The sequence below is a fragment of the Nicotiana tomentosiformis genome, chromosome 8, assembly GCF_000390325.3.
Source record: "Nicotiana tomentosiformis chromosome 8, ASM39032v3, whole genome shotgun sequence".
NCBI classification, from domain to species: Eukaryota; Viridiplantae; Streptophyta; class Magnoliopsida; order Solanales; family Solanaceae; genus Nicotiana; species Nicotiana tomentosiformis.
In genome coordinates, this window is record NC_090819.1 from 104037781 (window position 1) to 104109869 (window position 72089).

At 37.6% G+C, this 72089-nt stretch overlaps 1 protein-coding gene, 1 long non-coding RNA gene, 4 other non-coding genes and 1 pseudogene across 6 annotated transcripts; 6 read left to right on the forward strand and 1 right to left on the reverse strand.

Annotated features, from left to right (window-relative positions):
• Window positions 1-24967: 24967 nt before the first annotated feature.
• On the reverse strand, window positions 24968-25828 carry LOC138897937 (uncharacterized). The gene has a single exon (XM_070183961.1). The coding sequence runs from the start codon at window positions 25826-25828 to the stop codon at window positions 24968-24970; it is 861 nt and encodes a 286-aa protein (XP_070040062.1).
• A 3360-nt stretch (window positions 25829-29188) lies between these two features.
• Window positions 29189-29304, forward strand: LOC117275803 (U5 spliceosomal RNA). Its single transcript, XR_004506010.1, has one exon. It is a non-coding gene; the product is annotated as a U5 spliceosomal RNA (small nuclear RNA).
• A 452-nt stretch (window positions 29305-29756) lies between these two features.
• Window positions 29757-29936, forward strand: LOC117275798 (U1 spliceosomal RNA; annotated as a pseudogene).
• A 441-nt stretch (window positions 29937-30377) lies between these two features.
• Window positions 30378-30536, forward strand: LOC117275801 (U1 spliceosomal RNA). The gene has a single exon (XR_004506008.1). It is a non-coding gene; the product is annotated as a U1 spliceosomal RNA (small nuclear RNA).
• A 16777-nt stretch (window positions 30537-47313) lies between these two features.
• On the forward strand, window positions 47314-50134 carry LOC138896928 (uncharacterized). The gene is made up of 2 exons (XR_011410539.1): window positions 47314-47858; window positions 48144-50134. It is a non-coding gene; the product is annotated as an uncharacterized lncRNA (long non-coding RNA).
• An 8361-nt stretch (window positions 50135-58495) lies between these two features.
• LOC138898310 (U1 spliceosomal RNA) lies at window positions 58496-58656 on the forward strand. Its single transcript, XR_011410778.1, has one exon. It is a non-coding gene; the product is annotated as a U1 spliceosomal RNA (small nuclear RNA).
• A 6541-nt stretch (window positions 58657-65197) lies between these two features.
• On the forward strand, window positions 65198-65353 carry LOC138898316 (U1 spliceosomal RNA). The gene has a single exon (XR_011410790.1). It is a non-coding gene; the product is annotated as a U1 spliceosomal RNA (small nuclear RNA).
• Window positions 65354-72089: the final 6736 nt, after the last annotated feature.

The following is a 72089-nucleotide window of genomic DNA, read 5'->3' on the forward strand; positions in this document are numbered from 1 at the left end:
TCAAGTCTGATTGACCTCAAATTTTGCACCCAAGTCATAAATGACATAACGAACCTATAAAAAATTTCAAAACTGGATTCCGACCCCGATATCAAAAAGTCAACTCCCCGGTCAAACTTCCAAACTTAAATTTCTATTTTAGCCATTTCAAGCCTAATTTAACTACGGACTTCCAAATAGTTTTCCGGACACGCTCCTACGTCCAAAATCACCATACAGAGCTATTGAAATCATCAAAACTCTTTTTCGGGGTCGTTTACACATAAGTCAACATCCGGTCAACTATTTCAACTTAAGCTTTAAACCTTGGAACTAAGTGTTTCGATTCATTCCAAAACCTCACCAGACCCAAACCAAATTACCCCGGCAAGTCACATAATAAATATAAAGCATAAATTTAGTAGTAAATGGGGGAATGGGGCTGTAATACTCAAAATGACCGGCCGAGGCATTATAATTTCTTCATGGAAGCCGACTTTGAGAGCGATTTTGGAGCACCATTCTCATCATCAACCATTAGGTAAGTGATTTCTTCACATTGTGAGTTAAATACTTGGATTATATACGTATTTTTAGATAGAAATTTATTAAAATTGTGGGATTTTAAGAAAAAAACCTAGAAATTGGTATTCTTGGATTGTTACCACGAAATTGGACATGAAATTTGGAATAAATCATATATTTGAGTTCATGATGCTATGGGTAAAGTTTATCTTCAAAATGTTTCCGAATCCAGGCACGTGGGCCCGAGGGTCAACTTTATTGACGTTTAGAGCGGAGTTAAGAATTGTTTTAAATTGATTAATTTTAAGCATTTGGAGTATATTTTGATTGAATTGCACATTGTTTGACTAGTTTCGGATCGTTTGGCTTTGAATTGAAGAGTTAAAGAGGCGTTGGAGCCAGTTATGGAACTTCAGAGCGAGGTAAGTCTCATGTCTAACTTTGTGTGGGGGAAATACCCCCTGGGTGATATAATTATTATGTGCTAATAGTTATGGGTGCTACGTACGAACGAGGTGACGAGAGTTCGTACGTAGCTAAAGCATGTTTATGTCTGGGTAGACTTAGGACTTTATCATGTAATACTTGAAATATCTGAATTCATTCTGTTGGCTTAATTAATTGAAAATATATTTGAATTTGATTTGTATATATATATATATATATATATATATATATATATATATATATATATATATGTGTGTGTGTGTGTATTAGGCCGAGCCTTATTGCCTTGAGTTGTTGGCAAGTTATTTGAGAAACGGTAAAGGTTATACTCACATTGTGTTCATATACTGTATAGTAAGCTCGTGTCTCATAATTCGATAATTCCTTTCCTTTCTTGTGGAGCGGGCCGAACGCCTCGGCAGGATTATGTACCACACTCTCATGGGAGCGGGCCGTTCACCTCGGCAGTAATAGATGCATCTATGGTTCATGTCGCTCGACCCTCGGCAGTGTACACGATATGATGGGATCAGGCCGATCGCCTCGGCAGTATCATACTCTTTCTAAGATATGGTCGTACTATATCGGCATAATCATGCGTTATATCGCTAGCAATCCGAATATTCACGAGATTTTTCTTCCACTGATGCCTTGTATTTTATATGGTGTTTCTTATCCGTTTGTTATTGACACTTGATATTTCTAAGCTGTTGAGATAGAATACGAGATTGAGGAATTGACATCGTTAGAAAGAAATTTTGGAAGATTGTGTTAATTACAGTTTCACCTCACTACTACTGTTGTGCTTCTTATCTGTTTAAGATTTACCATGTTGATTTATTAGACCACTAGTAAGTGTCGATATTGACCCCTCGTCACTACTTCTTCGGGGTTAGGCTAGATACTTACTTGGTACGCGTTGATTTACTTACTCATGCTGCACTTCTGCACTAAATGTGCAGGATCTGACAAGTTCATCTGGTGATCATCTTGGTGCGTAGGCGCATCTATTGAGGAGACTTTATGTGAGCTGCATTCCAGGCTACGCATCACAGTTCACAGAGTCTCCATTGTACTATTTATTTTATCCTGTCTCATTTATATTCTAGACATATGTTGTATTATTATTGTACTCCTTAGTAAATACTCATGCACTTGTGACATCGGGTTTTGGGATATACTAGTTGATGCTTATGGTTCTGTATATTTTCATAGCCCTTCATTTCTCTTATAAACTATAAATTTTGTACGTTCCCATGGATTTGAAAGTATAAATTCCTTCCTTATTAAAAATTCATGATTTCAAAAGTAATAAAATGAGTAATCAAATTGATCAATCACTGTTGGCTTGCCTGACGACGGCGTTAGGCGCCATCACAACCTATATTGGATTTTGGGTCATGACAATAATTGTTGCGGTCATTTTTCAAATAAATAATGTGGCCAATGTGATAAATTGGGTGATAGACTCTGGTGCTACTAGGTAAATTTATGCAGACAAATTACACCCAAGTTGAGGAAGGAGAAGAAACTATTTATCTTGATGACTCAAGAACAACTCGCGTTTTTGGGAAAGAAAAAATTCATCTCAAACTCACATCAGGTAAAACTTTAGCATTGAGTGATGTGTTGTGTACCTAATATCCAAACCAATTTGGTGTCTGTCGGATTATTAGGAAGGGTTGGAGTGAAGGTTTTCTTTGAAAATGATGAGGTCGCACTGACCAAAAATAATATTTTTGTGGGCAATAGATATTGTAATCATGGTTTATTTATGATACTAGCAATGAAAATGCATCTTCTTTTGCTTATATGGTTGAGTCTATTTCTTTATGGCATGCTAGACTAGGACATATTAATGTCACGTATATAATGAAAATGCAGTCACTAGGATTAATATCTGGTTTAGACTCAAATAATATTGACAAGTGTGAAATATGTGCTGAAGCTAAAAGTACTAGAAATACTTGCTTTTCTATAAATAGAGAAACTGAATTACTATCCTTGATTCATACTGATTTAGGCGATTTAAAGCACACTATGACTAGGGTGGTAAAAGATATTATGTGACTTTTATTAATGATTTTTCTAGATATACTAAGTTGTATTTGCTTAGAAATAAAGATGAGGCTTTTAATGCTTTGATTTCTTATAAAACTGAGGTTGAAAATCAACTTAGTAGAAAAATCAAGAGAATTAGATCTAATAGAAGTAGAGAATATTTATCTTTAAATGATTTTTGTGAAAAGAATGGAATAATTCATGAAGTAACTCTGCCTTATTCACCTGAGTGAAGTGGAGTAGCCGAAAGGCAAAATAGAACATTAAAAGAGATGATGAACTCCATGTTAGTTAGTTCTAATGCTCCTGATAATTTGTGGGGTGAAGCTATATTATCTGCTTGTCACTTATAAAATAGAATACTACATAGAAGAACTGAAAAAACTCCGTATGAATTGTGGAAAGATTATAAACCTAACTTGAAATACTTAAAAGTGTGGGGGTGCCTTGCTAAAGTTCTTTTGCCTGAACCTAAAAAGAGAAAAATAGGTTCTAAAATTGCAGATTGCATGCCTATTAGATATGGTGTACATAGTGTTGCATATAAATTTCTTGTTTTAAAATGTGGTGTGCTTGATTGCAATAATATAATTGAGATAAAGAATGCAGAGTTCTTTGAACATATTTTTCCACCGTCTGATAAAATTTCTCATACACATGTTGAAATAAATAATGAGATTACCTCTAATGAGGAACTGAGAAGGAGCAAAAGGACTAGGAAATAATATTTTTCTTATGGAAATAATTTTCAAACTTTTCTTGTCGATAATGAACCATCAAATTATTTGGAAGCTATATCTTCTTTAGAAGCTAATTATTGGAAAGAGGCAATAAAAGTTAAAATCGACTCTATTTTGAAAAATAAAACAAGGATTTTAACAGATTTACCTCCTGGTGCAAATCCTATTGGTTGTAAATAGATTTTCAAAAAGAAATGTAATCTTGATGGATCTTTAGATAAATATAAATCTCGGTTAGTAGCAAAAGGATTTTTTCAAAAACAAAATATAGATTATTTTGATACATTTGCACCAATGACTAGAATTTCTTCTATTAGAGTTTAAACTGTCTTATCTTCAATCCGTAAGCTTTTTATTCATCAAATGGATGTCAAAATAGCTTTTTAAAATGGTGATTTAGAAGAAAAAAATTATATGGTTCAACCTGAAGGTTGTGTCATTCATGGTCAAGAAATTAAAATTTGTAAATTAATTAATCTCTTTATGGCCTTAAACAAGCTCATAAGCAATGGTATGAGAAATTTGAACAAGTCGTACTGAGAGACAGTTTTTTTCAGTTGAGTTGGATAAATGTGTTTATACTAAAGTGGTAGACAATGATTATGTGATAATATGTCTACATGTTGATGACATGCTTATATTTGGTACAAGTTTAAATATTGTGGAAAGTACTAAATTATTTTTGTTTGTTAATTTTGACATAAAAGATGTGGGTAAAGTAAATATGATATTGGGAGTTAAAATTATAAGGAGTGAAGACGTCATAATATTTTCACAAGAACATTATGTTGAGAGACTTCTTAAGAAATTTGAATATTTTAATGCCACAACAGTGAGCACTCCTTTTGATGCTAACTCTCAGTTGAAACAGAATAATGGTGACCTAGTTGCTCAGTCTAAATATGCTTAGATTATTGGGAGTCCGATGTATTTAATAAATTTTACAAGGCCTGATATAGCCTAGGCTGGGTAGATATACTCATAATCCCAACAACGAGCATTGGTCTGCATTAGCTAGATTAATGAAATATTTGAGAGGAACCATAAATTATGGTATCCTATATAGTGGATTTTCTTCTATTTTAGAAGGGTACAGTGATGCAAACTGAATCTCTGATTTAGATGAGACAAAATCCACTAGTGGTTATGTATTTACCCTTGGAGGTGGTGCAATATCATAAAAATCAGCTAAACAGACGATCATTGTTAGATCGACTATGGAATCAGAGTTTGTAGCTTTGGAGTTAGCTGGTTCTGAGGCTGAGTGGCTAAGAAACTTCTTAGCTAATATCCCTTTAATAAAGGACGTAATGCCTCTTGTGTCTAACATTGTGATTGTCAAGCGGCAATAACTATTGCAAAGAATAAATCTTTTAATTGTAAAAGTAGACCTTTGAAATTAATACATGATGTCATAAAGCAATGGTTGAGAGATGAAATAATTTTTATTGATTATGTGAAGTCAAAGGTTAATTTGGCTGATCCTCTGACTAAACTTGTAGGAAGAAAATTAATTCTTCAAACCTTAAAAGAGATGGGGTTAAGGGCGGCATGTTGTCAATAGAGGTGGTAACCCAACCTATGTGATTGGAGATCCCATAAAGTAATTTTATATGGGTAATAACAAGTTGATATTAGTACTGAAGTACTAAAAGAGAGTGCTTGACTGCTACTAATTGAGAGGTTGAGTTATATAACTCTTAATGAATTCATATTCCTTATGGATGGTGTATTTAAAAGCAGTAAACACTTGATGAATTCACCTATATGAGAGTGGAGTGTGGCTGCTCTTGGGTAGAGGTATATCAAGATTTAGAATCGGTTTCTATTTTCTTCGTTTTCCTTAATTTTTCCAGTACAATCTCTCTATTGGAGTAATACTGATAGAAACTAAGAGTCCACCAAACTGTATAGAGAACCAAATTCACTATCAGTTCCCACAGTAAGTAACAGACTATAAAACCAAAAAGTATAGGGAACCGGATTTTCTATCTGTTCCTACAATAAGTTGGCAGTAAATAAAGAACACGCGATATTTACGCGGAAAACTCCTTGCTCAAGGGATTAAAAACCACGACCTACCCTAGTAGGATTTTAACTCCACTAAACCGAGCAAACTTTAAATTACTAGATTCCTAGATTGCAATAGGTTATAATCTGAAGTTTGCTCACATAACTTGCTTCATGTTGATAATATGTGTGTATGATGTCATCAAGGATGATGCAATAAAGTGTCCTTTAGTTTGGTCTTAGCAAGTTACAACTGTGTTGCTGTACTGCTTCTAGATGGTACAGTGCAACAGCCTGCCAGACGGTGCAGTGCAACAGCTTTTACAGCTGTAGAGTTGACGGCACGACGACCAGGGGAACTGATCCCTATATGTTCCCTCTGATGTTCCCTTATCTGATTTCATTGAGAATTAAACCATACATCTGACTAGTTACTCTGAACGCAAGGGAACTAATTATATTAGGCTCTTTATCTGGTTCTCTTATGAAGTTTTTCAAATCATCAAAACAAAAGACGCATAACTTATCAATTTCTCCCTTTTTGATGATGACAAACTTAGAATAGATATTTCCCTTGAGAACCGGATCTCCACATTGTTCCTCCTACAAATCAACCATATTTCCCCTGAGAACCAAACCTAAGGAACTGATCACAATTGGTTCCTCGAGACTGTTTGGCAAATCATCAAAACACAAAATAACATAACTTATTAATTTCCCCTTTTCGATGATGACAAACCCATAATTGATATTCCCCTTGAGAATCAGATTCTTTATATGTACTGATCACATCCGGTTCGTACATGGTTCCTTGAGAACGTTTGGCAAATCATCAAAACATGAAACAGCGTAACTTAGAGCAATTTCCCCCTTTTTGATGATGACAAACCCAAAATTGATGTTCCCCTTGAGAACCAGATTCCTCACATGTTCCACTGCGGATCAGACCTATAATCAGCAACGTTCCCCCTGCAAAGCAGAGCTATCTTTCATGCACAACATAGCATATCAATTCGATTCTGTTCCTCCCCCCTGTTGACACCTACGTAACTTCCCCCTTTTAGGCATCATTGAAAAGAATAACAAAAGAAGCACAACCAAAAATAAGTTCAGCAATATTAACTCATGCCACTTGGAAAACACAACATAAACAATAACAAGAACAACGAGTGAATGTCATTGCACAAAATAGAATGATTTCCCATAGTAGAGTAATTATAATAAAATCACAGTAGTTTCAACAATACAGAATATGACAATTTAAACAACTAAAGTACATATGTCATCAAACATAGGGATCAAAAGAAGATAAGAATTCGAGGGAATTTGGAAGAAGTGAAAGACATGGATCACTGAGCAGGAAGAAAAGTAAGGGGCTAAGGCCTTAATAAGCATGTCCATTCGTTCATTCACAATCCTTTGATCAATGATCATCTGTTCTCTCAGGTCCTCCACCTGTTTCCTCAATCTTTCATTCTCACCCTTCAACTTAGAATTCTATTCTGCCAAGGGTCCACAGGGACCTGGTTCTCTACCTATTTGAGCAGGCTGAACCATCAATCAGATCACCAAGAATCTCCCCAAGCTTCTCCTCATCAAGAACAAACTCAGTCCCATGCACATATAACATCAGAGTATCACATACAACATAGAAGTTTTTACTTCTTCTTCATAAACGTTGGGACTTGGAGGAACAAAGAGGTGATTCTATTTTTGGAACTCAACAACGTCAAGAAGTTCCTCCATTTTTCAGAGTCAACACTCTGCCTAACAACACTTTTTGAGACATCAGAGTCTTCTACCTCTCCAAACCCGATAACTCAACCTTCTGCTACTGTAAGGAACCATGTTCCTCACTCACACTACCCTTTCTTTCCCTGAGCGTCCATGTCTCCCTCTTCTTCTTCTTCTTAATATGTTCACCCTTATCATCTGCTGCATCTTTCTCAGCCAACTATCTTTTCTCCATTTATTTTGAATTCTTTCTCACAAGTGAACATTTTTCCACTTCATTCTCTCTTCCACAATCACAACAACAACATGTCACACCATTTAATCATCAATCAGCCTACTTTTCATCAATCCTTTTTACTGGATCGGAGGTTCATTTAAGCACATAACTCAAGAGACAAAGATCATCATCATAATTAGTATCCTAAGAAGGATTTAGAGACCAGGTCCCTTATTCAGTTCCCCCTTTTCCAGCACATTCACCAATTCCTCTATCCTTAAAGGATTCTACAAATCCAATAACAATTTCAGCCTCACTCTCTAGAATATTAGATCTACCCCGTTCCTTTTCAGTTAAAGTCCCATCAAAATCTACCAAAGACTTCTTGGGTTTCGATTAAGATGGAGTTAGGATTTTGGAAGGTGACAGAGTTGGGTTCACTTCTGGTATATTTGGAGAGAAGGATTCTTTTTGAGATAAGGTTGATTTGGTTTTGAAGAAAAGAATTGGTTTTGGTTGGATGTGAGAGAAGGAAATGGTTTTTGAGGGGGGCAACGGGTCAGTTCGGAAAGGTTTAACATTTTGGATTTCAAAAATTAAGAGAGAGGCGGGAATAAATTAATGATATGACACTTAAGCAGTTTAAAAAGGCATATAAGTATTGAAGAGACTACTAACCTGAGTCACAGGAACCAGGTTCCTTGACGGTTTTTGAAAATTTGAGCAAGAACTCCTAGAGTTGCAATGTCACTCATACTTGTTTTCTCTTGAAACTGCTATGTGTGTATACCTGTAACGGTATAGAATTGAGTTAGATGCCACCAGAAAAAAACTTTTTGGCATTGTACCTTTTCCTTCTTTACATAGCCAATCATCGAGGGACCAGGTCCTTAGTTGAGCTTGATCAACCCAACTCTAGACGACCTCTTTCAAAGTGTTCTCTTCTCTTTGGTGAAGATATCTGCTACCTGATCCTCCGTCTTGCAAACCTTCATACAAATAAGCCCTTTTTCAACATTGTCCCTCAAAAAGTAATATCGCACTTCAATGTGCTTTGTCTTCTTGTGCTATAACGGGTTCTTTGCAATGTTTAGAGAACTTGTATTATCACACAACAATGGCATACAATCTGTAAACACACCCAAATCTTCTAGTTGTTGCTTGATCAACAGTAGTTGAGAATAACACGAGGCAACATCCACATATTCAGCTTCAATAGTAGAAAGAGCCACAGGGTTTTATTTCTTTGTACCTTTTAAGATCAAGCATGACCCCAGAAAATGTGCCATTCCAGATGTTCTCTTTGATCCACTAGATATCCAACATGATCAGCATCAACATATCCAATCATGTCAAAATTATCTGCTGAAGGATAGAAGAGGATCAGGTCCTACGTTCCTTTAGAATACCTCAAAATTCTTTTGGCAACCTTCAAGTGAGATTCTTTTGGGCTTGATTGGAGCCCAAAACACAACCCAACACTAAAAATAATATCAGGTTTGCTAACAGTCAAGTACAGAAGAGATCCAATGATACCCTTATACATAGTTTCATTGGCAGAAGAACCAGGTTCGCCCATGTATAAACGAGTAGTAGTGGCAATATGTGTATCAATGGTCTTAGCATTATCCATCTCAAATCTTTTCAGTAGCTCGTTGAAGTACTTAAACTTCAGAATTTGAAGGACCAGGTTCCTCCATATTTGAAACATCATTGACATCAACAGAATTATGACTTCCACTTCTTTGTTCTACATCAGAAGTACCTGAAGCAACATCAGAAACCCTTTGTTCAGCTTCAGTCGAAGTGATAGAGGGACCAGGTTCCTCTATGCCTTTTAGATATTCTGTTGCATCTTTTTCATCGCTCTGCTTGACTTGACACATCAAATCAGTCTTTCCATTTGTAGTATCTATAGCTTCACCAGGAGCATTCATAAATTCTCCATCTTCATCTTCTTTGAACAAAACATTTTGCATCCAAATGCTCTTAGGTATGTCAGGTTGGGTTTTCTCCCATTGAGAAGTTCACAAAGAGACTTCTCGAGAAGGGACCTGATCATGCACTTTTTAATCAAGTAGCAGACGGTGTTGGCTGCTTCAGCCTACGAATCAGGTCCTCCATAACCAACTTGTTCAGCAAATAAAAACCTGCATGCCCCAGTCGTCTACGCCATAACTCAACATCATCATCAATGATACTTAGGCATGCTGGATCACCACCATTCAGTGAATTATGGTCTACAACATAGATGTTCTTGAACCTTTTGGCTATCAACACCACTTCACCAGTTTTGAGATTGGTGACAATTTTCAATTGCATGGGAGAGTATTTTGCCAATTTTGCCAACACCAAGAATATAGCCCTTCTTGCCATTTCCAAAGGACACACTCTCACCTTGGAAAGCCTAGAGTGAGAGGAAATCATTCATTCTTCCAGTCATAGGCTTAGAGCAGCCGCTATCCATATACTATTGTTTGACTGCTACCTCTCATTCTAGCCTACACACAAAATCACTGAATAAACTTAGGAACCCAAGTCAGCTTGGGTCCCTTATAATGATAGAACGGGCGGATCAAACTTTGTTTTGCCCATTGTCACGACCCAAAATCCAACTAGTCGTGATGGCACCTAACCCAACCCGCTAGGTAAGCCAATTACCAACTATCCAATTCCAATAAAATTAATAAGGCAAGTAATTAAAAGAAAATAGATAAAACCAATACATTTCTCCAAGAACTAGTAGTACAAATCATGAGCTTCTAAGAATAGAATTTAAAAAACTGGTATGAAATAATACATCATCTGTTCGAAATGTACATGAACAGATTGTTATAAATCTAAGGCTATTATGAACAAGAGGCAGCTACAACCGGAATGGAGGTACATCTTCAGATCCAGCTCCCAACGAATCATAACAACAACAACAACCAACATCTGCACGCAAGGTGTAGAAGTGTAGTATGAGTACAACCGACCCCATGTGCTCAATAAGTAACAAACCTAACCTTAGGTTGAAAGTAGTGACGAGCTTTTACCAAGGTCAGGTCCCAACTTCAATAACCAACAATAGTTCATAACAACTTAAACAAGTAATACTAGAAGTAACTCAACAATCAAATGCTCAGTAAAAATATGATTTTTGAAAATAGTTCTTCCTTTCAAGTACATCAATGAAAACTCAAATCGCTTACCTGAGTGCCAAAAATATGAATAAGTTTGAAAACAATAATTTTCCCAAAATCCTTTCAATAATAAATGAGATATTTCATTTTCTTTCTAGATAACTCGTGTAAAACAAATGCATCACTATCCCCATCTATCAACATGTGTGAGAAATCATGAATGATGTGATACTGTATAACATGAGAAAATTACATCTCTATGCCTGTATGTCATGTATGCATGTCAATGCGATGCAACTCAGTGATAAAATCATATGCATACTCTCAGAGTATCATTTCACTCAGTCCTCCCTGTCTCTCAGTCACTCATGCCTCATTGTCACTCAACTCTCCCAAATCACTCGGCACTCGCACTCGGCACTCGCACTCAGTAGGTACTTGTACTCACTGGGGGTGTGTACAGACTCCGGAGGGGCTCCTTCAGCCCAAGTGCTATAATCTGCACGGACAACTCACGTGATGCACGGACAACTCATGTGCTATAATATCAATATATGGATCCGCACGGACAACTCACGTGTTGCACGGATAACTCACATGCTATAATAATATCTAAATCTGCACGGATAACTCACATGCTGCACAGATAACTCACGTGCTATAATAAGCCAATCTAGCCTGTTGCGACGTGCAACCCGATCCCATAATTATCCTCACAATCAGGCCCTCGGCCTCACTCAGTCATCAATCTCTCCAGTCTCTCGGGCTCAGAATGTCATGAAATTAGCCCAAAATGATGATATAATGAATCAATAAATAGCAACAGAGACTGAGATATGATATGTAATGAAATGAATATGACTGAGTATGAATCTTCAATTTAAACAAATAATTTAGAGCAATATGACCTATGTGGGTCCCAATAATACTGGCACATAGCCTCAACATGATTTTTAATATGATTCTTAGCTCAATTTCTTTAGGACATAAAACTATATAGAAAATGCCAAGATTATTTGACTACAAAATTCCACGGAAACAATTATGTCACAATTTTCATAGTGCACGCCCACACGCCCGTCACCTAGCATGTGCGTCACCTCCAAACAATTCACATAATACATATATTCAGGGTCCATACCCTCAACTCTAAGATTAGAAGAGTTACTTACCTTAACCCGTGTAATATTTTATTCCGTTATGCCCTTGCCACGAGAATTGGTCTCCGAAAGCCTCGTATCTAGCCACAATTAATTCGATTCAATCAATACTAATTATTGTAATTAATTCCATAAGAAAATACTAATTTTTTTAATAAAATCCGAAATTAACTCAAAAGTCGCCCGTAGGGCCCACGTCTCGGAACCCGATAAAAGTTACAAAATATGAAAGCTCATCCAACCCCGAGTCCAACCATACAGATTTCACCAAATTCCGACATCAACTCGACCCTTAAATCTTCCATTAAAGTCATTGAATATTTTTACCATTTTTAACCCAATCTTTACCCAAACTCGAAATTGCAGACTAGGGGTTAAAACCTTACCTCTTGGGTGAAGATCTTGTGATATTTCTTTGTTGGATTTCAAAGCTTGAACAAGATCTTGATGAACAAAGCACTTGAGCTTCTTCCTCTCTCTAAAACACTCCCCCTTCTCTCTAAAAATGTCAGATTTTTGCTCCAAAATGAGTCCCAAAGCCTATTTATCAAAATGGGGTCGGGTAATGAAAATAGAAAAATTAGTCCTCCGAAAGCAAGTATGCGGTCGCATAATGGACCGCAGAATGAGTATGTGGGTTGAAAAATGTACCGCAAAATCGATGCCCAGAAATGGGCTTCACTGGACAGGTCTGCGACCATTTTGCGGTCGCATAACTACTTCTGCGATCGCATAATGGTTCTGAGATCGCAGAATCGTATTTTTCCAGCCTTTGGTAATTTGGTCATAACTTCTTGTAGGAATGTCCAAATGAAGAACGGTTTGAAGCGTTAGAAACTAGACTCGAAGATCATTCATTTGATAGGTAATACACCATAACATTTCATATCCTGAGAGTTATGCTCATTTGAAATTAGGTCTTGTGCGAACTCACGTGACTTTAGTCTATTATGAAATTTCCCGCTTCTACATTCGATGCCGAAACCTATCGAATCAAGTCCGATTGACCTCAAATTTTGCGCACAAATCATAAATGCCATAACAGACATATACCAATTTCCGGAATCAGATTCCGACCCCGATATCAAAAAGTTAACCCCCCGGTCAAACTTTTCAAAACTTCAACTTTCGCCATTTCAAGCCTAATTCTACTACGTACCTTTAAATAATTTTTCGGACACGCTTCTAAGTCCAAAATAACCACACGGAGCTATTGAAATCATGAGAATTTAATTCCGAGGTCATTTACACATAAGTGAATATTCAGTCAACTTTTCCAACTTAAGTTTTCAATTATGAGACTAAATGTCTAATTTTACTCCGAAATCCTTCCGGACCCTGTCACGACCCAAACTAGCCCTGTCGTGATGGCGCCTATCGTGGAACTAGGCAAGCCGACTTATTCCCAAAACAAACTGATATTTTTATTTCAAAGAAAATTTCAAGGCTATTTAACATAAAAACCTTCGTAAAGGAGTTCAAATCAAAACAAAAGTACGGAAAAGAAAAGCCTCACATCGGGGTGTCACTAGTCATGAGCATCTACTACAATTTGTCTGACAATATCGAGACTAACATAGTCTAAAAAATAGCTAAATACAACTAAAGGAAGATAAGAGGGAGAATAGCAAGGTTGCGATCGCCAGGCAGCTACCTTGCTATCCCCGAGAAAATCTGCAACCAGAATAGTCAACAGCCGCTACCGTGTCCAGCTACACCTGGATCTGCACATAAGGTGCAAGGAGTAACGTGAGTGCGCCAACTCTGTAAGCAACAACAGTAAATAAAGACTGAGAAGTGGTGATGAGCAGTAATGCAAGTAAAGTTCATTTCACAAAAATTCAGTAGGACACAACATGCTTTTAAAACCAGGGTTTAAATCAAATCAGCTCTTTTAAATCCAGTTCCAGAAAAATCATTTAAATATATCTTTCAATAGTTTTCCAAACAAAGGCTCAATGCAAAGGTGAGAAAAATAATGAAATCATAATCAGCCACTCGGGCAACATCACTCATATACAGCCTCTTGGGCAAACCTCACAATCACTCGTATACAGCCCCTCGGGCATACCTCACAATCACTCGTAAACAGCCCCTCGGGCATACCTCACCATCTCTCATGCCTCCTAGTCACTCAGCACTCGACACTCGCACTCAGTAGGTACCTGCGCTCACTTGGGGTGTGTATAGACTCCGGAGGGGCTCCTTCAGCCCAAGCGCTAAATCAAGCCAAATCATGGCATATATTAATCAGGCCCTCGGCCTATATCAAACATGCTGCGGCGTACAACCCGATCCCATAAATATCCTCATAAATCAGGCCCCCGGCCTCACTCAGTCATAAACCCCTCAAGCCACTCGGGCTCTCAGTAAAATAGGGTATTCAGCCCAAAACAACATTTATATGCATCAAAATAGAGGAATAAAAAATGAGTTATGCGGTAAACAAGTATAACCATGACTGAGTATAGATTTTCAATCGAAAACAATGAGAGGATAGTAAGAAAATGCCTCTAAGGGTCCAAACAGCACTGGCACAAGACCCAAACATGGCATTCAGCCCAATTTAAAGAAAACTCTTTCTAAAACACATAAGTATCATATAGTTTCAACAAAATATGCAACTTTACAGTTGCTACGGGACGGGCCAAGTCACAATCCCCAACGGTGCATGCCCACACGCCCGTCACCTAGCATGTGCGTCACCTTAAAATAGTAAAATGATACGAAATCCGGGGTTTTATACCCTCAGGACTAGATTTACAATCGTTACTTACCTCAAAGCGGTCAAATATCTACCTTGCGATGCTCTTGCCTCTCGACTCGGCCTCCAAATGCTCCGAATCTATTCACAATCAGTACAATACCATCAATATACGCTAATGGAATGAATTCCACATGAAAAACTATCAAATTAGACCAAAATCCCGAAATCGGCTCAAACCCGGCCCCCGGGCCCACGTCTCGAAATCCGACAAAATTTACAAAACTAAAAAGCCCATTCACTCACGAGTCCATACATATGAAATTTATCAAAATCCGACCTCATTTGGTCCCTCAAATCCTTAAATCAAACTCTCCAATATCCCAAGCCCTAACCCCTCATTTTCAACGCTAATTTCCACTAATTACATGATTAAGAAATGGGAAATCACCATATATACGAGTATTAGGGCTCAAGCAACTTACCTCACTGATATCCCTTTGAATCCCTCATCAAAATCACTCCCAAAAGCTTCAAAACCGACTGAAAATGGTGAAGAATGGACCAAAATTTGCAAAATGTGCAATTTATACTATCTGCCTAGGCTTTTTGCACCTTCGGCCAATTCTTTGTGCCTACGGGACCGCACCTGCGGTCAAATCGCCGCATCTGCGAAACTCACTTAATTCTTCAGCCTTCGCACCTGCGCCCAGGCCTTGCACCTGCGGGCTCGCAGATGCGTCAAACTTCTCGCACTTGCGCATCCTGCCTAGCCCAGCACTGTCCGCATCTGCGAACTTCCCAAGCGCTCCTACGGCTTCGCACCTGCGACTCCCCTTCCGCAGGTGCGGAAACACCAGCAGAATTCACACCAGCAACTCCCAAACACCAAAAACCAATCCGTCGACCATTCGAAACATGCCCGAGGCCCTCGGGACCTCAACCAAAAATACCAACAAGTCATATATCAACATACAAACTTAATCGAACCTTCGAATCACTCCAAACAATATAAAAATACCAAATTACCCTCGCATTCAAGCCTAAGAACTTCAAATCTTCCGAATTCCACAAACAACGCCGAAACTTACCAAACCACATCCGAATGACCTCGAATTTTGCACACACGTCACAAATGACACCACGAACCTACTCCAACTTCTGGAAATCCATTCCGACCCCGATATCAAATTTTCCACTGCCGACCGAAAATTGCCAAATTTCCAATTCGCCAATTCAAGCCTAATTCCACTACGGACCTCCAAATCACATTGCGGACGCACTCCTAAGTCCAAAATCACCTAACGAAGCTAACAGAACCATAAAAATTCAAATATGAAATCGTTTACACATAAGTGAACATCAGGTTGACTTTTTCAACTTAAGCTTCTACTTTAGAAACTAAGTGTCCCATTCCACTCCGAAATCACTCCGGACCCGAACCAACCAACCAGATACAACACAATACAGCTAAATAACACATAAAGAAGCAGAAATAGGGGAAACAGGGCTATAACTCTCGAAACGACCAGCCAAGTCGTTACATCCTGGAGTCTCGAATATGTGTGGATATCTGCTCCGCATCTCCCGCTTGGTCTCCCAGGTGGCCTCCTTCACAGGCTGACCTTTCCACTGCACCTTCACCGAAGTTATGTCCTTTGACCTCAACTTCCGAACCTGCCGATCCAAAATAGCCACCGGCTCCACATCATAAGTCATATCACCCTCTAACTGAATCGTGTTGAAGTCCAAAACATGGGACGGATCTCCAATATACTTCCGGAGCATGGAAACATGAAACACTGGGTGCACAATCGACAAGCTGGGTGACAAGCCAAGCTTACAAGCCACCTCCCCTATCCTCTGAAGCACCTCAAAAGGCCCAATGAACAGGGGGTTCAACTTGCCCCTCTTCCCAAACCTCATGACACCCTTCATGGGTGATACCTTCAGCAAAACCTTCTCCCCAACCATGAAAGATACATCACAGACATTCTTGTCTGCATAGCTCTTCTGCCTAGACTGCGCCGTGCGAAGCCGCTCCTGAATTAATTTCACCTTATCTAATGCATCCTGTACCAAGTCTGTACCCAAGAGCCTAGCCTCACCCGGCTTAAACCATCCAACTAGAGATCTACACCTCCTCCCATATAAAGCCTCGTACGGAGCTATCTGAATACTCGACTGATAACTGTTGTTATTTGCAAACTCCGTGAGTGGCAGAAACTGGTCCCATGAACCCCCAAGGTCAATGACACAAGCACGCAACATGTCCTCCAATATCTGAATAGTGCGCTCGGACTGCCCGTCCGTCTGAGGGTGAAAAGCCGGTGCTCAACTCAACCTGAGTACCCAACTCTCGCTGCACGGCCCTCCAAAACTACGATGTGAACTGAGTACCTCTATCTGAAATGATGGAAACTGGGACACCATGAAGGCGAACAATCTCTCGGATGTAAATCTCAGCCAACCGCTCTGAAGTGTAAGTAGTACCAACTGGAATGAAGTGCGCGGACTTGGTCAGCCGATCCACAATCACCCAAATAGCATCGAACTTCCCGAAGTCTGTGGGAGCCCAACTATAAAGTCCATGGTGATCCGCTCCCACTTCCACTCTGGATCTCTAATCTCTGAAGCAAGCCACCCGGTCTCTAATGCTCATACTTAACCTGCTGACAGTTGAGACACCGAGCTACAAACCTAACTATATCCTTCTTCATCCCCTCCACCAATAGTGTTGTCTCAAATCCTGGTACATCTTCGCGGCACCCAGATGGATGGAATACCGCGAGCTGTGGGCCTTCTCAAGAATCAACTCCCGAAGCCCATCTACATTAGGCACACATATCCAGCCCTGCATCCTCAACACACCATCATCACCAATAGTCACATCCCTAGCATCACCTCTCCGAACCCTGTCCTAAAGAATGAACAAGTGAGGGTCATCATACTGGCGCTCCCTGATACGGTCGTAAAGAGAAGATTTGGAGAGCATGTAAGCCAACACTCGACTCGGCTCTGAAATATCCAATCTCACAAGCTGTCTCGCTAAGGCCTGGACATCCAATGCCAAAGGTCTCTCTGTTGCTGGAGGATATGCTAAACTCCCCAAACTCTCCGCCCGGCGACTCAAAGCGTCGGCCACCACATTGGCCTTTTTCGGATGGTACAAAATAGTGATATCATAGTCCTTAAGAAGATCCAACCATCTCCACTTACGCAAATTAAGATCCTTCTGCTTAAACAGATGTTGCAGACTCCGGTGATCAGTATAGATCTCGCAATGAACCCCATACAAATAATGGCGCCAAATCTTCAAGGCGTGAACAATGGCTGCTAAATCAAGATCATGGACATGATAGTTCTTCTCATGGGTCTTCAACTGGCGCAAGGCATATGCAATCACCCTACCCTCCTACATCAGAACACAACCAATGCCTATCCTCGAGGCATCACAATACAAGGTGTAAGAACCTGAAGCTGATGGCAGATCTAACACTGGAGCTGTGGTCAAGGCAGTCTTGAGCTTCTAAAAGCTCTCCTCACACTCGTCTGACCACCTGAATGAAGCACCCTTTTGGGTCAATTTGGTCAAGGGCAAAGCAATAGATGAAAATCCTTCCACAAAGCGACGGTAATAACCCTCTAGACCAAGGAAGCTCCTGATCTCCGTGGCTGAGGACAGTCTAGGCCAACTCTGCACCGCCTCTATCTTCTTTGGATCCACCTGAATACCCTCACTGGATACCACGTGTCCCAAGAAATCTATCGAATTGAGCCATAACTCACACTTGGAGAACCTTGCATAAAGCTTCTCCTCCCTCAATCTCTGTAATACAATCCTCAAATGCTGAGCGTACTCCTCTTGGCTACAAGAGTACACCAGGATGTCATCAATGAATACAACAATGAATGAGTCCAAATAGGGCTGGAATACACTATTCATCAAATGCATGAATGCTGTTGGGGCATTGGTCAGCCCAAAAGATATCACCAAGAACTCATAATGGCCATAACGGGTCCTAAAAGTTGTCTTAAGAATATCTGAATCCCAAATCTTCAGTTGATGATAAACGGACCTCAAATCAATCTTGGAGAACACCCTCGCTCCCTGAAGCTGGTCAAATAAATCATCAATGCGAGGCAAAGGATACTTGTTCTTGACTGTGACCTTGTTCAACTACCTGTAATCAATGCACATTCTCATAGAACCATCCTTCTTCTTCACAAATAGAACTGCTGCACCCCAAGGTGACACACTAGGCCGAATAAACCCCTTATTAAGGAGTTCCTGGAGTTGTTCTTTCAACTTCTTCAACTCTGCCAGTGCCATACGATACGGTGGAATAGAAATGGGCTGAGTGCCAAGCACCAAATCAATACCAAAGTCAATATCCCTGTCATGCGGCATGCCCGACAGGTCTGCAGGAAACACATCCGGAAAATCACGTACCACCAGAACAGAATCAATGGCAGGAGTCTCTGCACTAACATCCCTCACAAAAGCCAAATAAGATAGGCAACCCTTCTCAACCATACGCTGAGCCTTCAAATATGAAATCACCCTACTTGGTACATAATCTACAGAACCACTCCACTCAACCCTCGGAAATCCCGGCATCGCCAATGTCACGGTCTTTGCGTGATAATCTAGAACAACATGACATGAAGATAACCAATCCATACCTAATATCACATCAAAGTCAACCATACTGAGCAGTAAAAGGTCCACTTGGGTGTCCAGACCCCCAATAGTCACCACACATGACTGATATACGCGGTCCACAACAATAGTATCACCCACATAAGTAGATACATGAACAGATGAAACTAAATACTCATGGGGCATATCCAGAAAATGGGCAAAATACTAGAAAACATATGAATATGTGGAACCAGGGTAAGATAATACAGAGGCATCTCTAAAGCAATAGCATCTGGTCTAGCAGGGAGGGCATAAAAACGGGCCTGACCACCCCCTGATCTGCCTCCCCCTCTAGGGCGACCCCTAGCTGACTGACCTCCACCCCGAGCTGACTGGGCGGGTGGTGAAGTAACTGGTGCTGAAGTCGAAAACTGACTCCTTTGTTGAGATAGACCTCCACAACGACGAGGACACTGCCTTCACATATGCCAAACTCCCCACACTCAAAACAACTCTCTAGTGCTGGTGGCGGGAACTGAAAGGAGCCTTGAGCACCGGGATAACTGGTAGAAGAACCTGGCATAGAAGAGCCCTGAACGGATGGAGCACGGGACAAACTCTGAGCTGGAAGGGCACCGAGTGATGAGTGGCCCTGATGAGAACTATGAGAACCATGGCCAGATGATGTACCCGGTGAAATGGCCGAGCTGACTGAGCGTGTTTGAAATAACGACCTCTACCGTGCTGGAACTGACCCCCAAAAGGAGCACCGCTGAATCCGCCCTGACCACGAGGCCTCTTGGCCTCCCTCTCAACCCTCTCCTGACCGCGAACCATCTCAATCTGTCGAGCAATGTCGACAACCTCATCAAAGGTAGCACCTGAGACCCTCTCTCTGGTCATAAGCAACTATAGCTAAAAAGTGAGACCATCAATAAACCTCATGATCCTCTCCCTGTCCACGAGAACCAACCAGATAGCATGACGGGCCAACTCCGAGAATTGCATCTCATACTGCGTCATAGACATATCACCCTGGCGAAGCCGCTCAAACTGTCTGCGCAGCTCCTCTCTGCGGGACCGAGGCACGAACTTCTCCAAAAAGATCACGGAGAACTGTTGCCAAGTAAGGGGTGCTACGCCAACAGTCCTACACCTATCGTAAGTCTCCCACCATCTGAGTGTAGCCCCGAAAAACTAAAAAGTAATGAATGAGACTCCACAAGTCTCTAGAATACCAGCAGTACGGAGTATCCTCTGACACTTATCCAAGAAGTCCTAAGCATCCTCTCTCTCTGTGCCACTGAAAGGTGGCGGCTGGAGCCTCCCAAACCTCTCCAACCTACGCTGATCATCCTCAGGCATAGCAGGAACCACATAATCCTGTGCAGTTGTAACCGGCTGGGCTAGTGGTGCCCCTATGTCTGGAGTCCCTGAACAACCTGCTCGGGTGTGCGAGCGATGAGAGTCTGAGTGTCTGTTCCTCCCCCGGCCTGAGAAGTGGATGCGACCGTCGAGATAGAGACCGCCTGAGCAAGGCCAGTACACGCTGTCAGAATCTAAGTTAGGGCCTCCTGAAGGCCTGGAATCACAATAGGCATAGGTGGTGCCTGAGCTGGTGCATCAACTGGAATCTGGTCCTGATCTGGGGCAACTGGTAGATCTGCAGGTACTGCCCCAGCTACGGTGTGGGCTGCATCTCTGCTGCTACCATGGCCTCTACCGCGGCCTCGGCCTCTCGTGGCCCTGGCTGGTGGTACTGGTGGCTGGCCCTCCTGACCTGTAGTACTAGTCCTCACCATCTGTGAGAGAATGAAACAACAGATGTTTAGTTACTAGAATCAACAGATTCGCACAACAAGAATTCAAGAATGTGGAGTTTCCTAAGGGTTCTGCAACCTCTCGTAGATAAGTACAGACATCTCAATACCGATCCGCAAGACTCTACTAAACCCGCTCATGACTAGTGAGACCTATGTAACCTAGGCTCTGATACCAACTTGTCACGACCCAAACTAGCCCTGTCGTGATGGCGCCTATCGTGGAACTAGGCAAGCCGACTCATTCCCAAAACAAACCGATATTTTCATTTCAAAGAAAATTTCAAGGTTATTTAACATAAAAACCTTCGTAAAGGAGTTCAAATCAAAACAAAAGTGCGGAAAAGAAAAGCCCGACATCAGGGTGTCACTAGTCATGAGCATCTACTACATCGGGGTGTCACTAGTCATGAGAATCTACTATAATTTGTCTGACAATATCGAGACTAACATAGTCTGGAAAATAGCTAAATACAACTAAAGGAAGATAAGAGGGAGAAGAGCAGGGTTGCGATCGCCAGGCAGCTACCTTGCTATCCCCGAGAAAATCTACAACCGCTAGTCAACAGCCGCTACCGTGTCCAGCTACACCTGGATCTGCACAAAAGGTGCAGGGAGTAACGTGAGTTCGCCAACTCAGTAAGCAACAACAGTAAATAAAGACTGAGAAGTAGTGACGAGCAGTAATGCAAGTAAAGTTCATATCACAAAAATTCAGTAGGACACAACATGCTTTTAAAACCAGGGTTTGAATCAAATCAGCTCTTTTAAATCCAGTTCCAGAAAAATCATTTAAAGACATCTTTCAACAGTTTTTCAAACAAAGGCTCAATGCAAAGATGAGAAAAATAATGAAATCATAATCATCCACTCAGGCAACATCACTCATATACAGCCCCTCGGGCAAACCTCATAATCACTCGTATACAGTCCCTCGGGCATACCTCACAATCACTTGTAAACAGCCTCTCGGGCATACCTCACCATCTCTCATGTCTCCCAGTCACTTAGCACTCGAAACTCGGCACTCGGCACTCGCACTTAGTAGGTACCTGCGCTCACTGGGGTGTGTACAGACTCCGGAGTGGCTCCTTCAGCCCAAGAGCTATATCAAGCCAAATCATGGCATAAATCAATCAGGCCCTTGGCCTATATCTAACATGTTGCGGCGTGCAGCCTGATCCCATAAATATCCTCACAAATCAGGCCCTCGGCCTCACTCAGTCATAAACCTCTCAAGCCACTCGGGCTCTCAGTAAAACAGGGTATTCAGCCAAAAACAAGATTTATATGCATCAAAACAGAGTAATAAAAGCTGAGTTATGCAGTAAATAGGTATAACCATGACAAAGTATAGATTTTCAATCGAAAACAGTGAGAGGATAGTAAGAAAAAGGCCCCTAAGGGTCCAAACAGCACTGGCACAAGGCCCAAACATGGCATTCAGCCCAATTTACAGAAAATTCTTTCTAAAACACATAACTATCATATAGTTTCAACAAAATATGCAACTTTACAATTGCTACGGGAAGGACCAAGTCATAATCCCCAACGGTGCACGCCCACACGCCCTCCACCTAGCATGTGCGTCACCTCAAAATAGTAAAATGATATGAAATATGGGGTTTCATACCCTCAGGGCTAGATTTACAATCATTACTTACCTCAAAGAGGTGAAATCTCTACCCCGCGATGCTCTTGCCTTTCGACTCGGCCTCTAAATGCTCCGAATCTATTCACAATCAGTACAATACCATCAATATACGCTAATGGAATGAATTCCACAAGAAAACTATCAAATTAGACAAAAATCCCGAAATCGGCTCAAACCCGGGCCCACGTCTCGAAATCTGACAAAATTTACAAAAGTAGAAAGCCCATTCACTCACGAGTCCATACATATAAAATTTATCAAAATCCGACCTCATTTGGTCCCTCAAATCCTTAAATCAAACTCTCTAAAATCCCAAGCCTTAACCCCTCATTTTCACTCCTAATTTCCACTAATTACATGATTAAGCAACGGGAAATCACCATATATACGAGTATTAGGGCTCAAGCAACTTACCTCACTAATATCCCCTTCAATCCCTCTTCAAAATCACTCCCAAAAGTTTCAAAACCGGCTGAAAATGGTGATGAAAGGACCAAAATTCGCGAAGTGTGCAATTTATACTATCTGCCCAGGCTTTTTGCACCTGCGGCCAATTTTTCGCGCATGCGGGACCGCACCTACGGTCAAATCGCCGCACCTGCGCTCAAATCGCCGCACCTGCGAAACTCACTTAATTCTTCAGCCTCCGCACCTGCGGGCTTGCAGATGCGACAGACTTCTCACACCTGCACATCTTGCCTAGCTCAGCACTGACCGCACCTGCGAACTTCCCAAGCGCACATGTGGCTTCGCACCTGCGACTCCCCTTTCGCAGGTGCGGAAACACTAGCAGAATTCACACCAACAGCTCTCAAAGACCAAAAACCAATCTGTCGACCATCCGAAACACGCCCGAGGCCCTCGGGACCTCAACCAAAAATACCAACAAGTCATATATCAACATACAAACTTAGTCGAACCTTCGAATCACTCTAAACAACATAAAAACACCAAATTATCCTTGGATTCAAGTCTAAGAACTTCAAATCTTTCGAATTACACAAACAACACTGAAACTTACCAAACCACATCCGAATGACCTCAAATTTTACACACACATCACAAATGACACCATGAACCTACTCCAACTTCCAAAAATCCATTCCGACTCCGATATCAAATTTTTCACTGCCGACCGAAAATCGCCAAATTTCCAATTCGCCAATTCGAGCCTAATTCCACTACGGGCCTCCAAATCACATTCCAGACGCACTCCTAAGTCCAAAATCACCTAACGGAGCTAACAGAACCATAAAAATTCAACTCTGAGTTTGTTTACACATAGGTCAATATCTGATTGACTTTTTTAACTTAAGCTTCTACTTTAGAGACTAAGTGTCCCATTCCACTTCGAAACCACTCCGGACTCGAACCAACCAACCCGATACAACACAATACAGCTAAATAACACATAAAGAAGCAGAAATGGGGGAAACATGGCTGTAACACTCGAAACGACTGGCCGGGTCGTTACAGACCCTAACTAACTAATCCGATAAGTCATAAATCAACTGTAAGGCATAAATTGAGCAGTAAATGGGGGAACGGGATTGTGATACTCAAAACGACCGGTCTGGTCATTACCCCCATGCATGCAACACATATTTTATTTTCAGGGAACTAGGTTCCTCAACAATAGGCCTATTTTCAACAAAAACTTTATTTTTCTGCAAAGAATGAATTTTAGTTTTACAAGAGTCCTTGTAATGACCTGTTTGACCACAGTGAGTACACAACCAATTATCAGCCATAGTTACATACTTGCTATGGGGATTATAGGAGGTTTTAGCCTTTTGGAACCTGATTCCTTGCTTGTTTCCACCATTACTTTTGTACATAGACGTTATTACATCAGAGGACCATGTATATTTAAGTGACTTATCAAGATCATTTTTAACCCTTTTCAAATCCTCCTGAAGTTGTCTATTCTTTTCAAGTTCAGCAACAAGACTTGTTTTAACTTTCTTAAGCTCACTCTCATGCTCAAGTTGAGCCTCACTAGCCACTTCTTTACCTAAGTGTTGTCCATCCATTTTTTCATTTGGTTTTTCAACAAGTTATTTTTTCTAGTTACTTCTTCCACTTGTTCCTTCAAGTCTACAATGGAAACTACTATATCATCTCTCTCTTGTTCTATGTCACCAATTTATTCTATTAAAGTATTTTTCTCATTAATGAGGCTATGATAGGCATCAATCAACACATTTGCTAAGGACATCAATATTTTCTTAGAGTAAGTTTTCAAATTTCTTTGAACATCAAGAAAACTTATCTCATCTTCCTCCTTATCCTCATCATCATCACATTTGGCCATGAGTGCAAAGATTGACTCATATTCTGAAGATCCATTGTCAGCAACAATCATAGATGTATCTCCTTGGTCATCTTCACCTTCAGATTCACTGGAGGAATCTCCCCAGTCAGCCAAAGCTTGCTTCACCATGTTGTCAGCTGCATCTCTTCTTTTGAACTTCTTGTCAGGGACCTGGTTCCTCTTAGCCGCCTTATCAGTGTTGTTTTTGTAATGATCCTGATTATGAAGAGGACATTCTTTAATGAAGTGTCCAGACTTTCCACACTTATGACAGCAATCATTTCCTTTGAAATTCCTATTGGAACTTCCTTTCTTTGGAATCCCACCATTTTTTCGAATTATCTTTTGGAATTTTCGAGTGAGATACTCCATGTCAGATTCATCACTACTTGAATCCTTATTGGCAGCCTTGAGAATCAGGTTCTTCTCCTTCCTGGGCTCTTTTCTTTCAAGATCCTTCTTTCTCTTCATCTCATAAGTTTTGAGATTTTCAATAAGCTTGTCAATAGTCAGCTTCTGCATGTCTTTGGCTTCAGTGATAACAGTAACCTTGCTCTCCCAGGAACCTGGTAGAACACTGAGTATCTTTCGGACCAGCTTGTTGGTTGGAATGATTTCACCAAGTGAATGAAGCTCATTGATTATGGAGGTGAAGCGGGTATGCATCTCTTGAATGGACTCATCTTCTTTCATTTTAAAGAGTTCATACTCAGTTGTAAGCATATATTTTGGACTACTTTACCTGAGTAGTCCCTTCATGAGCCGTTTGAAGAGCTTCCCAGATTTTCTTGGCTGATTCACATGTCGAGATACAATTATACTCGTATGGTCCAATACCACAGACAAGAATCTTCTTTGAAGTTCTTCTCAACGGCTTTTCGGTCAGCACCATTGTATTCTTTTCTTGTCTTTGGAACAGTCTTTGTTTCCTCTCCAACAGCCTTCATAGGGAAAAAGGGACCATCACAAATCACGTCCCAAAGCATGGAGTCTTCACCCATAATAAAGTCACGCATTCTTGTTTTCCACCAACCATAGTATTGGTCGTTGAATCTGGGGGGTCTATAGGTTGATTGTCCTTTCCCGAAGTTTGGTGGAGCAGCCATGATGAGGATCCTTTCTAGGTGTAACCTTTTAGAAAGAACCTGCTCTAATACCAATTGATAGAAACTAAGAGTCCACCTAACTGTATAGAGAACCATGTTCTCTATTAGTTCCCACAGTAAGTAAGACTGTAAAACCAAACAGTATAGGGAACCGGGTTCTCTATCTGTTCCCACAATAAATCGGCAGTAAATAAAGAACAGGTGATATTTACGTGAAAAACTCCTTGCTCAAGGGATTAATAACCAAGGCCTAACCTAGTAGGATTTCAACTCCACTAAACCGAGCAAACTTCAGATTACAACCTATTGAAATCTAGGAATTAAATTCTTAATCTCTCACCCCTTACAATAACTCTATTGTAAGCCCTTCACAATAACTCTATCACAAAGTAACAAACCTTGACTAACTCTAGTCACGAAACTAAACCAAAAAGTGGTTTAAATTTGTCCTACAAAGACACTTCTTGAAAGTAGTGTAGGATTACAAATGAAGAATAAAATAATAAAGACTCAACAAACCTAAGGAATTAAGATATCTTCAATCTTTGGATCTGGTCCTTGAGGTTGCAGCAGCTTTGTTCTTGAGAGAGGTAGTGTTGTTCTTGAGAGAGGTGGTGGCTAGCACTTGAGAGAATATTATCTTTTGATTTGCAAGTGTTAGGGAGATGAAATCCCTTGCCTCATGTTGATAATATGTGTGTGTGATGTCATCAAGGATGATGCAATAAAGTGTTCTTTAGTTTGGTCTTAGCAAGTTACTGCAGTGCTATACCACTGCCAGATGGTACAGTGCAGCAGCCTGCCAGACAGTACAGTGCAATAACTTTTACAACTGTAGAGTTGACTGCACAACGACCAGGGGAACTGATCACTATCTGTTCCCTTTGATGTTCCCTTATCTGATTTCATTGAGAATTGAACCAGACATCTGACTAGTTACTCTGAACGCAAGGGAACTAATTGTATCAGACTCCTTATTTGGTTCTCTGATGAAATTTGTCAAATCATCAAAACAAAAGACGCATAAATTATCAAATACTTTGATTCTCTTCCCATTCCATAATTGATGTTTATTAGTAATAAATTAATATTATTACAAAAAATGGTTTGTCCCTTAGGTACACATGTCACCATCCACGACTTATTTTCCACAAATTCAAGAGAAATCCATTACAAATCAAACTTCCTTTACAAACAGGATGCGGGCTTTATGAACGGTCTTTCTGCGGACCACAGCCTCCCATATACATGAGACTTTTAAGTCCAGGATGAGAGCCTCATAAAAGCCAATTCCAGCACCGAACGTTACATATTTCTTTTGCTAGAAACATTACATATTTTGCTCTTTATATAATGAAATGTTGGAATAACTTTCGTTATATTTAATGCTTTATCTTTAAAAAAAAAATTGTGTGTATATATCTTTCCTATTATTTGTTTTATTTTTAACTTTGGGTATTATATTGTATTTGGAATGAATTTATATGATCGTGCGTAGCGCGAGCAAGTTAACTAGTTTCCTATAAAACCATTAAGAAACAAATCAACAAAAATAAGCTTGCACACCTAATATTATAATCAAAATATAAGTATGATTTATAGCATATTTGGCCGTACTTCTAAATCAGCTTATTTTGATAAGTGAATTTTCTCAAAAGTGTCTTTCAAAAAAGTATTTTTGGTGAGAGCAGTTTGTGTTTGACTAATCAATCTGAAAAGCACTTTTGAACAATAATTAGTATTTATGCCAAGCTTTTAAAAAGTACTTCGAAGCGTATCTTTCTCAAAAAGTACTTTTAGGGAGAAGTTATTTTTTCTGCTTCTCAAAAACTATTTATGCTTCTAATCAAAAGTTTTTTTTTCTCTTCTAAAGGCTTTGACAAACACCTTAACTTTGAGAAAAAGGCACTTTTGACAAAAAAAAAAAAAGAAAAAAAAGAAAGAAGAAGCACTTTTGGCAAACAAGAAGCACGAACGAACATGCTATTAGAGTGAATAGGTTAAAAACGCCAAATATTATTACCATTTTGAGAGTTTCATACCTAAATTATTGGGTATTTCACATAAATCCCATGAACTATGAACTCATATTAAAATCCACCCCCCCCCCCCCCCCCCCCGAGGAATATGATCTACTATGTGAACATCACGCTCCAAAAACTCTTCCAAAGAGTTTCAAGTGGTAACTGCTACTTGAATTCCGTAACAACTCTTTTATTTTCATAAACCCCAATTTAATTCTCCTTCTTGTAAGAGCTCTAGCATCTTATCTATATTAGGAGTTATCTTGTGGAGTTTTCAAACATAGAAAAAAACACCTTCATCTTCTTTTTTTCTTCAACCAATTTCTGGGCAACTATTTTCTGCAAATTCCAAACTTCCAACCACGAGTGCATGTGTTTGGAGGTGTTGTGGAACTTTGGGGAGCGACCGGTCTTAACGATTTGCACCCAGTCGGCCGAAATCGCTTTCAAAGCAGTGGCTTGCCACCACACGTATTTTTCCTTCCTGTTCTTGGTCAATATTATCTACTCATTTTTCCTACAATAATAAGCTTAAAAACTAAACCTGCATTATATTGGATTTTCACGATATGTAGTACAACATCGTTGTTATGGATATTTCATCTATAAGTTTGTGAGCATACATATTTCTTTACAATCACCAAGAAATGAAGCGAATTGGAGTTTAAATGAATCAAACGATGAAGGAAAGGAAAGCAGACTAAATTCTACTTGAAACATGCATGTATATTGCCACATACATATCATTAAGTGAAAGAATGGTGAAGAGAGTGAAGAAGGAGGAGAACAATACTTTGATGCCTCAGAGTTCAAGAAAACCTAATGGAGGAAAAGGAGTGAGTGCCACATCGAAACTGAAAGAGGACTCCAAAACATGCTGTTTTATGTAAAAAGGAAGCTACGAAGAACAGTGAAACTTACGCAGCCACGCAGTGAGCACAAAGCGAACTATTCTTTTGCCTTTTACTAAAGAATACCGTGTGCGCGCTGCACTTAGTGGCATACGCCAATTTTTGGAGGGGTTCTCAAATTGAGTAACACCTACAATTCTAGCTTCAGTCTTCTTTGTGTTAAGTTTTTCCAGTATTGAAGTGGGACATAGAGCCCGTTTGGATTAGTTGAAAACAACTTCTTTAAATTCCAAATTAATCTCCATCCAGCTTCATTCTGTTTTCTTTCATCTTTTACGTATTTGCTCTCTTTGTTATTTAATGATCTGCGTGTTTCATTAAATTGAGGGAAAGAAAGGAAGCTATGGCTTTTACGATCAAGGAGTTGTAAATCTCAACTAAATGTGGATATAAAAATAGTTTATGAGTAAGCATTTATCTTAGATTGAAATAAATAACCAAGGCAACTAAATAGTCGCAGTAAATTAGTTTCGGAGAGAATATAAGGACAGATTGAACACTACATGTCCCTCAACGGCTGGCAAAAAGAAAAACAGGGAGTTGGAGGGGTATAGGAGCAGGGCAAGGAGCAACATGAAACATACTTACCTGGACGGGGTCAATTGGCGATCAACAAGGTCCATGGCCTAGGTTGGTGACCTCCATTGCACTTTGGAGGCCTCCATTGCACTTTGGAGGGGTGCCCGCCTAAGGTCGACCCAAGTGGTCGTGCCAACGTCATAATTTGTGGTAGTGGGGCCTGTGTTCGCGCTGTCCTTACCCAATTCTTAAACAAAAAAAATTTCTGCTCAAATGACATAGTTCTTTGTTTGTATATTTATCTGTTTCTTAGATCTTAGATATTCATGTTGTCAGCATAATTAAGATCTTCGACAATCTTTCCTTTTCGCTTATGATTTAGCTCATCTTTGAACTGCATTTGAAAGATGTGAAGAAATTGTCTACTCAGAACTTGTCAACTGTTTGACAAGAAAATGTAGAAACATGATTGCTATAAAATGTGTTAGTAAGATGTGTTCAAATTTTTGCTTGCTGTTCAGGAGATCGGCCAGAGGAAATGGGGGTGCACATCCAACCTATATTGAAAGACAAAGGCAACATCCAACTTCTAGCGCGAATAATCTGTACATCCCACACTAATAATACAGAACATTGCGCATCTAATAAGTGGTGGACTATCTATGAAGACTAGTACTGACTTAAACAAAACCCATGGGTCAATGGGCGATCAACAAGACCCATGGCCTAGGTTGGTGACCTCCATTGCACTTTGGAGGGGTGTCCACCTAAGGTCGGTCCAACTGGTCGAGCCCACGTCATAATTTGTGGCAGCGGAGGCCTGCGTCCGTGCGGCCCCTACCCAAGTCTTCAACAAAAGTTTTACACTCAAGGCATGACTATGGTGTAGTTGTGAATTCGTTGAGTTCCCCTTACAAATCTATGCCAATATTTGTAATTTTATTGTACTTGTTAGATAAATGAGAAAGTTCTGTGGAACTCCAATTTGTTAATTTAGATTTCGCATGACACAAATAACTCTAGTTGCTGTAGTAGTTGTTTGCCTTTGTATATTTGGGGTCACAAAACCTTCTTATGTGGCATTTCAGTGATCAGCTTGTGTGCATCTACTACAATAAAGTGAACCACGGACCGAAGAGGGAATGAGGATGGCCAAAGAAATTTAAGCCTTAAAAGTTTTGGCTGAGGGAAATGAAGAGGTGAATCCCGCTCATAAAAACAAGCATCACTGAAGAAGCTGTAATTATGTTTTATTTTTCTGATATAATGTGAGCAAATGTATTACCTCAATTAATTCATTATTTTACTCGTTCTAGAAAGTAGAAAGTTTATTTATTCTAGATTCCAGCTTCAGTGAGATAAAAGTTAGTATTAATTAAATGGGCAGTGCTGATTTTTTGTAACATTTCAAAAATAAGAGTACTTTTCCCCTGAATAAGAGAGTATTGGATATGATGTCTAATTTCACACAATTCTACTTGGGGATGGGGAATTATAGTAAATCTATCTGCTCCAAATTGTGATGTTCTAACAAAAAAAAGTCAGAACTCATACTGAATTATTAGAATGTAATTAGTTACAATCTTAAAATAAAACCATATTTGAGAGAGTTGTTATTAATAATGTAACTCAGAAAGAGTTAATAAGTGGCCGAGTATATTCAGATGAAGGAGTGCAGTTCCACTGCTTTCAAAATTTGCATATTTCAAATTTTCTGATCAAATATGACACTACAAAAGCCGTTTACCGTTTAGTTCTGTTTATACTTAGGTTGAGTTTTCACATAGCAGAATGCCGTTCTTTAAGAATTTTGATATCAATAGCGGACATCGGGTCAAATAAATGGTTTAGTTGACTGTTGGACGATGAAAATCAGTATTGATTTGAAACAAGATAATTTAGCACTCACTATTTACATAGGTAAGACACTATGACATCTATCACGATCACATCCTACCATTGATTTGAAACAAGATAATTTAGCACTCACTATTTAAATAGGTAAGACACTATGACATCTATCACGATCACATCCTACCATTGATTGTGGCCAGGATTTGGCTAGAAATTCTGACGATCAGCGTAACTTGCTAAAATTTTGGCGATAGTAATGAGAGGCTTTAAAATTCTGGCGCCGTACTTTTTTCCAAAAACTTCTGTACCGGGGATAAAAATATAGTGTCTGACTAGACTATCTGCAACAAAACAGATAAATTGATGATTGTGTTGTAACTCAGACAATAAAGTTTCCCCATCATAACTAACATCATGTCCCAATGTTTTACACAACTTCTTGTGCACTAAACTCTCCTGGTGGCGAGTTTCCTTATATCCAATGCTTTTGTCTATCAGAACATCCCTAATCTGATAAAGACCTTCTTTCATGACCTCAAGCTTCTTAATCTTTGAAGTTAATTTTGTCTCTTCACTCAAGCAATTAATAAGGCCGAGAAACATTTCAAGAACATCCTCCCACTTGTTAGAAGTGGGTGACTCCGCGCCTTTGGCAGATGCGAGGCGCATCCATGAAGTGGATTCAGGGTCATAAGAAGTGGCACTTTCTAAAAACTTTTGACAAGTTGCAACTATTTGCTGCGCCATTTTAATTTCTTTACTCGGACAACTACTATTTAGAAAATCTATCTCAGATTTCAGTCCAGTCAATATCTCCCCGAGTGCCCTGTCCATATCGGGTACTTTGTGACCTGTGCACATACTGATTGCCTGACAAGCTTCTTTTGTCGAGTAGACACATTCAAGAAGTTTGACACTTTTGTGAGGGAATCAATGGTAATCGATTCCCTCTCGCTAGCTTTACTGAAATACACGAGCTGGTCGTATTGTGAATCAGCTAATGCTTCCATCACATTCTTCTTCATCCTTTCTTGCATTGACGGACACCCAACAAAGGTCCTAGCCAGTGATTTAAACGTAGACATCTTTTATTTCAAGCTCTCATCATAAACTCTCGCGCGGTCATTAACATTGACTAGCTTACCATCAACTAAACCCGTTCATGACTCGTGAGACCTATGTAATCTAGGCTCTGATACCAACTTGTCACGACCCAAACTAGTCCTGTTGTGACAGCGCCTATCGTGGAATTAGGCAAGCCGGCTCATTCCCAAAACAAACCGATATTTTTATTTCAAAGAAAATTTCAAGGCTATTTAACATAAAAACCTTCGTAAATGAGTTCAAATAAAAACAAAAGTGCGAAAAAGAAAATCCCGACATCGGGGTGCCACTAGTCATGAGCATCTACTATAATTTATCTGACAATATCGAGATTAACATAGTCTGGAAAATAGTTAAATACAACTAAAGGAAGATAAGAGGGAGAAGAGCAGGGTTGCGATCGCCCGGCATCTACCTTGCTATCCCCAAAAAAATCTACAACCGCTAGTCAACAGCCGCTACCATGTCCAGCTACACCTGGATCTGCACACAAGGTGTAGGGAGTAACGTGAGTACGCCAACTTAATAAGCAACAACAGTAAATAAAGACTGAGAAATAGTGACGAGCAGTAATGCAAGTAAAGTTCATATCACAAAAATTCAGTAGGACACAACATGCTTTTAAAACCAGGGTTTGAATCAAATCAGCTCTTTTAAATCCAGTTCCAGAAAAATCATTTAAAGACATCTTTCAATAGTTTTTCAAACAAAGGCTCAATGCAAAGGTGAGAAAAATAATGAAATCATAATCAGCCACTCGGGCAACATCACTCATATACAGCCTCTCGGGCAAACCTCACAATCACTCGTATACAACCCCTCGGGCATACCTCACAATCACTCGTAAACAGCCCCTCGGGCATACCTCACCATCTTTCATGCCTCCCAGTCACTCAATACTCGGAACTCGGCACTCGCACTTAGTAGGTACCTGCGCTCACTAGGGGTGTGTACAGACTCCGAAGTGGCTCCTTCAGCCCAAGCGCTATATCAAGCCAAATCATGGCATACATCAATTAGGCCCTCGGCCTATATCTAACATGTTACGGCGTGCAGCCCGATCCCATAAATATCCTCACAAATCAGGCCCTCGGCCTCACTCAGTCATAAACCTCTCAAGCCACTCGGGCTCTCACTAAAAAAAACAGGGTATTCAGCCAAAAGCAACATTTATATGCATCAACACAGAGTAATAAAAGCTGAGTTATGCAGTAAACATGTATAACCATGACAAAGTATAGATTTTCAATCGAAAACAGTGAGAGGATAGTAAGAAAAAGGCCCCTAAGGGTCGAAACAGCACTGGCACAAGGCCCAAACATGCCATTCAGCCCAATTTACAGAAAACTCTTTCCAAAACACATAAGTATCATATAGTTTCAACAAAATATGCAACTTTACAGTTGCTACGGGACGGACCAAGTCACAATCCCCAACGGTGCACGCCCACACGCCCGCCACCTAGCATGTGCGTCACCTCAAAATAGTAAAATGATACGAAATCCGGGGTTTCATACCCTCAGGGCTACATTAAAGAAGGGAACGATACCAGGAGCTCCTTCCCTAGACACAACTATAAATAGTGAGCCCTATTATCATTGTAAAGGACACGAATTTTCTGGCTAAACTTACACTACATTCTATACAAAACTTAATACAATCTTACTTTTCCGCTTTTTGATCTCATCATTGTTGTCCCCGAAAAACCTTGTTCCCTGAACTGTCATCTCTGCTATTTTATCTACATTTTAAGGCTAAGTATTGTACATTTCTTCAATTATTGCATTATTTCAGGATAAAATTAGTTCACTTGTCTATAAACCACGTATAAATTCAACTGTACCGTTTTACGTGTAAACAGTTTGGCGCCCTCTGTGGGGCCTAGACAGCTGTGCAATTAAATTGATCCTTGCCTTTTTTACTAGCGTGATCTGATTATTTTGTCTTAGAAAAAATCACAAAAAAGGCAGATAATACTGTTAACAACACACACAACCCTGAAATTCGAGTGTATCAGCCTCATTTCGAGGATTCAATCAGTGACACCCGCAATGAGGGGAATGACGCTACGTCGGTGCCTGACAGGCAGTACCCTCGACAGGTTCGGGAGACAACTCCCGATGATGCTGATGAGGAGCATGTCGTGGCTGCGGTGAGGGTCCTGCAAGAGTAACATGCGATCATTCTAGGCCATCTCACGCGGCAGGATAAGGTTATGACGGAGCTGAAGAAGGCGCTATCGGGAGCTTCGAATAATGCAAACAGACGAGATCCAATTCCTCCCGGTGTACATCCAACCTATATTGAAAGACAAAGGCAACATCCAACTTCTAGCGCGAATAATATGTACATCCCACACAGCCTTGCGATGAGCAGAGAGCTGACTATTCTTTTGCCTTTTACTAGTGATAATACAGAACATTGCGCATCTAATAAGTGGTTGAGTGGTGGACTATGAAGACTAGTGCTGACTTAAACAAACATGATAATCAGTCAATTTTACATGGTTAAAAAATGACAACTTTGAGAAATTATCAAAAGGATAATATAGAAGCAGAATAGCATAATCAGAATAGCTTATTACATCTGGGGATCGAAAGCTAAATACTTTTGTCTTAATCAGAACTTGGAAAAGCTAATGTAGCTAAAACAAATTTCTTAGTGGTACAAAATAAGTAGATCTTTTTACTAAAGCAACCCATCTTTTGATACAATTAAACAACTTTTGCTAGATTTTGTGAGCTTCAGAGAGGTAATATTTCTACGGTAGTTCATAGAATTAGTAATCTAGAATTAATAATTACAGTGGTTAAAAAGTTTGTGAAAGTATATTTTAAAACAATCTTGCCGACGACATCTGAATTCAGTAAAAGAATTCATATATCACTATTAGCAAAACGAAAATGATGTCGTCTCTTAAATTTTAATTCTGAAAAATTCATCTTTTATTATTTCTCCAAAGGAAAGGCCAAGCCGTTTGTCTCTACCGAGCGCTATATAGCAATATCAAATCCTTATGGTGGCTATGATATGAATTTGAAGAGAAAAAGACTCTTGGGTAGAAGTATTTCAAGATTTAGAATCGATTTCTATTTTCTTCGTTTTCCTTAATTTTTCCATTACAATCTCTTTATTGGAGTACTACTTTGATTCTCTTCCCATTCCATAATTGATGTTTATTAGTAATAAATTAATATTATTACAAAAAAGGATTTGTCCCTTAGGTACACATGTCACCTTCCACGACTTATTTTCCACAAATTCAAGAGAAATCCATTACAAATCAAACTTCCTTTACAAACAGGATGCGGGCTTTATGAGATAAATGAGAAAGTTCTGTGGAACTCCAATTTGTTAATTTAGATTTCGCTTGACATAAATAACTCTAGTTGCTGTAGTAGTTGTTTGCCTTTGTATATTTGGGTGTGAGGACTGAGGATGGAATTACCTGGTCTACTGCTGAATTTGCTTTAAAAAGTTTTTTATTCTAATAAATTTTTGCCTTTTCCTTCCCATTATTCTCGTCTTCGAGAGAATCTCATGGTTTTTTGGACCAAACAGTTATGACACAACCCAACTCTATGTCTTGTTCATGGGTATGGTGAAATTCTACTCGGAGAAAATGCTTTTCTTTAAACTATGATGTCAATAAGACACATTACACATCAAATATATGGTTAACTATGAAGAGTGAAGACTAGTACACGATTTTTGTACTCACCGTTACATGGATAAAAATGACTAGTTTGGGAAATTATCAAGAATACAGAAAACAGTTGGAGAGTAACTTTTATGCATCTGGAGATCAACAGCTATAAACCATAATGAAAAAAAACTATTGTCGAACACATTAACAATCTCTCCCAATCCCTCCTTCCATAGGCCATAGCTATATTTCAATCAGGTTGCATATTCATGTAGGCGGATCTAGAATTTGAATTTATAATGGGTTCTAGATTCAAGAAAAGGCAGCTTAATGAGTTCTAGATAATTATTTATACACATTAAGTGGATTTCTTAACAGTTTTGGCTGAAGCTACTGGTTCTGACGAACTGTAACTACAACTCCAGTTCCCCTCTGTCCGAATGATGAGGAGGAAATGACCCTAATAAGAGAAAAATATCATGCATAAGTTGAGCTGGAACCTAATTTTTAGTACTAATATTTTTTCTTTCTTTGCAGGAAATAATTAAACTAATAAAAAAAGGAACAATGAGAAGAAAGAGTTCACTTTCCAAATTTGCAAAGAAGAACTATAATGCTAAAAAGTTAAAAGTAAAGTGGTGTATGCAACTTTACAAATGATGAAAGTATTTGTGCATGTCAAAACATCCAAGCAAGTAGCCCACTTGCCGATTTGGAGGATTACATTTTAGCAAACTTTACAACTACAAGCACATGCAAGTTGCCAACTTGGGAAAATATATGTGAGAAATCAGTATACATAATACACTTTTCCATCTATAAATAGCACTACATTGAGCTTCTTACTACAACGGAAAATTGAGAGAAGAGCTTCTTCTTTTCCTTGCTTCTTTCAATACTTTCTTTTCTTCTTTTAGCTATTATAGTGTCTTCATTTCTAGTTCCGAATAAATTATAATGTTGGAAATTACCTAGCACCTATTTTTAATTAAATAGGGGGGATTATTCTCTTGAATATTTCTTTCTATTTTCTTATTTAATGGGCAAGAATATTTCCGATGTCAGTACTAACTCCATTATGGAGTAACTTTTTTTGTGTTGGGAGAATGACATATCTTAATATTTCTATATAATAGTAGATATTTTCCCTCAATTTCACATGTTTGAGCTGAAGTTTTTTCCATTTAAATTTTATCTGCTTTATAGTTAGGTGTTATTTAATTTGTTAACATCTATCTATTTCGTACTACATATTAACTTCTTACTAATTCTGTAATCAAAAGAGGCAGAAGAGAACATAGTTAATTTTGGTATTGATAGATGTTAACTTTTATTTAGTGACATCTAACTCTTATATGTTAAAATTGATTCTACACTTATTTGTAATCGAAAGAGGCAAATATTGTAGTAATTAGTTATAACAAGTAGGGTAACCGAAAGGGACTTACTAAAAAAAGCAAGTTTTAGTTTAAGCATATATTTTTGGCTCTTTAATATTACTATTTTGACGATTAATTTTTATAACCGAGAGGATTGCAATTCATTGTTCAACTTAAGTAATAATATATAAATGTAATCGTGAGAGGCATTTATACATTTGTGAGAAATAGAAATTGAAGGATAATTTTATCTATTATATAATAGAAATATTAAATGAAGTTATGATCCCAACACCTTTTTATTATATTTGTGAAAAATAAAATATTTTCTATTGCTCTATTCATGCAGTGTTAGTTAGTTAATTCACAACTCAACTCTTCTTAGTTTTCTCAAATAGTAATTAAAAAAAGAAACGTCTGTAGAATAGATAAACTAATCTCTGTGGGTTCGACATCTTTCTATACTATAATTTGACAGAGTACAAGTTTAAATTTTATACACGCTAGACACTCGTCAACTTCCAACCTATATTGAAAGACAAAGGCAACTTCCAACTTCTAGCGCAAATAATCTGTACATCCCACACAGCCTTGCGATGAGCATGAAGTAACTCTACCTTATTCACCCGAGTCAAATGAAGTAGCTGAAAGGAAAAATAGAACATTGAAAGAGATGATGAACTCCATGTTAGTTAGTTCTAATACTCCTGATAATTTGTGAGGTGAAACAATATTATCTGCTTGTCACTTACAAAATAGAATACCACATAGAAGAATTGGCAGAACCCCGTATGAATTGTGGAAGAGTTATAAACCTAACTTGAAATACTTAAAAGTGTGGGGGTGCCTTGCTAAAGTTCTTTTTTCTGAACCTAAAAAGAGAAAAAATATGTTCTAAAACTGCAGATTGCATGCTTATTGGATATGCTTAACATAGTGTTGCATATAGATTTCTTGTTTTAAAAAGTGATGTGCTTGACTGCAATAATATAATTGAGACAAAGAATGCAGAGTTCTTTGAACATATTTTTTCACCGTCTGATAAAATATCTCATACACATGTTGAAACAAATAATGAGATTACCTCTAATGAGAAACCGAGAAGGAGCAAAAGGCCTAGGAAATAATATTTTTCTTATGGAAATGATTTTCAAACTTTTCTTTTCGATAATGAACTGTCAAATTATTTTAAAGCTATATCTTCTTCAGAAGCTAATTATTGAAAAGAGCAATAAAAGTTGAAATCGACTATATTTTGAAAAACAAAACATAGATTTTAACAAATTTTCCTCCTGGTGCAAATCATATCGGTGGTAAATGGATTTTCAAAAAGAAATGTAATTATGATGGATCTTTAGATAAATATAAAGCTCGGTTAGTAGCAAAAGACTTTTCTCAAAAATAAAATATAGATTATTTTGATACATTTGCACCAATGACTAGAATTTCTTCTATTCGAATTTTAATTGTTCAATCCGCAAGCTTTTTATTCATCAAATGGATGTCAAAATAGCTTTTTTAAATGGTGATTTAGAAGAAGAAATTTATATGATTCAACCTGAAGGTTGTGTCATTCATGGTCAAGAAAATAAAGTTTGTAAATTAATTAATCTCTTTATGGCCTTAAACAAGCTCTAAGCACTGGTATGAGAAATTTGAACAAGTCTTACTGAGAGACGCTTTTTCTTCAGTTGAGTTGGATAAATGTGTTTATACTAAAGTGGTTGTGATGACCCAAAATGTCATCTTTAAATTTAATAAGTAATTTTGTGTTCTAAGACCTCCAAAAGCACCATGTATCATTCCTCGACTTGCGTGCACAGTCAGTACATTTTTCGGAAAGTTTTTATATGAAAAATGGATTAAAATGTGAAATAGAGCTTTAAAAACTCAACTCTGTTGACTTTGGTCAATATTTTGAGCAAACAGACCCGGATCAGTGTTTTGACAACTTGGGCGTATGCCCGGAATCGAATTCTGAGGTCCCTAGCCCGAGATATGGAATTTTGATGAAAACTTAAAAGCTTGAAAGCTTAATGATTTTTAAGAAATTACTGATGTTGGATTTATTGACCTCAGGTCCGTATTTTGGTTCCGAAGCCCTGTAGGTCCACTATAATATTTATGACTTGTCTGCCGAATTTGGTGAGAATCGGAGTTGATTTGACGTGATTCGGACGTCCAGTTGTAAAAGTAAAAGTTTTAAAGTTTTCTTAAAAATTTTCTTTGATTTGGTGTCCGATTCGTAGTTCTAGGTGTTAGTTTGACGATTTGATCGCACAAGCAAGTTCGTATGATGTTTTAGGACTTGGGTGCATGTTTGGTTTGGAGCCCCGAGGGCTCGGGTTGATTTCGGGTGGTTAACGGATCATTTTCGGACTTAGGAAATCTGGTTTTTCTGCAGACTTCAGGCTTCTGGTGTGTTCTTCGCGTTCACGAAGGTACTCTCGCGAACGCGAAGAGCAAATTGGGGCTGGCACGTTTTGTGCTTCGCGTTCGCGATAGAGTGACGCATCCGCGAAGGCTTGAGGTTCAAAGCTTCGCGTTCGCGAAGGGAAAGAGGCTGGCCAGGAAAATTAGCCTTCGCGTTCGCGAAGGCCAAGCCAGGCAAGTATCGCATTCGCGAAGGAGCCCTCACGTTCGCGAAGAGTAAATTGGACAGCACAAATTTGTGCTTCGCGAACCCGAGGCACTGATCGCGTTCGCGAAGGGTAAAAATCCCAGAAACGGAACTTAAGTTCTGGAAATGGGGTTTCGACCCATTTTCAACTCTTTCCCATTTTTGAGCTCGGGTAAGGCAATTTTTGGGCGATTTTCACGGGAAAATATTGGGGTAAGTGTTCCTTATCCTACATTGATTATATTTCACGATTTCATACTCATTTATATCATGAATCCGTAAATTTATGGAAAAAATATCAGATTTTTATAAAATCTTCCAAAAAGGAAAATTTAAGATTTGAAGGTCCATTTGACATCGGAATTGAATAATTTTTGTATGGTTGGACTCGTCTCGGAATGGGTGTTCGGATTTCGTATGGTTTTTCCGGGATTTGAGATATGGGTCCCACTATCGAATATTTTAATGAATTTCGGATTTTTATCCGGAAAATTTGTAAATTCATATGGAATTAATTCCTATGATTCGTATTGAGTATATCGAATTATTTGTGAATAGATTTGAAGCTTTTGGAGATAAATTTAAAAGGAAAAGCTGTGGTCGAGTAATTGATTGAAATTTGCAAAGCGAGGTAAGTGTCATGGTTAACCTTGACTTGAGGGAATAGAACGCTTAAATTATTTGTTATATGAAATGTATGTGAACGACGTATAGGCGAGGTGACGAGTGTCTATACGTCATCAAATTAATTGTTTGCCTGTTTACTTGAAAAATCATAAATTATTTTAAATCATAAATTAATTATTATAATAATTGTTTCTCTCTTATTCTTTGTCCAATATTAATTCTTGAATTCCTGCATTAATTGTTACATGCTATTTGAATTATGTGCCTTAATTGTTATATGACATTTAGCATAATAAATATTAAACTGCCTATTTTCTTCCTGATTTCTATAATAATTTGCTATTTGACATTGTTTGTTTCATAATTAAATCATAATTATTGTATGCTTGTTATCTTATAATTTTATATCAACTGTTGCAATTATTTGGGAAATTTCTTCTATAAGAATTGGTAAATGAATATGTTGGAGGAGCAGGTTGCACGCCGCAACAGAATTGATTATAATGAATATATTGGAGGATCGGGTTGCACGCCGCAACAAAATTAATTATAATGAATGTATTGGAGGATCGGGTTGCACGCCGCAACAGACTTATTAAAAAGTCCATATTGGAGGATCGAGTTGCACGCCGCAACAGACTTATTTAAAAGTCAACATACATACATACATACATATATATATATGTGCACGCTGCAACAGAATTGATGGAAATGATAATTGGTTATGACTGCTGAGTTGGCTTCAATTATTATAAATGAGTTACCCAAATTATTTCTATTATTGTTGTTGTTACTAATATTGCGTACAGGTTAATGTAAGTGATCCGCCTTAGCCTCGTCACTACTTTGTCGAGGTTAGGCTCAGCAGTTACCAGTACACGGGATCGGTTGTACTGATACTACACTCTGCACTTCTTGTGCAGATTTTGGAGTTGGTCCCAGCGACGTACTGTAGACTTGCTCGGATTTCAGCTACCAGAGGAGACTTGAGGTATAACTGTATGGCGTCCGCAGTTCTGAAGTCCCCGTCTATTTTACTTTAGCTGTGTGTTTATTTCCAGACAGCTTTATTTTATTCAGACCTTTATTTGTATTTATTCTAGAAGTTCGTGCACTACTGATACCAATTCTGGGATGGTATTTAGACACCGTGGCATTTATGGATTATTTCACTATATTTCAAATTTTGCTTCTGCTTTTGTTTCCTTGAGTATTAATAATGTAAAAATTATTTAAAAATTAGTTAATATTATTCTAACGTTGGCTTGCCTAGCAAGTGAAATGTTAGGCGCCATCACGGTCCGAAGGTGGGAATTTCGGGTCGTGACAGTGGTAGATAATGATTATGTGATAAAATGTCTATATGTTGATAGCATGCTTATATTTGGTACAAGTTTAAATATTGTGCAAAGTATAAAATTATTTCTGTCTGCTAATTTTGACATAAAAGATGTGGATGAAGTAAATATGATATTGGAAGTTAAAGTTATAAGGAGTGAAGATGGCATAATGTTGTCACAAGAATATTATGTTGAAAGACTGCTTAAGAAGTTTGAATATTTTAATGTCACAATAGTGAGCACTCCTTTTGATGCTAACTCTCACTTGAAAAAGAATAATGGTGACCCAGTTGCTCAGTCTAAATATGCTCAGATTATTGGGAGTCTGATACATTTAATGAATTTTACAAGGTCTGATATAGCCTATGATGTGTGTAGACTGAGTAGATATACTCATAATGCCAACAACAAGCATTGGTCTGCATTAGCTAGACTAATAAAATATTTGAGAGGACCATGAATTATGGTGTCCTATATAGTGAATTTCCTTATATTTTAGAAGGGTACAGTGATGCAAACTGGATCTCTGATTCAGATGAGACAAAATCCACTAATGGTTATGTATTCACCCTTGGAGGTGATGCAATATCGTGAAAATCAGCTAAACAGACGATCATTGCTAGATCGATTATGGAATCAGAGTTTGTAGCTCTGGAGTTAGCTGGTTCTGAGGCTGCGTGGCTAAGAAACTTCTTAGCTAATATCCCTTTAATAAAGGATGTATTGCCTCCTGTGTCAATGCATTGAGATTGTCAAGCGGCAATAGCTATTGAAAAGAATAAATCTTATAATTGTAAAAGTAGACACATAAAATTAAGACATGATGTCATAAAGTAGTTGCTGAGAGATGGAATAATTTTCATTGATTATGTGAAGTCAAAAGTTAATTTGGCTGATCCTCTGACTAAACCTATGGGAAGAAAATTAATTCTTCAAACCTCAAAAGAGACGGGGTTAAGGCCGACATGTTGTCAATAGAGATGGTAACCCAACCTATGTGGTTGGAGATCCCATGAAGTAAGTTCATATGGGTAATAACAAGTCGATATTGGCACTAAAGCACTAAATGAGAGTGCTTGACTGCTACTAATTGAGAGACTTAGTTATAGCTCTAAATGAATTCATATTCCTTATGGATGGTGTATTTAAAAGCAGTATACACTTGATGAATTTACCTATATGAGAGTAGAGTGGGCCGTTCATATGAGATTTTGGCCTCGTCTCTAGATCTCTCATGAATAACCAGGCACGCGCATGGCCTAGTGGCGCAAAATCGCTTTTAACAGCAAAATTATGAGGGTCGAAATGTGATTGATAAAATCTTTGACTTACAATAAGAATTATTGGTTTATAGAAATATTATATTTCACCAGTAATTCTGTGAGTTAAGTTTTATTGGTCTAAGTTTGGTTCATAGTCCTAAAGACACCAAACCCATTATATTTGGACCATGCAAATCCAGCAAGTCAATTCTTCCATTTTTTATCCTTCTCCTATAAATTTTGAAAATATGTGGGGATTGTAGGAGTATTTTCAAAATTTTAAAATAGCCACGTGTCTTTTTATTTTATAAGTGTCATATCTATTTCCAAGTGACTTCTTGCATGAAGCCTTAAAGACAAATGTTGAAGGGCTTTGACAAGTGGCTATGCAAATCTACCATGTGTCCTCATGCATGGAAGATTAGGTACACTTGTTAATATTGAAGCCATGTGGACTAATATATTTCGACAAGTGTTAAAAGACTCTCCACACTTGTCATACATGCAACCTCCCTAATTGCCTATAAATAGGTTGTGGATTAGCCATCATACTAACCCAAATTCTCAACCAAGAATTCATCTTGCTATTCATTACTTTCTTCCTACAATCATTACCTATTATTATTAATTCTTCTTTCCAATTTTCTGAACCTGCTGGATTTATTATTTGATTTTGCTCATTCCTGTATTCTCTAAATAAATAGAGGTAGACTTGTTTAATTCTGGGAAAACATTTCACATTGCTGAAATAGTTTCTTAGGACAGTGGCCAGCACGACTCAAGTCAATTCGTGTATCTACTTACAAATAATATTATTCCAATATTATCGTTATTTCCTCGTGTCATTTCCCTACAATTTCTATCTATAGAGTGTAAAGATACAATTAAACAACTTTTGCTAGATTTTGTGAGCTTCAGAGAGGTAATATTTCTGCGGTACTTCATAGAATTAGTAATCTAGAATTAATAATTACAGTGGTTAAAAAGTTTGTGAAAGTATATTTTAAAACAATCTTGCCGACGACATCTGAATTCAGTAAAAGAATTCATATATCACTATTAGCAAAACGAAAATGATGTCGTCTCTTAAATTTTAATTCTGAAAAATTCATCTTTTATTATTTCTCCAAAGGAAAGGCCAAGCCGTTTGTCTCTACCGAGCGCTATATAGCAATATCAAATCCTTATGGTGGCTATGATATGAATTCGAAGAGAAAAAGACTCTTTGGTAGAAGTATTTCAAGATTTAGAATCGATTTCTATTTTCTTCGTTTTCCTTAATTTTTCCATTACAATCTCTTTATTGGAGTACTACTTTGATTATCTTCCCATTCCATAATTGATGTTTATTAGTAATAAATTAATATTATTACAAAAAAATGATTTGTCCCTTAGGTACACATGTCACCATCCACGACTTATTTTCCACAAATTCAAGAGAAATCCATTACAAATCAAACTTCTTTTACAAATGGTTGGTGGACTTTTTTTAAGCTCTCACGCGCCTCTCAACAAGTTTTCTCAATAAGACACATTACACATCAAATATATGGTTAACTATGAAGAGTGAAGACTAGTACACGATTTTTGTACTCACCGTTACATGGATAAAAATGACTAGTTTGGGAAATTATCAAGAAAACAGAAAACAGTTGGAGAGTAACTTTTATGCATCCGGAGATCAACATCTATAAACCATAATGAAAAAAAACTATTGTTGATCACATTAACAATCTCTCCCAATCCCTCCTTCCATAGGCCATAGCTATATTTCAATCAGGTTGCATATTCATGTAGGCGGATCTAGAATTTGAATTTATAATGGGTTCTAGATTCAAGAAAAGGCAGCTTAATGAGTTCTAGATAATTATTTATACACATTAAGTGGATTTCTTAACACAAATGCAGGGTTTTGGCTGAAGCTAATGGTTCTGACGAACTGTAACTAGAACTCCAACTCCGCCTCTGCCTGAATGATGAGGAGGAAATGACCCTAATAAGAGAAAAATATCATGCATAAGTTGAGCTGAAATCTAATTTTTAGTACTAATATTTTTTCTTTCTTTGCAGGAAATAATTAAACTAAAAAAAAAAAGGTACAATGAGAAGAAAAAGTTCACTTTCCAAATTTGCAAAGAAGAACTATAATGCTGAAAAGTTAAAAGTAAAGTGGTGTATGCAGCTTTACAAATGATGAAAGTATTTGTGCATGTGAAAATATCCAAGCAAGTGGCCCACTTGCCGATTTGGAGGATTATATTTTAGCAAACTTTACAACTACAAGCACATGCAAGTTGCCAACTTGGAAAAATATATGTGAGAAATCAATATACATAATATACTTTTTCATCTATAAATAGCACTACATTGAGCTTCTCACTACAACGGAAAATTGAGAGGAGAGCTTCTTCTTTTCCTTGCTTCTTTCAGTACTTTCTTTTCTTCTTTTAGCTTTAATAGTGTCTTCATTTCTAGTTCCGAATAAATTATAATATTGGAAACTACTCTAGCATCTATTTTTAATTAAATAGGGGGGGATTATTCTCTTGAATATTTCTTTCTATTTTCTTATTTAATGGGCAAGAATATTTTCGCTGTCAGTACTAACTCCATTATGGAGTAACTTTTCTTGTGTTGGGAGAATGACATATCTTAATATTTCTATATAATAGTAGATATTATCCCTCAATTTTACATGTTTGAGCTGAAGTTTTTTCCATTTAAATTTTATCTGCTTTATAGTTAGATGTTATTTAATTTGTTAACATCTATCTATTTCGTACTCCATATTAAATTCTTACTAATTCTGTAATCGAAAGAGGCGGAAGAGAACATAGTTAATTTTGGTATTGATAGACGTTAACTTTTATTTAGTGACATCTAACTCTTATATGTTAAAATTGATTCTACACTTATTTGTAATCGAAAGAGGCAAATATTGTAGTAATTAGTTATAACAAGTAAGGTAACCGAAAGGGACTTACTAAAAAAAAGTAAGTTTTAGTTTAAACATATATTTTTGGCTCTTTAATATTACTATTTTGATGATTAATTTGTATAACCGAGAGGATTACAATTAATTGTTCAACTTAAGTAATAATATATAAATGTAATTGTGAGAGGCACTTATACATTTGTAAGAAATAAAAATTGAAGTATAATTTATCTATTAATAATAGAAATATTAAGTGAAGTTATGATCCCAACACCTTTTTATTATATTTATGAAAAATAAAATATTTTCTATTGCTCTATTAATGCACTTTTAGTTAGTTAATTCACAACTCAACTCTTCCTGATTTTCTCAAATAGTAATTAAAAAAAGAAACGGCTGTAGAATAGATAAACCAATCTCTGTGGTTTCGACTTCTTTCTATACTATAATTTGACAGAGTACGGTTTAAATTTTATATACGCCAGACACTCGTCAAATTTTTGACGCCGTTGCCGGGGATTGGCAACATCTACTTCAAATTAATTGTTTTGTTACTAAGTTGAGAACTCACTATTATTATAATTATTATTGTTGTTATCTTTTTTTTTTGGTTACTACTGTAACTATTAATACTAGTTACATTTTCTTTTCACCTAGTTTTTTCTTATTAACAATATTACTATTTACTATTGTTTTCTTTCTTCAATATTTTTAATTTTTATTTTACTCTACAATATCATACTATTATTTTAAAGATCAGCTAGCTCTTTTCATAAATTAAAAGAAATTATTTCTTATCACTAGTTCTACTAATTATTAGTATTATTTTGATTTTTATATATACATTTTTTTCTTTTATTGTCACTAGTACTATCTTAGGAACTAAGTTTGATTTTCTTTCAAAAAACAAATCTTTGCTTTAAGGATTTCAGGTAGTTTATGACCCGCTCTTCTACAAAAGAGTTGGCGAGTTACGACCCAGAAATTGAAAAATCTCTTCGTTTACGCAGGAAAGGACAAACATCATCTCCTCAAAGTATAGCTTGCGAAGAAATGGAGATTGAAGAGCTTAACAATAACCAACTTTCACCACATCTAGTGGAAGAATAGTCCGATGAGGTGGCTCCACGACGTGACAGAATACTCAGAGATTATGCAAGGCTGGATCATTTTGAAGGAGAATAAAGTGTGAGAAGACCACCAATTGCAGCAAACAACTTTGAAATTCGCACAGGCTTGATTCAAACCATTCAACAGTCATGTCAGTTTACTGGTGATGCGAGTGAATATCCTCACACCCATCTAATTGATTTTCTTGAATTAGTTGAAACTTGCAGGTATAATGGAGTCACAACTGACGCTATCAGGTTGCGGCTTTTTCCTTTTTCATTAAAAGGTAAAGCAAAAATATGGTTGCGAAGTCTGCCAAGAGGTTCAATCACTACATGGGACCAAATGACTCAGAAATTTTTTAATAAATATTTTTCACCTGCAAAAATATTTAAAATGAGGCAAGAAATCAATAATTTTATGCAGACAGATTCTGAATCTGTATACCAAGCATGGGAATGATTAAAAGCAATGTTAAGAAAATTTTTACACCATGGTATCCAAGATCCTGATATCTTGTATATTTTTTATCATGGTCTTAAACCCTCTGCTATAAATGTATTTGATGCAGCATCAGGAGGATCCATAATGAGCAAAACCACTACAGAAGCCATACAATTGCTCAATGAAATTTCAGAAAATGTTGTTCAATGGCCCTCAGACAGAATAATTGTCAAGAAAGCAGCAGGAGTCAATCAAGTTGAGGCTTGGAGTTCATTAGCACAACAAATTGCAACTCTGACACAAAATGTTGAGGATTTTCAGGTAAATTACCCAATCATCATCTCAACATGAGAACTGTGACGTTTGTGGAGGTAATCATCCCAATCATGAGTGCCAAGCTTCAACACAAAATGAAGAACACGTAAATGCTATTGGTTATAGAACCAGTTATCCATTCGGTAGTCCTATGGCACAAAAACATCCGGGATTCTAATGGAGTAACCTAAATGGTGCTGAAAATCCTCAAAGATTTTTCAATCAAAAGCAGCAGGCACAGGGACCACCTGGTTTTCAAAATCAAAATAGAGGGCAACAAGATTTTCAGCCATATCAACAACAGCCCCAAAGAGCTCATCAACAAAGCCTTGAAGACATGATGTACAAATTCATTAAAGCTACAAGCGAGAAAGTTGAAAGTCAAAATTCAGCAATCAAGAATTTGAAAATCCAGATGAGCTAATTAGCAACCCTCATGTCTAGACAAATAAAAAGTGCTCTACCAAGTAACACCGAAAAAAATCCAAAGGAATATCTCCAAGCCATCTCTCTGCGGTCTGGTAAAACTCTTGATAATCCATATGCAGATAGACAAGGAAAGCCACAAGAAGTGGAACAGATAAATGAAGGTGAGAATAAAAGAGACTTTGAACTTCTAAAAATACAAAAAAATAAAGGAAAAAAAGGTACAAGAAAATGAATTGATGACGAATCCTTACTCTGTACCCCTCCCCTTTCCCCAAATACTAAAAAGAGAAAAGCTTGACAAACAATTCTCAAACTTTCTAGAAAGTTTAAAACAACTTTACATTAACATACCTTTTACAAATGCTTTGAAGCAAATGCCGGCATATGCTAAATTTCTTAAAGAAATTTTGTCAAGTAAAAGAAAATTGGAAGAAGTTTCAGTGGTTAAACTTACAGAAAAATGTAGTGCTATACTTCAAAATAAGCTTCCACAGAAACTTGGTGATCCAGGCAGCTTTACAATTCCTTGTACTTTGGGAGGTTGTAACGACCCGACTAGTTGTAGCCCCGTTCCTCTATTTACTGCTCATTTTGTACTTTATAACTGTTATGTGACTTGCCGGGGTAGTCGGTTTGGGTCCGGAGAGATTTCGGAATGAATTGAGACACTTAGTCTTAAGGTTGAAAGCTTAAGTTGAAAAGGTTGACTGAATGTTAACTTATGTGGCAACATCTACTTCAGATTAATTGCTTTGTTACTAAGTTGAGAACTTACTATTATTATGATTATTATTGTTGTTATCTTTTTTTTTTGTTACTACGTTGTTGGAGGGGTATAGAAGCAGGGCAAGGAGCAACATGGAACATACTTACCTGGACGGGGTCAATTGGCGATCAACACAGCACATGGCCTAGGTTGGGCGAGGGTCGAAATGTGATTGATAAAATCTATGACTTATAATAAGAATTATTGCTTCATAGAAATATTATATTTCACCAGTAATTATGTGAGTTAAGTTTTATTGGTCTAAGTTTGGTTCATAGTCCTGAAGACACCAAACCCATTACATTTAGACCATGCAAATCCAGCAAGTCAATTCTTTCATTTTTTTTATCCTTCTCCTATAAATTTTGAAAATATGTGGGGATTGTACGAGTATTTTCAAAATTTTAAAATAGTCATGTGTCTTTTTATTTTACAAGTGTCCTATCTATTTCCAAGTGGCTTCTTGCATGAAGCCTTAAAGCCAAGTGTTGAAGGGCTTTGACAAGTGGCTATGTAAATCTACCATGTGTCTTCATGCATGGAAAACTAGGTACATTTATTAATATTGAAGTCAAGTGGACTAATATATTTCGACAAGTGTTAAAAGACTCTCCACACTTGTCATACATGCAACCTCCCTAATTGCCTATAAATAGGTTGTGGATTAGCATCATACTAACCCAAATTCTCAACCAAGAATTCATCTTGCTAATCATTACTTTCTTCCTACAATCATTACCTATTATTATTATTAATTCTTCTTTCCAATTTTCTGAACCTGCTGGATTTATTATTTGATTTTGCGCATTCCTGTATCCTCTAAATAAATAGAGGTAGGCTTATTTAATCTTGAAAAAATATTTCACATTGCTGAAATAGATTTTAGGACAGTGGCTAGCACGACTCAAGCCAATTCGTGTATCTGCTTACAAATAATATTATTGCAGTATTATCGTTATTTACTCGTGTCATTTCCCTACAATTTCTATCTAGAGTGTAAAGATACAATTAAACAACTTTTGCTAGATTTTGTGAGCTTCAGAGAGGTAATATTTCTATGGTAGTTCATAGAATTAGTAATCTAGAATTAATAATTACAGTGGTTAAAAAGTTTATGAAAGTATATTTTAAAACAATCTTGCCCACGACATCATATCCATGAGACTTTTAAGTCCAGGATGAGAGCCTCATATAAGCCAATTCCAGCACCGAACGTTACATTTTTTTTTTTGCCAGAAACATTACATATTTTGCTCTTTATATAATGAAATGTTGGAATTACTTTCGTTATATTTTAGGCTTTATCTTAAAATTATTTTTGTCTGTATATAACTTTCCTATTATTTGTTTTATTTTTAACTTTGGGTATTATATTATATTTGGAATGAATTTATATAATATGCGAATTCTACTTTCTTAATAAATCGTAACTAGAACTCCAACTCCGCCCGAATGATGAGGAGGAAATGGCCCCTGAAAAGATTATGCGATCTGGATTCTAGAAAAGATAGTTTAATGGGTTCTGAATAATTATTTATACATATTTAGTAGATTTCTTAACACAAATACATAGTTTTGGCGGAAGCTACTGGTTCTAACGAATCGTAACTAGAACTCTAACTCCGCCCGAATGATGAGGAGGAAATGGCCCCTGAAAAGATGTAGGATCTTTGCATTGACCTATGCGAATTCCACCAAATACTTTACTCCCAAAGTTCCATAAAATGTAAGATCTTTGCGTTGAGCTAAGGAACTCCACCAAATGCTACAATTCCATAATCTTACATTTGCTCAGAAAGATTAGCTAGTGCAAATACTGCAAAGAAGAAGCACCAAAAACATCAGTTTGACCTGTGGATCGGTTGATTAACAATGTCTCCTTAAAGATAGTAAATTAATGTAAGCACCCGTTTATGTCCAAAAAAAGAGAGAAGTATGAACTGATCATACGGGAAACACTCCAATAGGAATATGGGAAAGTTTTTCTGCTCCATTGTTCTTAATCAGAACTTGGAAAAGCTAATTTAGCTAAAACAGATTTCTAAGCCGCACAGCATAGTTTCTTTTTACTAAAGTCGCCCACGTTTTGACTTTTGAACCAAATGATAAGATGATCACTTCCCTTCACCAAACTGGTTATATTAGTTGCAGTAGTGGACTCAAAAGAACATGAGCACAAAGTTATGATGCATTATATTGTCATCTGTGCTGCGCCAAGAATGCTGAGAGCAAAATAATGACTTCCAGATATCACCATATCAGCCACCACTGCAAGTGAATATTGTGGCAGAAATGCCCTGGCTTGCAACGAAAGGAGTCGTTCAGATGACACTCAGAGCCCTAAGAAGAAGAAAGCAAGTTAGCTCCTTACATAGTTCAATGCCATATTGACGCCAACGCAAAGAACCAGCTGCTTTGTTTTCTTATTCAGCCAATTGGTCCTTTATTATAAGCTTAATAACTAAACCTGCATTGGAAATTCAGTATATAAAGTACAACACCATTCTATGGACATTTCGTCGATAAGATTGTCAGCATGTACTTCTTCAGAATAACCAAAAACTGAAGCAATACATAGCTTAAATGAATCGAAAAAATGAAAGAGATGGAAGGCAGAAGTCAGTTCTATTTTGTTTTTTGTTAACATTGTGAATTACCATTCATATCAATCAAACAGTTACAAACTAAAGAGCACCTCCTCACAAGAAACTGTGAGTAATGGCCTCAACATATCTGAACTATACGGCTATTGCTTGCAAAAAACCTCTGCATTTCCGTGCTTTCCTTGAGTTCCTACTTACTTCCAGCCTATCTATTACTTATTTTTTAATTTGTACAATTGTAACCTCAGTATTTATATTAGTTCCTCTAAAAATTTTGAAACAGTAGATTGTCACATATCAAAAGTGAAGGAATGGGGGAGCAACTGAAGAAGAAGAAGAAGAAGAAGGAGAAGTATATTTTGATGTCTCAAAGTTCAATAGAACCTGATGGAGGAAAAGGAGTGAGTTGAGTCCCACATCGAAAGTAGAAGAGTAAGCCAGAACTTGCTGTGACATATAAAATGGCATACGCCTATACTCTTTGAGTTCTCCCTACAATTCTAGATTCAACCTTTAACGAGTTGTTTGATAGGCATACTAGCTGAAGAACCAAGTGTGAATGGTTTGGGGCTCTTCCTAAGTTAATTTCTCGGAATGGAAATGAACATCACTTATCAAACTTGTTAGGATCGGAACCCGGGTAGTGCGGAATTTAGCCAAACAATGGTATAATGACAATAACAAAGACAATGGAAGTTGATAATAACGGCAATTAAAGAATATAAAGAAGACACAAATTTAACGTGGTTCAGTCAAGGTGACCTACGTCCACAAGCGGAGAGGAACAATTTCACTATACCAACAAGAGTACAAAAGAGAGTACAAAATTAGAGTAAATACTCTAATTAATCCCAAATACCCCAAGAGAATAACCTCACAAGATCACTCCAAAGAAAGGGTTCACACAAGTATTTCCCAACACTCACTCTCTTACAAAATACTCTATAATGAAATAAAGGAGGAGAAAGAAAGACAATAGTGAAAAGCTCTTGAATTAGTGTGTTTTCAAATGAGGAGAAACTCCTCTATTTATAGCAAGAAATCCTTGGCCTAATAATGGATATTATGTCATGGCAAATGTCATGATCCATAAATTTGTTATAATGGATATTATGTCATGGCAAATGTCATGAACCACAAATTTGTTATAATGGATATTATGTCATGACAAATGTCATGAAAATTTAGCCATATTATAAATCTCCACCTTGGCCTAATTTAGGCCTATATATAGTAAATTTGCTCCACCTTCTCCGCAAAAACCCCAATGGGAAAAATCATTCTTCATAAATGCCAATCAAGTTCAGGCAAAGCTTGAACTTGGACACTGGAAGAGGTTTTGTGAACATGTCAGCAGGATTTTCTCTAGTGTTGATCTTCTGAACAGAGACTTTTCCTTCAGCAATGGTTTCTCGGATGAAATGATACTTTATATCAATGTGTTTCGTCCTCTCATGATACATTTGATCTTTAGTCAAGTGAATGGCACTTTGACTATCACAGAAAATGGTAATACCACCTTGGTGTAAACTAAGTTCCGCAAATAGACCCTTCAACCATAAAGCTTCTTTGATCGCCTCGGTCACTGCCATATATTCTGCTTCGGTAGTAGATAAAACTACTACATGTTGCAATGTAGCTTTCCAACTAATAGCGCAACCACCAATACAAAATACATAGCCTGTCAGTGATCTTCTTTTGTCAAGATCACCTGCATAATATGAGTCTATAAAACCAACCAAAGTGTTAGTATTTCTCCCAAATTCCAAACATGTGTTTAAAGTACTTTGCAAGTATCTGATAATCCATTTCACAGCATGCTAATGTACTTTACCAGGGAAAGCCATATACCGGCTTACCACACTCACTGCTTGTGAAATGTCTATACGTGTACAAACCATTGCATACATAATACTGCCGACTGCACTGGAATAAGAAACCTGTGCCATGTACCTCTCTTCTTCCTCTGACTGCGGGGACTGAGCAACTGATAACTTAAAATGAGAAGCAAGAGGGGTACTAACTTGTTTAGCATCTTTCATACCAAACCACTCCAAGACTTTCTCCAAGTACTTCTTCTGGGTCAGAAATAGCTTGTTGGCTTTTCGATCTCTTTTGATCTCCATGCCAAGGATTTTCTTAGCTGCTCCCAAATCTTTCATCTCAAATTCACTTTTCAGCTGACTTTTCAAATTGTGAATTTATGTTAAATCTTTAGTAGCAATGAGCATGTCATCAACATATAATAATAGGTACACAAATGAACCATCATTTAACTTCCGGAAGTAAACACAACTATCATACATGCTCCTCGAATAACCATGACCCAACATAAAGGAATCAAACCTTTTATACCATTGTCTTGGAGACTGCTTTAATCCGTACAGGGATTTCTTCAACAAGCAAACATGATCTTCTTTTCCTTCAATTTTAAATCCTTCGGGTTGATGCATGTATATTTGTTCCTCAAGTTCGCCATGTAAGAAAGCTGTCTTAACATCAAGTTGTTCTAATTCCAAATCATACATGGCAACGAAGGCAAGCAAGATACGAATAGAGCTATGTTTAACAACAGGTGAGAAAATATCATTAAAATCAACTCCTTGTACCTGACTATAGCCCTTTGCAACTAATCGTGCCTTATACCTTGCATCTTCAACCCCTGGAATGCCATCCTTTTTCTTGAAGACCCATTTGCAACCAACAATTCTTTTTCCTGATGGCGGCTTCACAAGAGACCAAGTACCATTCTTGTGGAGAGACTCAATTTCTTCATTCATTGCAATCAGCCACTTGTCTGAGTCAGCACCAGAAACTATTTCTGAATATTTTGATGGTTTTCCAATTTCTTCAGTTTCCTGTGCAACTGAAAAAGCAAATGCAACATAATCTCCAAACCTTAATGGTTGTTTACCTTCTCTTCTTGGTCTATGTTTGGCTATAGAATACTCCTCTTCTTCTGGTTCAACTTCAGGAGTCTCAACTTCAGAAATTTTAGCTTATGTCTCAACTTCATGAGTTTCAACTGTATTTTGCTCCAAAGTTGATGAGCTTGGCTCAGAAGGAATGCCAATCTCAATCTCCAACTGGTTCTGTGTACTCTTTCCTTTATCTGTATTACAAGAACTAGAAGACTCTTTTCTAGACTGTAACATAGAGGATTCATCAAAGGTTACATCTCTGCTAATTATAAATTTTGGTGTCGTGGGATCAGGATACCATAGTCGGTATCCTTTCACCCCAGATGCATACCCAAGGAAAATGCACTTTTTAGCCCTTGGCTCTAATTTTCCATCATTTACATGCATGTATGCAGGGCAACCAAATATCTTTAAATCAGAATAATTAGCAGGAGTACCTTACCACATTTTCTCTGGAGTCTTAAAGTTCAAAGGTGCAGAAGGAGCTCGGTTGACAATATAACAAGTTGTAGAGATAGCTTCTGCCCAAAAGGCGTTTGTCAACCTAGCATTTGAAATCATGCAACGAGCCCTTTCCAAAAGAGTTCTATTCACCCTTTCTTCCACACCATTTTGCTGAGGTGTCATTCTCACAGTACGATGTCGAGCAATTCCTTCATTCTTGCAAAATTCGTTGAATTCATCGTTACAAAATTCCAAGCCATTATCTGTTCTAAGCCGCTTAACATGTTTTCCTATTTGCTTCTCAATCAAAACTTTCCATTGTTTGCAATTTAAGAAAATATCACTTTTATTTTTCAGGAAATAAACCCAAACTTTCCTTCAATAATCATCAATGAAAGTTAACATATACCTGGCACCACCTTTTGATGGGGTACGTGAAGGACCCCAAAGATCTGAATGAATGTAATCCAAAGTACCTTTTGTTCTATGAATCGTTGGAGATTTGAAGTTGACTCTTTTCTGCTTTCCGAACACATAATGTTCACAGAACTCCATATTTTCGGTACTTTGGCCACATAAGAGACCTCTTTTGCTGAGAATGGAAAGACCTTTTTCACTCATATGCCCCAATCGCATATGCCACAATTTGGTGATGTCGGAATCTAATTTATCTGATATTGAAACTGCAGCAGCACCTGTAACAGTAGATCCCAAAAGAGTATACAACGTACCAGATCTGCGTGCTTTCATGATCACAAGAGCACCATGAGAAATTTTCAGAACTCCACCTTCACATGTGTACTTGCACCCAAGAGATTCTAGAGTGCCCAAAGAGATGAGATTTTTCTTCAAGTCAGGAACATGTCTAACATCGGTGAGAGTTCTCACCACACCATCGTGCATTTTGATTCGGACTGTACCTTTTCCAATAACTTTGCAGGCAGCATTGTTGCCCATCAAGACAACCCCACCTCCAATAGATTCATATGTGGTAAATAAATCCCGACTGGGACACATATGACAAGAACAACCCGAATCTAAAATCCACTCATTATTAGATTTGAAACTATTATTAGTTGCTAAAAAAATAGTTCCCTCAGTCTCATCAGCAGCTACACTTGCTTCGGCAGTGTCAGTATTTTTGTGCTCATTTTTCTTTTCTGTATGCTTTTCTTTGTTTTTCAATTTAACGCATTCAGAAATAATATGACATTTCTTGTGACAATATTTGCACATGACATTTCTGTATCTGGATTTTGACCTTGATTTAGGTTTCTCACTACTTGAATCTTTCTTATTGGATCTACCTCTTATGAATAAGCCTTCCCCTTGGTTCCCACTAGTTTTCCCAGTAATATCTCTATCTATTTGTTCTTTTGATTTCAAAATAGATTTGATATCTTTATAAGAGATATTATCCTTTCCATAAAGCATAATATCTCTTATATGTTTAAACGACTGGGGTAAGGAAACAAACAATAACACAGCTTGATCCTCATCTTTGATTTCAGCATCAAAAGTATCAAGATGTGTAAGTATAGAGGTACCTTCAGCCATACGAAAAGTGTAGAGTTTTTGCTTTAGGTAAAGCCTGTTTTCTACTGTTCTTTTTCAGATATAGGGTTTTAAGCTTTTCCCATATGCCTTTGGCTGAGCTTTCTGTTGTAACTTCACGCAAAACCTCATTTGAAAGATTTAAAATAATACCTGCTTTTGCCTTTTTGTCTATGACGGCAAACTCCTCGTCCGTCATTTTATCCGGGATCTTCTCCTTTCCTTGCAGTGCCAAATCTAAGCCATCCTGAATTAGGATAGCTTCCATCTTTAATTGTCACATTCCGAAGTTTGCACTTCGGTCAAATTTCTCAACATAAGATTTTGTTAGAGTTATTTTGGCTATTTAAACTAACCCGGTTAAATCTGGCTCTGATATCAATTTGTTAGGATCGGGAACCCGGGTAGTGCGGAATTTAGCCAAACAATGGTATAATGACAATAACAAAGACAATGAAAGTTGATAATAACAACAACTAAAGAATATAAAGAAGACACAAATTTAACGTGGTTCGATCAAGGTGACCTACGTCCACAAGCGGAGAGGAGCAATTTCACTATACCAACAAGAGTACAAAAGAGAGCACAAAATTAGAGTAAATACTCTAATTACTCCCAAATACCCCAAGAGAATAACCTCACAAGATCACTCCAAAGAAAGGGTTCACACAAGTGTTTCCCAGCACTCACTCTCTTACAAAATACTCTATAATGAAATAAAGGAGGAGAAAGAAAGATAAGAGTAAAAAGCTCTTGAATTGGTGTGTTTTCAAATAAGGAGAAACTCCTCTATTTATAGCAAGAAATCCTTGGCCTAATAATGGATATTATGTCATGGCAAATGTCATGATCCATAAATTTGTTATAATAGATATTATGTCATGGCAGATGTCATGAACCACAAATTTGTTATAATAAATATTATGTCACGGTAAATGTCATGAAAATTTGGCCATATTACAAAACTGAACTTTACTTTTGGAAACTGGATGTCATACAATCTTGAGAAGAAATGTGCTATCCTCTTTAGAGACCTATGGTTAAGATCGATCCTTTTTGTTCTGGTAACTATGAATTAACTCAGAAAGCAAAATATTGGTTTACCCAGCAGCCAGGGGGTGCACATTATTTTCTCCCAGGAAGTTCAATCATACGTTTTTGTCATTCTTGCTAACTTCAGGTTCTAAACAGCACCCTTAATCCAAAAGATGGTTTTTGGTATTATACTTTCAAGAGATTCGAAAAAATCTGTTTATTATCTATCAGGCGTGCTATAAATAAAAAACGAAACGAAAGCAAGGGGAAAACACGCAGAAAGTGGATGGCTCACTCTTGCTTTCCTTACCAAATAAGGGAAAAGAAAAGCACAAAGTCCCTGATCGGCTGACACAAAGAAAACTGAGTATCAGGAGGTGTATAAAAGCATGACAAGGAGCAGCAGTGAAACGTACTTACCTGGACGGGGTCAATGGGCGATCAATAAGACCCATGGCCTAGGTTGGTGACTTCCATTGCACTTTGGAGGGGTGCCCGCCTAAGGTCGGCTCAAGTGGTCGAGCCTATGTCATAATTTGTGTCAGTAGGGGCCTGCGTTCGCGCGGCCCCTACCCAGTTCTTAAACAAACTTTTTTTGCTCAAGCTACTACTATTATGTTGAATGGCCCAGAGTTAAGCCATTTACGTTTTTTCGCATTGGGCATTACATCAGATTGTCAACATCTAGGTATTTTGTCACAAAACCTTCTTATGTAGCTTTTCAGTGATCAGCTTGTGTGCATCTACTACAATAGAGTGAACCACGGACCGAAGAGGGAATGAGGATGGCCAAAGAAATTTAAGCCTTAAAAGTTTTGGCTGAGGGAAATGAAGAGGTGAATCCCACTCGATAAAAACAGGCATCACTGAAGAAGCTGTAATTATGTTTTATTTTTCGATATAATGTGAGCAAATGTATTACCTCAATTAATTCATTATTTTACTCGTTCTAGAAAGTAGAAAGTTTATGCTTCAGTAAGATAAAGTTAGTATTAGTTAAATGGGCAGTGCTAATTTTTTGTAACATTTCAAAAATAAGAGTACTTTTCCCCTGAATAAGAGAGTATTGGATATGATGTCTAATTTCACACAATTCTACTTGGGGATGGGGAATTATAGTAAATCTATCTGCTCCAAATTGTGATGTTCTAACAAAAAAAAGTCAGAACTCATACTGAATTATTAGAATGTAATTAGCTACAATCTTAAAATAAAACCATATTTGAGAGACTTGTTATTAATAATATAACTCAGAAAGAGGTAATAAGTGGCCGAGTATATTCAGATGGTGGAGTGCAGTTCCACTGCTTTCAAAATTTGCATATTTCAAATTTTCTGATCAAATATGACAATACAAAAGCAGTTTACCGTTCAGTTCTGTTTATACTTAGGTTGAGTTTCCACATAGCAGAATGCCGTTCTTCAAGTTCTGTTTATAAATGGTTTAGTTGACTGTTGCACGATGAAAACCAGCATTGATTTGAAACAAGATAATTTTAGCACTCACTATTTACATAGATAACACACTATGACATCCATCATGATCACATCCTACCATTGATTGTGGCCAAGATTTGGCTAGAAATTCTGACGATCAGCATAACTTGCTAAACTTTTGGCGATAGGAATGAGAGGCTTTAAAATTCTGGCGCCGTACTTTTTTCCAAAAACTTCTGTACCGGGGATAAAAATGTAGTGTCTAACTAGACCATCTGCAACAAAACAGATGAATTGATGATTGTGTTGTAACTCAAACAATAAAGTTTCCCCATCATAACTGACATCCTGTCCCAATGTTTTACTCAACTTCTTGTGCACTTAACTCTCCTGGTGGCGAGTTTCCTTATATCCAATGCTTTTGTCTATCAGAACATCCCTAATCTGATAAAGCCCTTCTTTCATGACCTCAAGCTTCTTAACCTCCAAAGTTAATTTTGTCTCTTCACTCAAGCAATTAATAAGGTCGAGAAACATTTCAAGAACATCTTCCCACTTGTTAGAAGTGGGTGACTCCGCGCCTTTGGCACGTGCGAGGCACATCCATGAAGTGGATTCAGGGTCATAAGAAGCGGCACTTTCTAAAAACTTTTGACAAGTTACAACCATTTGCTGCGCCATTTTAATTTCTTTACTCGGACACCTACTATTTAGAAAATCTATCTCAGATTTCAGTCCAGTAAATATCTCCCTGAGTGCCCTGTCCATATCGGGTACTTTGTGGCCTGTGCACATACTGATTGCCTGACAAGCTTCTTTTGTTGAGCAGACACATTCAAGAAGTTTGACTTTTTTGTGAGGGAATCAATGGTAATCGATTCCATCTCGCCAGCTTTACTAAAATACACGGGCTGGTCGTATTGTGAATCAGCTAATGCTTCCATCACATTCTTCTTCATCATTTCTTGCATTGACGGACACCCAACAAATGTCCTAGCCGCTGATTTAAAAGTAGACATCTTTTGTTTCAAGCTCTCATCATAAACTCTGGCACGGTCATTAACATTGAGTAGCTTACCATCAACTAAGTCCACATTCTTTAGCAAATGGCTCAATTTTAAGAAAGCTTTCTCATACCATTCAGAAGGCAAAGACTCCGCATGGAATTCTTCTGGGCCGTGATTGTATAAGGTGAAATATGATATGACATGTGGTCATCTAAAGGAAAGACACGTGGAACCCAATACGGGGATGGCCGAAGACTGAACACAGCCAATCCGCTTGTCCCAGGAAGGGATAACATTCATAAAGATGTATTAAATGCTCTGCGTCCAGTAGCATTTAATAAGGAATATTCCACCGCATTAAGAGGTACGGCCCGTTATAGAGAATCTGGCATTTATATTTACCGTTACATCTTCATCAATAACCCTGATAATTGATATTAAAGGAGGGAACGATCCTAGGACATCCTTCCCTAGACACAACAATAAATAGTGAGCCCAGTTATCATTGTAAAAGACACGAATTTTCTAGCTAAACTTATACTACATTCTATACAATGCTTAATACAATCTTACTTTCCCGCTTTTTGATCTCATCATTGCTGTGCCGGGAAACTTTGTTCCCGGAACTGTTATCTCTACTGTTTCATCTATATTTTAAGGCTAAGTGTTGTACATTTCTTCAATTATTGTATTATTTCATGATCAAATTAGTTCACTTGTCTAGAAACCATATATAAATTTAACTGTACTATTTTACGGGTAAACAGTCTGGCGCCTATTGTGGGGCCTAGATAGCCGTGCAATTAAATTGATCCTTGCCTTTTTTACTAACGTGATTTGATTATTTTGTCTTAGAAACAATCACAGAAAATGGTAGATAACACTGTTAACAACACGCACAACCCTGAAATTCGAGGGGATCAACCTTATTTCGAGGATTCAATCAGTGACACCCATAATGAGGAGATTGACGCCACGCTGGTGCATGACATGCAGTACCCTTGACAGATTCGGGAGACAACTCCCGATGATGCTGATGAGGAGCATGTCGTGGATGCGGTGAGGGTCCTGCAAAAGCAACAGGTGATCATTCTAGGCCATCTCACGCGGCAGGATAAGGTTATGCCGGAGCTGAAGCAGGCGCTATCGGGAGTTTCGAATAATGCAAACAGACGAGATCCAATTCCTCCCGGGGTTGCCAAAAACCAAACAATGCAGAGAGTCGACAACAACACTCCAGGGGTGAAGTTGGCTCCGAAGGGGCTGGGGGGAGCGGATCCGGTCTCAACAACGAGAACGACCCGCTCAAGAATTAAATTTTACGGTTTCTGAGTGAAGTAAACGCCCGCATGGACCAAATCCCGGGCGCGCCACCAGTATTGAAAGGCCCGGACTCAAAGAAGTATACTAAATTACCGTACAAGCCGAGTGCGGCACCAGAACCAATCCCGAAGCGGTTCAAAATGCCTGAAGTGCCAAAGTATGACGGGACTTCAGACGCACATGAGCATATTACCACCTACTTGTGCAGTAAAAGGAAATGATTTAGCTCCTCACAAAATTGTATCAGTGTTGCTAAAGAAATTTGGAGAAACTCTCACGAGGGGAGCTCTAACGTGGCATTCATTATTACCCGAGTATTCCATAGATTCCTTTGAGATGCTCACGAATTCTTTTATTAAGGCTCATGCCGGGGACAGAAAAGTACAAGCCCGGAAGGCCGACATATTCAGGACCGCACAGGGAGAATTCGAATTATTACGAGGGTTTCCAGAAAGAAAGAATGTTTCTCCTGTCTGTCCCGGATGATTGGGCAGCTGAAGCATTCACCAAAGGATTAAATCCAGTAGCGAAACTAGGAATTTCTCCAAGGGTGTTCAATATGTGTTATACACCTCTAAAACGTAATATTTTACCTATATACACAGTGCTATATTTTGATGATGAACACCCTTATGACCATGTGGCTTCGCCACTGATTAAATCCGAGAAGCTCAGACGCTTCCCGGAAGCTGAAGGAGAGCCTGCTTGAGTTTCAAGCAACAACTTAGGCAGATGTCCACAACCGGTATGAGTCAAAGATAAGGATCAAAGATGACCAATCATCGGCCAAAGGACGGGAGAAGAGCAGAGAAAAATCAAAGGATGACTACGACACGGACAGACGGACTTCGAGGGGCCGGTTTTTGCCCTACGAGCGGACCGAAGGCCGTGGAAGATACTTTCGAGAAGCAAACAAGTTCACTGTTGACAGAGGGATCGATCGTGGTTGAAACAATAGATCACTTCAGGATAAAGAGATGTTGGGGTCTCGGGATCCTTCTTACCCCAAGTTATCGGAATATAACTTCAACGTCTGTATAGTGGAGTTGGTTCGCGCGACCCATGCTCAATTATCTGCTAAATTGTTGTTTTGTACTCAGTCACAACTTTACTTGCATATTATATCTCGGTCTCTATTGTTCATTATTGATGCATTATATCATTGCTGTTTGGGCTGGTTATCATGATTTCTGAGAGCCCGAGAGATTGGAGAGCTTGATGACTTAGTGAGACCGATGGCCTGATTGTGAGGATATTTATGGGATCGGGCTACACGCTGCAACTTGTTTCATTGATTTATGCCATGATTGGCTTGTTATAGTGCTTGGGCTGAAGGAACCCCTTCGGAGTTTGTACACATCCCTAGTGAGCGCATGTACCTACTGAGTGCTAAGTGCCGAGTGCCGAGTGCTGAGCGATTGAGAGGAATGAGTGATTGTGAGGTTGGAGTCAATGAGAGGACTGAGTGACTGTTGCTCTGAGAGGATGAATTTGACTTTCATTTCTGTTGCACTTCAGCTGTCATGTATCACCGTCTTGTAATTTCTGAGAGATAATATATTTGTTTCACTTGAACTTGACATAGATTAACTGTTGTGGCCTAAATTGTCGAATTTGAAAGCATGCCTACCTTCCTATGTTGAAATTACTATAATTGAACTATAACTGTGAAACTCGTCACTACTTTCAGTCCTTTATTTAGTCTTGTTACTTACTGAGTTGGTTGTACTCACGCTACACCCTGCACTTCCTGTGCAGATCCAGGTATTTTCAGACACGGTGGGTGTTGATTCCTTTGCACAGTTGATCGTTTGGAGATTTCAAGGTAACTGCCTGGCGCTTCGCAGACCTTGTCTCTCCTTCCCCATCTTTCCGCCTTATGTATTTAGTTTCAGACTATTATAGATAGTACTCCCAAAATTGTGATGTTTAGATGTTCATGTACTCAGTGATACCCCGATATTGAGAATTTCTATATTGGCTTTGACTTTCTATCCATTTTGAGAGTTTTGATGATTTAAACCTGTGTTATTCTTATTTTTCATTTAAACATGTAGAAGTATTTTGAAGTGTCGGCTTGCCTAGTACCACGTTAGGCGCCATCACGACAGGCTAAGTTTTGGGTCGTGACACTTTGACAAGTGGCTATGCAAATCCACCATGTGTCTTCATGCATGGAAGACTAGGTACACTTGTTAATATTGAAGCCAAGTGGACTAATATATTTCGACAAGGATTAAAAGACTCTCCACACTTGTCTTACATGCAACCTCCCTAATTGCCTACAAATAGGTTGTGGATTAGCCATCATACTAACCCAAATTCTCAACCAAAAATTCATCTCGCTAATCATTACCTATTATTATTAATTCTTCTCTCCAATTTTCTGAACCTGCTGGATTTATTATTTGATTTTGTTCATTCCTGTATCTTCTAAATAAATAGAGGTAGGCTTGTTTAAAACATTTCACATTGCTGAAATAGTATCTTAGGACAGTGATCAGCGCGACTCAAGCCAATTCGTGTATCTGCTCACAAATAATATTATTGCAGTATTATCATTATTTCCTCGTGTCATTTCCCTACAATTTCTATCTATAAAGATACAATTAAACAACTTTTGCTAGATTTTGTGAGCTTCAGAGAGGTAATATTTCTACGGTAGTTCATAGAATTAGTAATCTAGAATTAATAATTACAGTGGTTAAAAAGTTTGTGAAAGTATATTTTAAAACAATATTGCCGACGACATCTGAATTCAGTAAAAGAATTCATATATCACTATTAGCAAAACGAAAATGATGTCGTCTCTTAAATTTTAATTCTGAAAAATTCATCTTTTATTATTTCTCCAAAGGAAAGGCCAAGCCGTTTGTCTCTACCGAGCGCTATATAGCAATATCAAATCCTTATGGTGGCTATGATATGAATTTGAAGAGAAAAAGACTCTTGGGTAGAAGTATTTCAAGATTTAGAATCGATTTCTATTTTCTTCGTTTTCCTTAATTTTTCCATTACAATCTCTTTATTGGAGTACTACTTTGATTCTCTTCCCATTCCATAATTGATGTTTATTAGTAATAAATTAATATTATTACAAAAAAGGATTTGTCCCTTAGGTACACATGTCACCATCCACGACTTATTTTCCACAAATTCAAGAGAAATCCATTACAAATCAAACTTCCTTTACAAATGGTAGGTGGACTCTTTTTTAAGCTCTCAGGCGCCTCTCAACAAGTTATCTCAAATTTTTCACCTCATATTCAATCAAGGAATTTTTAATCTAAAGAGAGTTATAGTCCATGGGTTCATTCTGGCTTTCTTTCCTCTTTTACGTATTTTTGTTACTTATCTGCGTGTTTTCTTAAATTGAGGGAAAGAAAGGGAAGCAATGGTGACTTCCATTGCACTTTGGAGGGGTGCCCGCCTAAGATCGGCCCAAGTGGTCGAGCCTACGTCATAATTTGTGGCAGCGGGGCCTGCGTTCGCGCGGCCCCTACCCAAGTCTTCAACAAACGTTTTGCACTCAAGGCATGACTATTGTGTAGTTGTGAATTCGTTAGATAAATGAGAAAGTTCTGTGGAATTCCAATTTGTTAATTTAGATTTCGCATGACATAAATAACTCTAGTTGCTGTAGTAGTTGTTTGCCTTTGTATATTTGGGTGTGAGGACTGAGGATGGAATTACCTGGTCTACTACTGAATTTGTTTTAAAAAGTTTTTTTTTCTAATTAATTTTAGCCTTTTCCTTCCCATTATTCTCGTCTTCGAGAGAATCTCATGGTTTTTTTTTGGACCAAACAGTTGACACAACCCAACTCTATGTCTTGTTCATGGGTATGGTGAAATTCTACTCGGAGAAAATGCTTTTCATTCTAGAATTTGAATTTATAATGGGTTCTAGATTCAAGAAAAGGCAGCTTAATGAGTTCTAGATAATTATTTATATACATTAAGTGAATTTCTTAATACAAATGCAAAATTTTGGCTGAAGCTAATGGTTCTGACGAACTGTAACTAGAACTCCAACTCCGTCTCTGCCTGAATGATGAGGAGAAAATGGCCCTAATAAGAGAAAAATATCATGCATAAGTTGAACCGGAATCTAATTTTTAGTACTAATATTTTTTCTTTCTTTGCAGGAAATAATTAAACTAATAAGAAAAAAGAACAATGAGAAGAAAAATTTCACTTTCCAAATTTGCAAAGAAGAACTATAATGCTGAAAAGTTAAAAGTGAAGTGGTGTATGCAACTTTACAAATGATTAAAGTATTTGTGCACATGAAAAAATCCAAGCAAATGACCCACTTGCCGATTTGGAGGATTACATTTAAGCAAACTTTACAACTACAAGCACATGCAAGTTGCCAACTTGGGAAAATATATTTGAGAAATTAGTGTATATAATATACTTTTCCATCTATAAATAGCACTACATTGAGCTTCTCACTACAACGGAAAATTGAGAGGAGAGCTTCTTCTTTTCCTTGCTTCTTTCAGTACTTTCTTTTCTTCTTTTAGCTATTACAGTGTCTTCATTTCTAGTTCCGAATAAATTATAATGTTGGAAATCACTCTAGCACCTATTTTTAATTAAATAGGGGGGATTATTCTCTTGAATATTTCTTTCTATTTTCTTATTTAATGGGCAAGAATATTTTCGTTGTTACTACTAACTCCATTATGGAATTACTTTTCTTGTGTTGGCAGAATGACAGGATATGGCGAGGCTCCAGATTTCCGAGTACATGACACTTGATAGGAAGATGTGGAGGTCAAGTATTAGAGTTGTAGGTTAGGATGTAGTTGAGTCTTGACTTACTTCGTACCATTGTGGGACTAGCTACGTAGGGTTTTTGTCTAGGATAGCTAGTGACAATGTTATGTTTTACTACTTCGCTTTTCAGTGCATGTCCTATTTAATAGCTATCATTTTTGCTTTGCATCTTTCTTCTGCATTTCATGGTGTTCCTATTTTTCCTATGATTGTTGTGGTGATACTAATATTGTCTCCTCTTGTCGTTTTGTCTTTTTATTTTCTTGAGCCGAGGGTCTTTCGGAAACAGCCTCTCTACTCCTTTGGGGTAGGGGTAAGGTCTGCGTACACACTACCCTCCCCAGACCCCATTAGTGGGATTTTACTGGGTTGTTGTTGTTGTTGTTGTTTTCTTATGTTGGCAGAATGACAAATCTTAATATTTCTATATAATAATAGATATTATCTCTCAATTTCACGTGTTTGAGATGAAGTTTTTTCCATTTAAATTTTATCTTCTTTATAATTAGGTGTTATTTAATTTGTTAACATCTATCTATTTCGTACTACATATTAACTTCTTACTAATTCTGTAATCGAAAGAGGTGGAAGAGTAATATAGTCAATTTTGGTATTGATAGATGTTAACTTTTATTTAGTGACATCTAACTCTTATATGTTAAAATTGACTCTGCACTAATTTGTAATCGAAAGAGGCGAATATTGTAGTAATCAGTTATAATAAGTAGGGTAAGCGAAAGGGACTTACTAAAAAGAGCAAGTTTTAGTTTAAGCATATATTTCTGGCTCTTTAATATTACTATTTTGACGATTAATTTGTATAACTGAGAGGATTGCAATTAATTATTCAATTTATGTAATAATATATAAATGTAATCGTGAGAGGCATTTATACATTTGCGATAAATAGAAATTGAAGGATAATTTATCTATTATATAATAGAAATATTAAGTGAAGTTATGATCCCAACACCTTTTTATTATATTTGTGAAAAACAAAATATTTTCTATTGCTCTATTCATGTAGTTTTAGTTAGTTAATCCACTACTCAACTCTTCCTGATTTTCTCAAATAGTAATTAAAAAAAGAAACGTCTGTAGAATAGATAAACCAATCTCTATGGGTTCGACATCTTTCTATACTATAATTTGACAGTGTACGATTTAAATTTTATACACGCCAGACACTCGCCAAATTTTTGACGCCGTTGCCGGAGATTGGCAACATCTACTTCAAATTAATTGTTTTGTTACTAAGTTGAGAACTTACTATTATTATAATTATTATTGTAGTTATCTTTTTTTTTTTGGGTTACTACTGTAACTATTAATATTAGTTACAATTATTTTTCTCCTAGTTTTCTCTTATTAACAATATTACTATTTACTGTTGTTTTCTTTCTTCCATATTTTTAATTTTTATTTTACTCTACAATATCATACTATTATTTTTAAGATCAGCTAGCTCTTTTCATAAATTAAAAGAAATTATTTCTTATCACTAGTTCTACTAATTATTACTGCTATTTTGATTTTTATATATACATTTTTTCCCCTTTTATTGTCACTAGTACTATCTTAGGAACTAAGTTTGATTTTCTTTCAAAAAACAAATCTTTGCTTTAAGGATTTTCGGTAGTTTATGACCCTCTCTTCTACAAAAGAGTTGGCGAGTTACGACCCAGAAATTGAAAAATCTCTTCGTTTGCGCAGGAAAGGACAAACATCATCTCCTCAAAGTATAGCTTGCGAAGAAATGGAGATTGAAGAGCTTAACAATAACCAACTTCCACCACATCAAGTGGAAGAATAGTCCGATGAGGTGGCTCCACGACGTGACAGAATACTCTAGAGATTATGCAAGGCCGGATCATTTTGAAGGAGAATAAAGAGTGAGAAGACCACCAATTGCAGCAAACAACTTTGAAATTCGCACAGGCTTGATTCAAACCATTCAACAGTCATGTCAGTTTACTGGTGATGCGAGTGAATATCCTCACACCCATCTAATTGATTTTCTTGAATTAGTTGAAACTTGCAGGTATAATGGAGTCACAACTGACGCTATCAGGTTGCGACTTTTTCCTTTTTCATTAAAAGGTGAAGCAAAAATATGGTTGCGAAGTCTGCCAAGAGGTTCAATCACTACATGGGACCAAATGACTCAGAAATTTCTTAATAAATATTTTTTACCTGCAAAAACATTTAAAATGAAGCAAGAAATCAATAATTTTATGCAGACAGATTCCGAATCTGTATACCATGCATGGAATGATTAAAAGCAATGTTAAGAAAATTTTCACACCATGGTATCCAAGATCCTGATATCTTATATATTTTTTATCATGGTCTTAAACCCTCTGCTATAAATGTATTTGATGCAGCATCAGGAGGATCCATAATGAGCAAAACCACTACAGAAGCCATACAATTGCTCAATGAAATTTCAGAAAATGTTGTTCAATGGCCCTCAGACAGAATGATTGTCAAGAAAGCAGCAGGAGTCAATCAAGTTGAGGCTTGGAGTTCATTAGCACAACAAATTGCAACTCTGACACAAAATGTTGAGGATTTTCAGGTAAATTACCCAATCATCATCTCAACATGAGAACTGTGACGTTTGTGGAGGTAATCATCCCAATCATGAGTGCCAAGCTTCAACACAAAATGAAGAACATGTAAATGCTATTGGTTATAAAACCAGTTATCCATTCGGTAGTCCTATAGCACAAAAACATCCGGGATTCCAATGGAGTAACCTAAATAGTGCTGAAAATCCTCAAAGATTTTTCAATCAAAAGCAACAGGCACAGGGACCACCTGGATTTCAAAATCAAAATAGAGGGCAACAAGATTTTCAGCCATATCAACAGCAGCCCCAAAGAGCTCATCAACAAAGCCTTGAAGACATGATGTACAAATTCATTAAAGCTACAAACGAGAAAGTTGAAAGTCAAAATTCAGCTATCAAGAATTTGAAAATCCAGATGAGCCAATTAGCAACCCTTATGTCGGGACAAATAAAAGGTGCTCTACCAAGTAACACCGAGAAAAATCCAAAGGAACATCTCCAAGCCATCTCTCTGCGGTCTGGTAAAACTCTTGATAATCCATATGCAGATAGACAAGGAAAGCCACAAGAAGTGGAACAGGTAAATGAAGGTGAGAATAAAAGAGACTCTGAACTTCTAAAAGAACAAAAAAATAAAGGGAAAAAAGGTACAAGAAAATGTATTGATGACGAATCCTCACTCTGTAGCCCTCCCTTTTCCCCAAATGCTAAAAAGGGAAAAGTTTGACAAACAGTTCTCAAACTTTCTAGAAAGTTTAAAACAACTTTACATTAACATACCTTTTACAAATGCTTTGAAGCAAATACTGGCATATGCTAAATTTCTTAAAGAAATTTTGTCAAGTAAAAGAAAATTGGAAGAAGTTTCAATGGTTAAGCTTATAGAAAAATGTAGTGCTATACTTCAAAATAAGTTTCCACAGAAACTTGGTGATCCAAGCAGTTTTACAATTCCTTATACTTTGGGAGGTTGTAACGACCCGACCAGTCATTTTAAAAGGTGTAGCCCCATTCCTCTATTTACTGCTCATTCTGTACTTTATAACTATTATGTGACTTGCCGGGGTAGTAGGTTTGGGTCCAGAGAGATTTCGGAATGAATTGAGACACTTAGTCTCAAGGTTGAAAGCTTAAGTTGAAAAGGTTGACTGGATGTTGACTTATGTGAAAATGACCCCAGAATAGAATTTTAATGATTCCAATAGCTCCGTATAGTGATTTTGGATTTAGGAGCATTTTCGGAAAATTATTTGGAGGTCCGTAGTTAAATTTGGCTTGAAATGGCTAAAATAGAAATTTAGTTTGGAAGTTTGACCGGGGAGTTGACTTTTTGATATCGGGGTCAAAATCCGATTCTGGAAATTTGAATAGGTCCGTTATATCATTTATGACTTGTGTGCAAAATTTGAGGTCAATGGGACTTGATTTAATACGTTTCGGCACGAGTTTTGTAAATTTGAAACTTGAAAACTCATAAGTGCGATTCGAAGTGCAATTCGTAATTTCAATGTTGTTTAATGTAATTTGAAACTCCGAGTAGGTCCGTGTTATATTACTGGACTTGTTGGTATATTCAGACGGGGTCTCGAGTACCCCGAGTGCGATCCGGATCGAAATCGGATAAAATTTTTTGGACTTATGTAAATTCTGAAATTTGCAGCTTTTGGTGTCATCGCACTTGCAGAGGAACTGACCACAGGTGAGGACTCGCACAAGCGAGCTGTGGCTCGCAGAAGTGGACAAAGGAATGCCCAGCTGGAGTCACATAAGCGGAAAGAGTTCCGCAGAAGCGAAGCTGCTTCTGCGATGGAACGAATCGCAGAAGCGTAGGTTGCGCAGAAGCGGGAGGCGAGGTTGCACCTGCGGTTGCGCAAAAGCGAACCATTGTCCACAGGTGCGAAGGAAGCTGTCCAGTGCTGCTTCACAGAAGCGGAAATGTGGTCTTAAATGCGACTCCGCATAAGTGACAATTGGTCCGCAAATGCGAAAATACCTAGACAAAACATATAATTCGGGGGTTGGCCATTTTTACCCATTTTTGGATTTTAAGAGCTCAGGTGAGGCGATTTTCAGGTGATATTTCAAGAAAAATATCGGGATAAATGTTCTTAACTCAATCTTGGTCAAATTACACGAATATATGGTTGTTTTTAACATTTAATTGGTGATTTGAGTTGAAAAATTATGAAAACCCTCTTAGTTTAGATTGAAGATTTGACGGTCGAGTTGAGGTCGGAATTTAATAATTTTGGTATGGTTAGACTCATGGTTGAATGGGCGTTCATATTTTGTAACTTTGAGTTAAATTTTGGATTTTGTTGGAAAATTTATATTTTCATATGGAATAAATTTCAATAATTTATATTGATTGAATCGAATTAATTGTGACTAGACACGAGGCTTTCGGAGGCCAATTCACGAGGCAAAGGCATAGCAGAGTAAAGAATTACCCGGTTCGAGGTAAGTGACTTGTCTAACCTTGTGTGGGAGAAATTTTCCTTAGGACCGGTATTGATATAAAAATTTTGATGTGTTGAAAGTCGTGTACACGAGGTGATGAGTGTGTACACGGGCTAAATGTGGAAGATTATGTCTTTAAATTGTATGGATCATTGTTGCATAGTAACTAAATTATTTTATTTTGTTATATTCATCATCATTAATATATTTTTATATTTTAAATTTGCCTGACCTGTTCCTACTAAGTGTTTTTACCTGTTTAGTTGAAACTCTGTTTCTTTTGTTCTGTGCATTATTTGAAGTTTGGATTTCTTAATTTAAATATTATTAAAATAAATTATTTTACATTTAAAAATTTGATACTAAGGCAAGGTGTTTAATTTGTGAATTATTATTTTTTATGAGTTATTCATTCCTAAATAT

Bases quoted from the DNA above. Each gene is read 5' to 3' on its own strand.
- LOC138897937 (XM_070183961.1), bottom strand. From the start codon at position 25,828: ATGAAAGAAGATGAGTCCATTCAAGAGATGCATACCCGCTTCACCTCC.